This window comes from Dendrobates tinctorius, unplaced genomic scaffold (genome assembly GCF_039654945.1).
Source record: "Dendrobates tinctorius isolate UK_male_01 unplaced genomic scaffold, ASM3965494v1 ptg000314l, whole genome shotgun sequence".
NCBI lineage: Eukaryota > Metazoa > Chordata > Amphibia > Anura > Dendrobatidae > Dendrobates > Dendrobates tinctorius.
The window spans coordinates 2,975,655-3,047,743 of record NW_027361981.1 but is presented as its reverse complement, the minus strand read 5'-3'; the positions used below and the strand labels follow the sequence as shown (position 1 = coordinate 3,047,743).

The 72,089-nt window shown below is 45.3% G+C and overlaps 1 protein-coding gene across 2 annotated transcripts; it reads right to left on the bottom strand.

The window, feature by feature from the left end:
- Positions 1 to 19,285: 19,285 nt before the first annotated feature.
- LOC141073737 (ubiquitin carboxyl-terminal hydrolase isozyme L1-like) lies at positions 19,286 to 57,321 on the bottom strand. 2 transcript variants are annotated; one of them, XM_073561143.1, is made up of 9 exons: positions 57,217 to 57,320; positions 57,127 to 57,138; positions 54,963 to 55,091; positions 51,559 to 51,709; positions 50,708 to 50,793; positions 34,571 to 34,618; positions 32,138 to 32,207; positions 31,374 to 31,432; positions 19,286 to 19,622 (listed from the first exon to the last, which is right to left on the bottom strand). In XM_073561143.1, the coding sequence occupies exons 1-9, from the start codon at positions 57,250 to 57,252 to the stop codon at positions 19,536 to 19,538; spliced, it is 678 nt and encodes a 225-aa protein (XP_073417244.1). In that variant the 5' UTR covers positions 57,253 to 57,320; the 3' UTR covers positions 19,286 to 19,535. The 2 variants fall into 2 exon arrangements, with proteins under 2 accessions (XP_073417244.1, XP_073417243.1); XM_073561142.1 differs by having other exon boundaries at positions 57,127 to 57,321.
- Between the last annotated feature and the right edge of the window lie 14,768 nt (positions 57,322 to 72,089).

Sequence of the window (72,089 nt, the reverse complement as noted above, 5' to 3'; positions counted from 1 at the left end):
AGTGTTCGGCTTGTATCGTCCCCTACATCGGATCAGTGTAAATCAACTGGGACATAATATAGGAGTTTTTACATCCTGATATGTTTTCCTGCTGCTTCTATTTCTTAGTATTATTTCTTATTCTTTTTTAGGACTTGATCAGATCATTGATCCCGGCAGCAGAGCCACGTATGAGCGACTATGAAACTACCAATCTGATCAGCAGCGGAACTTTTGGGTGAGATTTCTGTTCCTATAATCCCCATTTCTTGGGGTTCCCTATGACAATGATTTACCATTGTGCTCTGCCATTCAGTGTTATCATAGGGAAACGATCAGAGTCCACATCACTGTCCACATATAGATGTCACTATTCTGGTCAGTTATATACAGCTGAGCGACCAGATCTGTAGCAAATCAGTCTGTAAGGAAAGGGATGATATAATATAATATGATATAATACATTACACTCACCGCCCCTAGACCTCATCTGTTCTTATGCTGCCGCCTCCACCACAGCTGCCCCGTCCTCCGTACCAATCTTCGGATTTTATGGGGCCCCATTATGGAGCTGATAATAGTGATTGGCTGCACACGGTCACATGAGGGGTGACACGATACTGACGCCAATGACATCTGCACCCCCACCCTCCACTATGACCATGTGAGTCCGATCACTGGCCTCAGCAGCAGAAGGGAGAACAACCAAAGACTGGCACAGAGGACGGAGGTCTGCAGTGATGGATGGGGAGAGACGAGGACAAGTGGGTGTAATGTGTTAAATTATATTTTAACTTCTTCCCTCCCCTCCATTTATTGTGCCTTGGTCTGTGGAGAAAGCAAAAAAAAAAAACATCTTGCTACGACAATTGGAGAACTTTCAATTTAGCCCAATTTTTATTTATAGTGAATCGTATCTACTGGTCGGTTATAGGGAATCTGCCCAAGATGAATTTCAGTAGATTCTCTCATCTATAATGTGACCTGGGTGAGGGTCAGGCAGACGTGGCATTGTGCAGACTTCCTATAGGTGATCCATGTAAAGTTCTTTTATGTATTTCTAGATGTGGATTTCTAGTGATGGCCGGACTGCTGGTATCAACCATTACTGCAAAAGATCATATAATGACTTGTATATACAGACTGTTAATAAGGGTTCATTATAAACCATGGATTCTCCTTCTCTCCAGGGCCGTCTACTTAGTGCTCCATAAGGAATCACAACAGATCTTTGCAATGAAGAAAATCGCCAAGAGGAACCTGAATACTCGTAATAAAGTGGAAAGGGCCTATATCGAGAGAGACATCCTCACATTTGCAGACTGTCCCTTTGTGGTCTCCATGCTCTGCTCCTTCCCAACTAAATATCACCTGTGTATGGTCATGGAGTATGTAGGAGGTAGGACACGTACATTGTATTATATTCCGCCCATGTCTGCTGACATCTTATCACATCTCATATCATTAGGACTTGTCCCCGTGGACGGTTACATCCCCACAGAGTATTTACTATAAGTTTTCTAATGCCAAGAAGCCTATAAAGGCATTGATGTGTGTGATCTCCCTGTATATCCGCCCTGAGCACGTCAGTATCTCCAGCTGTAGACGAGATGTGATGTCACTTTATGTCATTAGTTTTATAGATGACATTTCACCATGACTTATCTTTATATATTGTCTCCTGCCCCAATGTTTCCGCTCACTTCTCATTATACATCATGTTGATCTGTTGTATAAACCCCTCACCAGTCATATTTCCTTTCTTCTATAGGTGGAGACTGTAGGACCCTTCTAAGGACCAGGCGTCGTTTATCTGTCCTCTTGGCCCGCCGGTACTTTGCAGAAGCTGTCCTTGCTGTGGAATACCTGCATAGTCACGGTGTGGTGCACAGAGACCTGAAGCCAGAGAAGTAAGTGAATACCTGTAGTATAGCAATTTATCATTTATTATCTCACGGTCTATGAAGCTAAAATCATCTTCTCTTTCACAGCCTCCTGATAACATCTGCTGGACATATTAAAGTTACCGGCTTTGGACTTTCAAAACTTGGTGTCATGATACCACACACCACCGTCTACAAGGAATCAGCAGAGAACATCTCCAGAGAGTTCAAGGACCATGAGGTCAGCAATACCTACAGGAACTGTGCTTATTCTGTACAAATCTCATAACTCTATTTTCTCTTCCCTACATTCTTCATTTTTAGAGCTTTTTTACTGATATTTTATCTTCTGTCATTCTGTTTTTATGTGAAGAACTTGTCATAAAAATTGTTTCATCAATTCTCATCTCTATCTTCTGTTGGTTTCTAGTTCGTTGGCACCCCGAATTACATAGCCCCTGAGGTCATCCAGAACAAAGGCTATGGAAGACCTGTTGACTGGTGGGCAATGGGCATCATATTATATGAAATGCTCATGGGATATACACCATTTCATGCAGATTCCAAATCTAACCTTTATAAAAATGTGACCACTCGTAAGTAGAATAATCTGATCATTGCTTTGACCTGTTATCTTGGTTTAGTTACTTCCTTTGCTTTATCTTACAGTCCAGTAAAGAGATTTTATGTTCTGTAATTTTCTATATAACAGGAAATATAAAATGGGATCGTCATTACACTCCTCCTCCCGAAGCTCAGGACCTCATCACTCAGCTGCTCAGAAAAAATCCCATGGATAGACTTGGGACAGGTAACACATAATAATAATAATATTTCCTTATTACACCAAGGACATATCACTCATGTCCATGAGATTCATCTCTTTTTTATCAGCTTCTCCATTTATAATTCTCCGTACTAAGATTTTCAGTCTATTTCCTACATGTCTGCTCGGTTACGTAATTAGTTCAGATTAAGATAAACTGTTCAGATATAGTTACATAGTTACAAAGGTTGAAAAAAGACCTCAGTCCATCAAGTTCTTCCTTTCTCCACCAATTGTTCATTTTGTCACTAGATTAACTATATCCCACAATGTTATGTGCATTGAGGAAATCATCCAGCTCTTTTTTAAAAGCTGTCATAGTGTCTGTCATTATTACCTCTTGTGGTCGGGCACTCCATAGTCTAACTGCTCTAACTGTAAAGAACCCTTTCCTATTAACCTACTGGAATCGCCTTTCCTACACCCGTAATGAGAGCCCCCTGGTCCTTAGTTTAAGACAGGTCCAAGTCCTCTGTACTGACCACACATATTTATACATATAAATGAGATCTCCTCTGAGGCGTCTTTTTTCTAAGCAAAACAAGCCCAACTTTTCCAACCTCTCATCATATGGTTGTCTTCCATCCCTTGTAATAATCTAGTTGCCTGATTATAAACTGACTCTAATTTCTGAATATCCCTTCTAAATGTAGAGCCAAAAACTAGATCCCATATTCTAGATGTGGCCTCACAAGTGATTTATAGGTTTAGAAGAATTGGTTCTAGAACAGATCCTGTGGTCCCCACTGCTCCCAGTACAGATTCCTGTGGTCCCACTGCTCCCAGTACAGATGCCTGCGATACCCCACTGCTCCCAGTACAGATCACTGCGGTCCCTACTGCTCTCAGTACAGATCCCTGCCCACTGCTCCCAGTACAGATCCTGCGGTCCCCACTGCTCCCAGTACAGATCCCTGCGGTCCCCACTGTTCCTGGTATAGACCCCTGCGGTTCCCACTGCTCCCAGTACAGATCCTGCGGTCCCCACTGCTCCCAGTACAGATCCCTGCGGTCCCCACTGTTCCCGGTATAGACCCCTGCGGTTCCCACTGCTCCCAGTACAGATCCCTGCAGTCCCCACTGCTACCAGTACAGATCCCTGCGGTCCCCACTGCTGACTATATCCCATTTACAGAATGTACCATTTATGACGACTTTGTTTCCTGTCATTTTGCCAATTCCTTGCCCATCTGCATATAGTTTCCCCCAGTCCCTGCTTATGGAGCTTCAGTATAAGGTTGCTATGTGGAACAGTATCTGTGGAACAGTTAGTTCATTGGTGAACACAGATGAAAAGAGTCTGTTTAATGTCTCACCCTTTTTTGTCCTGTATTATCATCTTACTATTAATGTCTTTTAAGGGACCTATACTATGCTTTTTTTCCTTTTTGGCATTGATAAATTTATAGCATTTTAGGGGATTTATCCTAATGTCACTGGTAATTTGTTTCTCTGTGGATAATGTTGCCAGCATGATTTCTTTTTAACATTTCTTACTTAGATCTTTATACTCCTGAAATGCTATTTCAGTAATCTCGGCTTTCAAGATTTTGAATGCCCTTTGTTTTAGTCTGATTAACCTTTTTAGTGTTTTATTTATGCATAATGGCTTCTTTTTATTCCTGGACTTTTTATTACCAGAGAGTATAAGTTTAATACTGGATTTTCGTCGTATATCCTTAAACATGCCCCATTTATGGTCAGAATCCCCAGTTACCATGAGATGGTCCCAGCCTACTCAATTAAGCGCTTCCCTTAATTTGTTGGTATGGAGCTCTCTCTGACAATGTCCGCATCACTTTTGTTTTTCTTTATCCAGGAGGAGCATTTGAGATCAAGGATCATGCATTCCTTAGAGATTTAGACTTTGATAACCTTCTAAGTCAAACGCCATTGTACATTCCTCAGCTTGCATCAGATGTGGACACCAGTTTATTTATCAGTAAGTAGAAAAGACATCATCTAGACTAAGTGTCTGTTTGTCTCGTCTTCCATATTATGCGATAATCGGTTCCCATTAATATTTATGATAAATGGTGACTGTGTTATACTGACAACCTCTAATAACACTTCATTATCAATGTTTTATAGATCATTCTGATATGAAAAAACATCTGGTCTCAGAGGATGAGAAAGGCACAAGTAAGGACTTCCAAAATTTTACATCATCATCTGAAAGGCTTTCTAAAGTAAGTGTATGATCAGTAACTTCAAAAGATGTATAAAAAAGACCCATAAAAGTAAACATGAAATAATTTCATATCTTGTTGCTTCTGCATGTAGCTTTATACCACCATTAGCGGGGTGAAGAACGATGAAGATCCCAAGTCACCTCCAGAGTGTGCACCAAAATCCATCACAAACATCTCAGAAATGTGAGTAGATTATGGGTTCATTACTGGGAGCTCCAGGCTGATATATATGCACACCATCAAATATAGGACAGAAATGCCATAATATCAAATGCAACATCCACATGCCCTTGATTAGCGGTCATTTTGCTTTTGTCCTTAGTAAGTGCTGGTGATAACAGCCCATGATTGCAGCCAGTCATGCATCTTTAGTGCTGCCCACACTGTAGGAGAGATGTAGTATTAATAGTATTACATATCAGATATTCTTAGTAGCTTAATTCTGCTTTGCTCTATAAAACATAGTTTTGAGCATTAGACCTTCCCAACTATGACAATCATATGTCCTATTAGGCCCTATAGTCGGTGTTCTTATAGTGAAACAACTTTTATACTGCGTTTACTTGTGATTTGCATGTTTTTTTTCTTCCTAACAGGCAGAAAGAATCTGTCCCCGTATCTGATAGAGACAACGCTATTACCACCTTGCCAACCTTGCCCCCACTATCAGGTATGTCCATGTCTGCTGCACCAACACTGTGAATGTTAACTTCAAGGCTCAAATATTTCCACTTGGTTTTCTGTAATAGGTTTCCTATGTTGTCCATGGTTTATGGATCCCAATTATGTTGCCCATGGGCCCATACTGTACCTCTATTTCACTAATTTTGTACAGCTTTTTTCATGGGTTCTGTGAGATACGTTGTAGCATCCAATAACCTACATCATCATAAGGAGACATCATCTCCTATCGTAGAATATTGCTCATCAGTGATGCACCACATGGCGGCACACAGGGCGCTTACTGCTCTATATCAGTGACACATCTAATGCCCCTCAGATGGGATTATGTACATTATATAGGACCTATTCTGCCCTATTATGATATAATACCAGATTATCAGGACTATTGGAGACAGGACTAGAACAATCCTACTATATACAGGAGACAAAGCAGATCCCATTAGGATATGTCATTAATGAGGGGGTTTTTTTTTCTACTTTCTGATCAGAATTTCCAGCTCAGGTGGAAAGAAAAAATACTCCAGTAAATCTGAGTAAAGAAGAAGAAAAATCAGAAAATGGAGAAAAGGGGATAAAGAATCTCGGTAAGTGTGAGAATCAGCTCCATGTTGTGGGATGTCAGTGAGAATCATTCGTGGGGAGCAGATGTCATCTGTCAGTGATGGGATTATCACGTATATGATGGCTGACAATGATCCTGCCCTCTGTGTGATAATATTCCTCTGCCGTCTGGCCACAGTGACCGCACAGTAGCATCATGTCATATGTAGTCCCATCACTTACATTATATTTACTTCTCTTCTCATAGGTTCCATCTTCCGCTGGATCTTATCATCCTGTCAGAGCGGATTATCCAGGGCTGCTCAAGCATTTCCTTGTTGTCACTGTTGCCATAGTACATCTACAGAACAGGAAACGTAAGCATCCAGCACCCTGTGGTCCAGCAGATCCACCATCACTGCTGGACCTGTTTACAAGCGGGACTAACTCCTAGCCGCGGTCTACGGACCAAACATTGGGCATGGGCAGGGCCTTGGGGGCAGATCCCAAGTGCGCTCAACCATGTGAAATAGCTTACGCTCCGGAACATTGAGGGATAGCGCTATTGGATAGCTCTTCCCGTTCATTTCCTTTAGGAATAGAGCTATCGTATAGCTCTACCCGTGCACTTTCTTCATGGATAGCGCTATCGAATAGCTCTACCCGAACATTATTAACGACCTGTATAGAATGACCTTCACCATCTACCTGTGGCTTTCTGACTCTTACATCTAGACCCGGACATGTTTCAGTATCACCTCTGTAACCAGGCTCCGCTGTAATCCTACTGCTCACCTGACTGGGCTTTTACTGATCACCTGGTATCTGACCACGGCTGTCCTCCTGACTATGATTTAGCCTATTGATTCTGTTTACTATCTTCTCCCTCCCTGAAGTCCAGCAGATCCACCATCACTGCTGGACCTGCATAGAAGGACCTTCACCATCTACCTGTGACCTTCTGACACTTACATCTAGACCCAGTCATGTTTTGGTATCACCTCTATCACCAGGCTCCGCGGTAATCCTACTGCTCGCCTGACTGGGCTTTTACTGATCACCTGGTTGGCTGACCCCGGCTGACTCCCTGACTATGATTGTGTCTATTGATTCTGTTCCTAGTTTTACCCCTCCTTTATCCTTCTATCCCATTATTAATCAAAATAAAAAAATATATATATATAAAAAAAAAACTATTACGTTTATTGAAATTTTTTTCACATTTATCATACTTAATAATGCATTTTGTTGTCTGATAAAAATCTGTACATATACAGATACTGGCCGATTCATGCAGCCTTATATGTATATCCTTATTTATTGTAAAGGTGGCTGGACCTTATACTACAAACACTTATTACCTTTGTTGTCCAACATATGAGCTGTAAATGTTCGAGCAGAGTCCTAACCTCCTCTTGTACAGTTAGGTCCATATATATTTGGACAGAGACAACATTTTTCTAATTTTGGTTCTAGACATTACCACAATGAATTTTAAACAAAACAATTCAGATGCAGTTGAAGTTCAGACTTTCAGCTTTCATTTGAGGGTATCCACATTAAATTTGGCTGAAGGGTTTAGGAGTTTCAGCTCCTTAACATGTGCCACCCTGTTTTTAAAGGGACCAAAAGTAATTGGACAGATTAAATAATTGTAAATAAAATGTTCATTTCTAGTACTTGGTTGAAAACCCTTTGTTGGCATTGACTGCCTGAAGTCTTGAACTCATGGACATCACCAGTCGCTGTGTTTCCTCCTTTTTGATGCTCTGCCAGGTCTTCACTGCGGTGGTTTTCAGTTGCTGTTTGTTTGTGGGCCTCTCTGTCTGAAGTTTAGTCTTTAACAAGTGCAATGCATGCTCAATTGGGTTGAGATCAGGTGTGCAGTGCCTGTGACAGATCGCTGATCTGTGATGTGACAGATTAGCGATCTGTCACATGACAGTTATGTCCCCCCTGGGACAATGTGATAAAGTAAAAAAAAAAAAAAAGTGTAAAAATAATTTTGAAAAAATCGCTAAATAAATAAAAAAAAAAAAAATTCCCAAATAAATTCATTTTTTGGAAATAAAAAAAAACAATAAAAGTACACATATTTGGTATCACCGCGTCCGTAACGACCCGCCCTATAAAACTCTCCCATTAGTTAACCCCTTTAGTGAGCCCCTTAAAAAATAAAAATAAAAAACGAAGCAAAAAATAATGATTTATCTTCATACCGCCGAACAAAAAGTGCAATAACGCGCGATCAAAAAGACGCATATAAATATCCATGGTACCGCTGAAAATGTCATCTTGTCCCACAAAAAACGAGCCGCCATACAGCATCATCAGCAAAAAATTATAAAAGATATATCTCACAGAATAAAGCGATGCAAAAATAATTATTTTTTATATAAAATTGCATAAAAGCGCCAAAACATAAAAAAAGACCTAAATGAGGTATCGCTGTAACTGTACTGATCCGAAGAATTAAAGCGCTTTATCATTTTTACCGCAGACGGAACATTGTAAACGAACCCCCCAAAAGAAATTCATGAAATGCTGGTTTTTGCTCATTCTGCATCCCAAAAATTGAAATAAAAAGCGATCAAAAGATGTCACGTGCCCGAAAATGATATCAATAGAAATGTCAGCTCGTCCCGCAAAAAGTAAGACCTCACATGACTCGGTGGGTAAAAATATGAAAAAAATTATAGCTCTCAATATGTGGTGATGCAAAAACTATTTTTACAATAAAATCGTCTTTTAGCGTGTGACAGCCGCCAAACATAAAAACCGCCATAAATAGTAAATCAAACCCCCCGTTATCACCCCCTTAGTTAGGGAAAAATAATAAAATTAAAAGAAAATGTATTTATTTCCATTTTCCCATTAGGATTAGGGCTAGGGTTAGGGCAAGGGTTAGGGCTAGGGTTAGGGCTGAGAATAGGGTTAGAGGTGTGTTGGGGTTAGGGTTGGAGTTATAATTGGGGGGTTTCCACTGTTTGGGCACATCAGGTGCTCTCCAAATGCAACATGGCGTCTGATCTCAATTCCAGCCAATTCTGCGTTGAAAAAGTAAAATGGTGCTCCTTCCCTTCCAAGCTCTGCCATGCGCCCAAACAGTGGTTTATCCCCACATATGGGGTATCAGCCTACTCAGGACAAATTGCAAAACAACTTTTGGGGTCCAATTTCTCCTGTTACCCTTAGGAAAATAAAAAATTGGGGGCAAAAATATCATTTTTGTGGAAAATGATTTTATTTTCACGCCCGGGCGTTATAAACTTCTGTGAAGCACTTGGGGGTTCAAAGTGCTCACCACACATCTAGATAAGTTCCGTGGGGGGGTCTAGTTTCCAAAATGGTTTCATTTGTGGGGGGTTTCCACTGTTTTGGTACGTCAGGGGTTTTCCAATCGTGACACGGTGTCCGATATCAATTCCAGCCAAAAAAGTCAAATGGCGCTGCTTCCCTTCTGAGCTCTGCCATGCGCCCAAATAGTCGTTTACACCCACATATGGGGTGTCAGCCTACTCAGGACAAATTGTACAATAACTTTTAGGGTCCTGTTACCCTTGGGAAAATAAAAATTGGGGGTGAAAAGATCATTTTTGTGGAAAAAATATGATTTTTTTAATTGTACCGCTGTACGTTATAAATTTCTGTGAAGCCCTTGTGGGTTCAAAGTTCTCACCACACATCTAGATAAGTTCCTTGGGGGGTCTAGTTTCCAAAATGGGGTCACTTGTGGGGGGTTTCCACTGTTTAGGTACATCAGGGGCTCTCCAAATGTTACATGGCGTCCGATCTGAATTCCAGCCAATTTTGCATTGAAAAAGTGAAACGGCGCTCCTTCCCTTCTGAGCTCTGCCATGCGCTAAAACAGTGGTCCCCCCCACATATCAGGTAACAGCGTACTCAGGACAAACTGCACAATAACTTTTGCAGTCCAATTTCTCCTGTTACCCTTGGTAAAATAAAAAAAAACTTGAAAAAAGTCTTTAGTGAAAAAAAGTTAAATGCTCATTTTTTTTAAATATTCAAAAAAAATTCCTGTGACGCACCTGAAGGGTTAATAAACTTCTTGAATGTGGTTTTGAGCACCTTAAGGGATGCAGTTTTTAGAATGGTGTCCCTTTTGGGTATTTTCTATCATATAGACCCCTCAAAGTGGCTTCAAATGTGATGTGGTGCGTAAGAATAAAATGGTGTTGCAAAAATTAGAAATCGCTGGTCAACTTTTAACCTTTATAACTTCCTAACAAAAAAAAAAATTTGGTTCCAAAATTGTGCTGATGTAAATTTTGCTTCCAAAATTGTGGTGATGTAATAGTAAATATGTGGGAAATGTTATTTATTAAGTTTTTTGTGTGCCGTATCTCTGATTTAAGGGCATAAAAATTCAAAGTTGGAAAATTGCGAAATTGTAAAAATGTTCGCCAAATTTCCATTTTTTTCCACAAATAAACGCAAGTTATTTGAATGAAATTTTACCTATCATGAACACAATTGTGAATTTGAACGAAATTTATTGGTTATTTAACATTTTTGTGGAAAGTCAAAAACTGAAAAGTGGGGCGTGCAATATTATTCGGCCCCTTTACTTTCAAAGCAGCAAGGGCAAACTCACTCCAGAAGTTCATTGTGGATCTCTGAATTATCCAATGTTGTCTAAATGACTAATGATGATAAATATAATCCACCTGTGTGTAATCAAGTCTCCATATAAATGCACCTGCTCTGTGAAAGTTTCAGGGTTTTGTTTGAAGCACAGAGCATCATGAAGACCAACAAACACAACAGGCAGGTCCGTGATACTGTTGTGGAGAAGTTTAAAGCCAGATTTGGATGCAAAATGATTTCCAAAACTTTAAACATCCCAAGGAGCACTGTGCAAGCGATTATATTGAAATGGAAGGAGTATTGTTGTGAGTTCATTTTCCCCTTCACCATTGAGGTCTGATGAACTCCCTCTTCTGGTGAAGGAAGGTAGTGAGGCTGATTACCAAGCACCTGAGCAGAATGATGATGACTGGGTGACTGGAATTGCTGACTGGATATAAGGCAGCCGACGCCCTTCTGCCTTGCGGGTGATTTCTCTGAGGGATTCTAAGAGACCAGTCTGATTCCTGCTCCTCAAATGCTAAGTTTTCTGCTTTTTGCATTTGTGTTTTGGTTTTGCTTTGCCTTGTTTTTCTGGATTTCTGCCATTCCCTGCTGGGGTGAGCTGAATTCCTTTTTGCTCTGTCTTCATAAAATACCTGAGTACTGATATAGTCTTTTTGAAGCCTAGCGTCTTCAGGGCTTTTTTCCCTATCAGTCTGTTTGCTCTTGTTTTGATAGGGTTTTTGGTGGATTGCAGACAGCAGCTTTTCTATCCTGTCCTATTTAGTTAGCTTGGGCCCCATCATTTGCTCATCCTATCTTTCTATCTGTGTGAGAGTTTTTTCTTCTTGCTTCACCGTCATTATATGTTGGGGGCTGCCTATTGCTTTGGGGTCTGCTCTGGGGCAGTTTAGATTTCCCTTTCTGTCTTTAGGCTATTTAGTTCTCCGGCTGTGATCGAGGGGTCTAGGGCACCGTAGGAACCCCCCACGGCTACTGCTAGTTGTTGTTGATAGGTTCAGGGGTCTGCAATCCGATAGCTGCCAACTTCTCTGGTTTTCTGGACTTAGCTAGTATTTCTGTTTTTGCCTCCTACGGTGACTCATTCATATCAGAGTATCATACCACTGCAAATCTACCAAGACACGGCTGTCCCTCTAAACTTTCATCTCAAACAAGGAGAAGACTGATCAGAGATGCAGCCAAGGGGCCCATGATCACTCTAGATGAACTGCAGAGATCTACAGCTGAGGTGGGACAGTCTGGTTTTAGACTGCCAACGATACACCTTCTTGGTTTCATAGTCACAAACATCTCTTTGATATTTCTTAGTTTTAATTGTACTAATATCTTGTTCCCATTTACTCAAATCACGCTCAATTTTATTTCCCCGTCCCCTTTAGTTACTGCCAAAAGATCCAAAAATCTGCTTGTGAGAAGTCACTATGAACGTTCTAGAACTAATTCGGCTAGTCAGTCCATAAAGGGCTTTTTTCCGTGTGAGCTTTGTAAAGCTTGCAGAAATCTAGTGAAATGTAAAGACTTTTCCAATTTTGATGGGTCCCGCATCTTTAAAATTTTGCATAGCCTCACTTGTTCATCTACAGGGGTCATATATCACGCTCAATGTCCTTGTGGATTGATTTATGTAGGAATGACTACTCGAGAATTAAAAATTTGTGTACGGGAACATGTACGTGATATTGAAAAGGCAAAGAACTCGGATCCCACGGATACGTTGAAGACTCTTGCGAAACATTTTAAAGATCATCATAATTCGGATTCAAGTAAGCTTGTGGTTAAAGGGATTGATCAGGTGACCCTTGGTCCTAGGGGGGGTGACTTATTCAAAAGTTTATCCCAGGTCGAAAGTAGGTGGATATACAGATTGCATTCCATTACCCCCTTTGGGTTGAATGAGAGTTTTGGGTTTAGTTCATTTCTTTAATTTAACATTTTTGTTTGGGTTTTATTGGGTTTTAGAGGGCTGGTTATTTTATTTTATTTTAATTTTTCATGTCTTTCCATCTTGCTGTCTAGGTTCTATTATAAATGGACGGATATTTTTCACTGGGTTATCCCTTATGAACGTGAGACATAGACAACATGGATTGTATTACAAGGGACTTCATGAAGTGCACAGGAATTTTTGCAAAAAAAATTTTTTATTTTTTGTATTTAGTAAGATCTCTGCGTTTTCTCACGTGTACAATTTTTATATATGTATGCACTTTCTTAGGCTGGTTTCACATTTGCGTTTTTTTGCGCTGGGAAAAAATGCATATGTGCGCATGCGTTTTTTCCCCTATATTTAACATGGGTGCGCATACCTGCGCGCTGGCATGCGCACATATGCGATTTTCATGCGCTGCGTTTTTTTGGGGTGTGCGTTGGTATTTTCCAGACGCAGCATGTTGCATTTTTTGGCCCTGCAAAAAAGCGCATGCGAACATATGCGCACGTTTTGCGCTAAAAATGGCCATTATAGCCTATGGGTGCGCATATGTGCGCATTGGCATGCTTATGTATGCGTTTTTTTGCACAAGCGTTTTTTTTTTTTTAACCATGGAATTTAGGGGTTTGGGTTAGTTAGGGTTAGTTAAAGGGGTTTAGGGTTAGGGTCAGGGTTAGGGTTAAGTATGGTTTGGTTAAGGGTTAGGGTCAGGGTTAGGGTTAAGTATGGTTTGGTTAAGGGTTAGGGTCAGGGTTAGTTAGGGTTTAGGGTTTGGGTTAGGGTTAAGTATGGTTTGGTTAAGGGTTAGGGTCAGGGTTACGGTTAGGGTCAGGGTTAGGGTTAGTTAGGGTTTGGGTTAGGGTTAGGGCTAGGGTTAGGGTTAAGTATGGTTTGGTTAAGGGTTAGGGTCAGGGTTAGGGTTAGTAAAGTCATGGTTTGGGTTAGTGTGAGGGGCCACCTAATGTTGGAAAAAAACGCAAACGCTGTAAAAACGCACTAAAAACGCATACAAACGCATAAAAACGCTGCGTTTTTTTCATGCATGCTCATAAAAATGCTTGAAAAAAACGCAGCAGTTGTATGCTTTTGTATGCGTTTTTTTAATGCGTTTTTTGCGGGAAAAACGCGCTGCAAAAAAAAGCAAGTGTGAAACTAGCCTTAGGGTGTTTTTACACTCCATTATGTACCTTAATTGAATATCATTATAATTGATATTAATAATATTAACAATATATTATTTTGTTATTTTCACAAATATTGGCTATATATTCTGGTCGCAATTATTATAAGCTATACACTAGGTCACTTTATTTATTTTTTTTTACACATAGCTTAATTGACCTATTACATAGCTCCTTGTATATGACAATCTAACCACTGTTGCCCAGTGCGCATGTCCGGCTTCGTCAGCTCCGACTGTCCGATAAGCAGACACTAGGAGAGGAGTGCGCTTGCGCGGTCGCTATAGCGACGCGTCGCCGCTCCTACTCCACGTCTGCGAACCGGTAGTCTCTTTGTTCAAGGAAGGTGACGTCAGCGGCACATGCGCCATGGGGCAGGAAGTGGAGACACGTAGTTGGGATGCGCTCCAGCGCGACTTAGAGACGTGGACGGTTGTTCCTATGCGATTGGCTGTCCACAGTACATAACGCCCGTTCAACAAGCCCTTAGATACGCCTCCTGACAAAGAAGCGAAACACGTGTTGGGGCGACAGGGAAGCCAGTGCCACACACTTTAACTATGTAAGTGCCTTGGTGTAAACATCTTTTTATCTACTAAACTTTGATTGGGTTCATACCGTAATGCTATATGGTCGAGGTACTTAGTAATAGCTGAGTAGTACAATATGTATACCTGGAATCCATATGAACCTGTTGATTGGTTATGCCTGTTTCCACTGTGGAAAGTCCCTTTCAGTTCAGATGCATTTTTCATGGATGTAACCTCTGTTTAGCATATGTATGATGTCTTCATGCACTTATTCTATTAGTATATACTTTCTTGGGCAATTGTGCAATATAGGCTCCCTATTTGGATAGCAGTGTCCTTATTTTAGCTATGTTCTTTATTGAGTAATGTATATCATGCTATTGCATTTAATAAAATTTGTACATTTGGCAATTTAGACTCATGTCTTTTGGTGTATGAATTACATTGAGTTTTTGCCTTAATCATACTCATTGGGTTTGTTAGTTATTACACTTAAAATACAGGTAAACATTCAAAAGGCCCTAAAATTATACAATTTAAACATTAAACCATTGCATCTTACCATTCCACAAGTCCAACCTCAGAACCAAAATACTCCACGAATGTATCCCTCATTTTGGCAACTTCCCTTGTTGTCCTCAGAGGGTGATGCTGGTAATCTGGCAATGGGTTAGCAACTGTTTCATCTAGTTCGAAGGATGGTCGCTCTTTAGCCATTATGTAGTTGTGGAGAAACACACACACCTTGACCACCTCATTGATTGTTTGAATTTTCAGATTAATTGCAGTCCCTAGAATGCGCCATTTTGAGACAAGAACACCAAAAGGCACACTCAACAGTTCTGCGGGCCCTGGTCAGTTGGTAATTAAAAATCCTTTTTGTGTGGTTCAAGTCCCAACTGGAGTGTGGCTTGAGTAGGTTTCCACACATCTGAAAAGCCTCATCCCCTACCACAACAAATGGTATTGGTGGGCCTTGACTGTTGTGACGAGGTCGTGGGAGGGGGAAATTAAAAGTATTGGTATACAACAGTTGGCCCATGTCCAAGTTTTTAAAGGTTTGCGAGTTATTTCCACGGCCAAAAGAACCAATGTTGACGGCAATGAAACTACAGTCTGCAGCTGCTATGGCTGTGAACACTATAGAGAAGAATTTTTTGTAGTTAAATTACTCTGATTCACTTCGAGCCTTTTTTTTTTTTTATCCTAATAGGTTTCCCTTCCACACAGTTGGGGAAATTACAAACTTCCCATAAGTTTTCAGCATTTCCTGCCAGATTTCCATGTTGGGTAGAGGGATAAATTCATGATAAAGCATGTCCCACAAAGCCCGGCAAGTGTCCGTAACAATCCCAGAAAAGGTGGGAAGGCCTATCCGGAACTGGAAATGGAGTGTTGATAGGCAGAGAGCCCAACAGAAAGTTCTTTTAGAAATGTTAAGGGGTTTTGCTGCCCCCCCTCACAAAAAAAAAAAAAAGGGACATTAATAATAATAATAATTTTTATTTATATAGCGCCAACATATTCCGCAGCACTTTACAGTTAAGGTTATGATAACAGTCATGCATTTATTTTTCAATATTACCACACTGGCCTTGCCTTCCTCCAGGGGAGGGTAATGCCAGGCTTGGAAGCAGTGATGGGTCTCATCCTAATGCATGCAACACAGTTCCACTCCAGGCCAGCAGGGGGAACTCTGAACCAGGATGAAGGGGAGGGGGTGCTCCCTGAGGGCTGAGAGGAGTGGTCAGTTAGTTGAAGGAGGTCCACGTGTGCAAACGTGTGGAAGGAAGTGGAGGTTGAGCTCCGGGTGGAGAGCTCCCTGACTGCAAGAGCGCGAGAACTGGAGCCTGGACTCCACGGTGGTACGGATACTAAAGGTCCTGCCACAGATACCAGAGGAGTAGGAGGCTGTAAATGCCCTGCTCCCATCAGAGACTTGGGACACAACAGCAATTGAGTAGAGAGCCAGGACTCAGGAGAGGAGTCCCCGAGAGAGGCTACAGCTGTCTGTCATACAAGTATAGTTCTAGGAACATCGGAAGAGAGGCATTCTAGAGTAACTAAGGACTGTGGTGCTTCACACCACAAGGCGCTAGGAAGGAGACTGCACAGCCCTTCTGCTGAGAGAGAATCCTGATCTGCTTCCAGGCTAACCTGCTCCAACACCATCTGTCATCAGGACCCTGGACTGCGTATATTAAGTAAAGGTACCAAAACTGCAACCGCTGTGTCTTGTCTGTTCCTACGCTTCCAGCACTGCTACATCCCCATGCTGGTTGCATCTACACTGCCCTGGGACTACAGCTCCACCTGTGGGGAGCTTTTACATCTTTGCTGCACCCTACCATCAGTCCCAGAGGATCTGTATGCAGCGTTGGCCTAACACCATACTAGCCGAACACCACGGGTGGCGTCACAAACTATTCTACCATTAACTACATCCCCCCATTGCTTGGGCACCCAGGGCCACAGACCGGGTCACCGCTGCTGTGACACATCCCCCTGACACCAGTCCGGTGCCGAGTACCCCACAGCCCTGGGAGGGCGACCCAATAGCTCAATGGAGCTGGGTGTCCTGTCTGCTGATGGCTCCCTCTACACGACCCAGCAATTCCTAGAAGTTCTGTTGAGACATCCTCGTGTAATCAAAATATTTGTCTGGGTTTTCACAGAGCTCACTGAATATGGAGTGGTAGGCTCCACGGCTCTCCCAGACTTCAAGAATGGGGTTTTGCCAAGAGCACCAATGCAGTCTTCTCTTTTCTTTCTTGCTCACAAGCAAAGGCAAGAGCCAATTTGATATCCAAATCCAGTTTAAACAAGAAACTCTCCTTGGTAATATCCATCTTGATGCAGGATACAGCCTCAAAATCTGCTGTTTCCAGCTCTACAAGGGTCTATATAGCGAAATACCATGAGACACGCCCATTGGGCGTGACTTGTGTCCCAGAATATCTCCTGGAAAAATTTCCAAATGGGAAGCATGCGCATAAAAACACAAAGGCATTTTTGACGTCTTGCGCAAGATGATGCGGCTAAAAACTGCTGCGTTTTTTAGGCGTTTGCATGCGTTCATGGTTGCGGACGATACGCTGCGGACTCAACCGCAAATGTGAACCTAGCCTTTGAGGCACATGTCAGTTAATTAGATCAGCTGTTGTGCCTGAACAGATGCGGGGTCAATGCCAGAACCCTTAGCAAGTGCTAGGACACCACCTATGACATTAATACAGTAGGTTATGAATGGTTAAAGTGCAACATTGCTTTATAGACCAAAATAGGCTTTATATTACCATATAGATTCATATAGTTCGTGTGTTGTCACGTATGAAACCATTTTCCCAGATAAACATTACATACTGCCCATTAAATTAACTGCCTTATAGGTGTAGTTATGTTTGGAGAATGAATTAAAACCAAAACAAGGCTTTTTTTATTTAAAGGTTCCGATTTTTTGCATCCAGATTGTTTGACCATTTAAAAATGATGGAAGAGTTAATGGCATTATAGGTGTTGCTAATATAAACTTTATTACAAGAATTATTTTTTTAGAACCACCAACCTTTTAGGGTAAGTGCACACGGAGTTTTTTGGTGGTGCGGATTTTGTAGTGAAATCCGCAGGACCACCTCATAATGGATGAGGTGTGAAACTGCAGCGGTTCTGCACAAAAGAATTGACATGCTGCGGATTGTAAACTGCAGCACATTCGTGCGGAAAGAACTGCAGCATGTGCACAGCATTTTCCAGTTTACCATTGAAAACAATGGTACTGTACAACGCACCTAAATCTACTGCGGACGCGCAGGGCTAAAACTGCTGCGGATCCGCAGCAGAATCCGCACCGTGTGCACATACACTAAGCATTAGTGTTTAGGAGATGGTGCTGTGACATTAAAGTCTGGTTATGTGCCATTGAGCTACATAACCTTACGATCTGAACAGATGCTAGACGATATGCACACATTGAGTAATAGGATGCATTTTTCCTGCCGAGGTATGCAGAAATGTCTGCAGCTACGAAAACACATTTGATGAGGTTGACTGATCTGAATGAAGTCAGTGGTGAAAAAAAACGCAGGGCAGAGAATTAACATGCAACTCATTCTCTGCAGCAAATCTGCAAGTTACAAATAGGCACCATGTGCATGACACTTCTGATTCCTCATAACTTTCCTGGCATCAGGTTTTGCCAAAAATATGCGTGGCAAAAACAAGGATCTGCAGTGCATGCACAAGCCCTTAGTATAGGGCCAAGTCTGTACACCAGCCTCACCTTTTGCCAGTGTCAGTCCACACATTGGGGATTATACTGCTAACACATAGCAAGTGTGCCTAGTGGGAGAACCAGACAGGCAGTGAAAAGACACCTACAGGGCATGCTGTTTAATGGCTGTCACTGATATGGCTGCACACAATGCAACTGTATCTGCCAGTAGTGATATGGCTGAGCTGGCACTGTCTTTAATTTTGCTTGTGTTGGCGCAGCTGTCTCACCATTAGGAGGCAGATGCAGCGCATGGCCATGTCTGATCAAGGGACAGCAATCAAGCAGCACCAAAGGTGGCCATTCACAGCTGCTGGGGAAGTGGCCTGGGCCACCCCAGCAAGTGCCACCCCATCCACAGCCCCCTTGTTTGTCCAGGGTTCCAGGACTTGGCCAAGTGGCAACACTAGCCCTGCATGGAAGGATGTGGGATGCTGAACCTTTTTTGAATTACAACGGACTATAGAGCTTGAGAAGTGCAAATAAATGGAGAACAAGCTGTGGTGGTGATCACTTCATGTTTGGCCATGCCAAGAGAGTCCCAAGCGCATGTAATTGATTTTAGCAAATCACTGCTGACAGAATTTTCTTTAACCAAACCACAAGACACTTCCAGCTGATCACTGCATTTGCTCAATAAAGACTAGGAGAGTAGATTGCTTGTTCTCCAAAAACATTTTAATTCAGCTCAACAGCTGCACCAAGCGCTTTATGTTTGCAGAGAGGTGAAAGGCTTTGTAGAGCACAAAATCACAGCAAAACATATCTACCAAGCCAGGAGCAGGTTGTGAAAAGCACTTCCATACCAAATCCTGCTGGAGCAGTAAATTGGTGAAACACTTAACGGTAAGACAAGGCAGTAACGGTCAATAACCAAACTACAAGGAACTTTGGCATGGCAACAAGTTATGCAGCCTTGACCAGAGCCACTGATGAAAAACGAACATCGCCCTTCTCCCGCTCAGTAAACTGCTTGCAGATCATGCCAGCATCCTGCAAAAGAAAGATCATGAGCTATTAAGTTATAGTCTAGACCAAAGTGTTGTATTTAAAAATGTTATTGAAAACCTAAGTTTTCCATAATTCCATATTACATGACAATCCAACTTCCAATAACGAGTCTCCCTTAACCCAAATCTCAATGTTACAGGAGTTCTACAATAGAGAATACAATTTGTTTGAACTGGGCCAATAATAAATATCTACAAATTAGAAGATTTGGGAGTGCCCTGAATATTAACCAGGTCATAAATTTGATAAGTGGGATCCTTGGTTGTGTTTCACATACTCATGTATAAGCTGAGTTTCAGTACTTTGTTGTGCTGGAAAACGCCCTATCGGCTTATACACAAGTCAATTGTCCCATAAAGCCGGCAGGGGGAGGGAGAGCGGCGGGTCACAGAGGCAGGAGTCAGTGGCTGTGGCTAAATTTCTCTTCTAGAATGCAAAGTTACAGCCACTGGCTTCCAGCATACTTACTACCAGGGGCATAACATCTGCGGTCGCAGCTGCGACGGGGCCCCTGACCACTTAGGGGCCCAGGCCCCATTGCTGCCAGTCAGGGCATTAATGCCGTGACTGGCGTATGGAGCCTGATGAGCAGAGTGGGCCTGCATCGGCAGGGCAGTCAGACGCACCATGTCAGCGCTGACTCCTGCCGCATTGAACTATATCGGCGTCACTTCAAAGTAAACGATTGAGGAGAGAGCGTCAGCTGACGCTCCCTCTCCCATCATTCCCCGCTCTGCCTCTGACAGCGGGTAGCGATGACATCATCGCTCACTCACTGTATCAAGCAGAGCAGGAGACAGGAGCAGCCAGCAGCGTGGGCACAAGGAGAAGGTGAGGAGAGTATTTTTTATGCAACAGTAAGTACAGCCAGGACTGTGGTGCCATTCCCAGGGGGGGGGGGGGTGTATACCATGGTGCTGTATACCATGGGGGTGCTGTATGCCATGCAGTGTTGCGTACCATGTGGGGCGACATTCTATGGAGTAGCAAGTCAGACACCTGCCCTCTTCTCATTCTCTATGTGGGGGTGGAGTTATGGGAGTGGTGGGGCTGTGGACAGTTTGAGGGATGAGCCTGGGCTGGTCTCAAGGGGGCCCTGAAAATTTTGCTAGTACGGGGACCAGAAATTCCTAGTGGCAGCCCATAGCTTTGTAGTTACGCCACTGCATACTACTTCCCTTCCTGCATCTCCTGCGTTCTGGTGCCAGCAGCCCTTCCTGCTGAGATAACGTGGCCCTGCTCATTAAGGTAATGAATATGCACGTCTCTACTCCCAGAGGTGTGGAATGAATATTCATTACCTTGAGCAGGGCCACATGATTGCTCTGCAGAAGTGCTGCTGGCGCTGGAACGAATGAGATCCTGCGAGGGTGTGTAGGAAGGCAAGTAGGATGTGTTTATGGGAACCATGCATACAAGGACAGGGATGAGGTGACAATGCATACTCAAGTCAATAAGTTTACCTAGTTTTTCATGGCAAAATTAGGTGCTTTGGCTTATACGGTGATCTAATTGAAAAGAAAAGTCTATTTATTGCTCCCTTTCCAATAGTTGGCGGTTGTGTGTAACCAGTGACTTGTAGAGAGATGTGCTTTACATGGATACAAGAGATACCCATGAATAGGGTTGAGGCAGGACCCATGCCAACTTCAAATAATCCCAACATACATATACATGGATCTGTGAATGTCACTCCATACACTTTCTAGCAAGGAGATTACCTAGTTCCAAAATTGGCCCCTGCATCTAAATTCCAACATCTAGGGTACTGCCCATCTCACAGGGCAATAGTTGGAACTGTTTATAAAAACTCTCCACTGATAAGCTAAATGTGAGGTGGCTGTTGACCTTGAGCCATTAGGGGGGGGGGAGATTAACCAGTTGTGACATTAAACCCTTAATTTTTACAATTCTGACCACTGTCCCTTTATGAGGTAATAACTCTGGAACGCTTCCATGGATCCCGGTGATTCTGACACTGTTTTCTCGTGACATTGTACTTCATGATAGTGGTAAAATTTTTATGTAACTTGTGTTTGTGAAAAAAACGGAAATGGAGAAAATTTCGCAACTCTGAATTTTTATGCGCTTAAAATGACAGATATGGCACACAAGAAACTTAAACGTTTCCCACATGTTTACTTTACATCAGCACAATTTTGGAACCAAAAATATTTTGGTTAGGAAGTTATAAGGGTTAAAAGTTGACCAGCAATTTCTCATTTCTGCAACACCATTTTATTTTTACGGACCACATTTGAAGTCACTTTGAGGGGTCTATATGATAGAATACCCAAAAGTGGCACCATTCTAAGAACTGCACCCCTCAAGGTGCTCAAAACCATATTCAATAAGTTTATTAACCCTTCAGGTGCTACACAGGAATTTTTTTAATGTTTAAAAAAAACAAAAAAAAACCCAGACATTTAACTTTCCACAAAAGTTCCTTCAGGTCCAGTTTTTTTTATTTTACCAAGGGTAACAGGAGAAATTGGACTGCAAAAGTTATTGTGCGATTTGTCCTGAGTGCGCTGATATCTGATATGTGTGTGTGTGTGTGTGTGTGTGTGTGTGGGGGGGGGGGGGGGGGGAGAACCACTTTCTCTAGTCACCTTCCACGACAGCCATATCAGAGGATGTCTCCCCACCCTAATGGGGGAAAGGAAATGCACAAGAGGTTAAATAACCCTCCCCTTCCTGCTACCACCAGTGTTTTTCCTGTCCCCTACGGGGCATGAAGAGGTCCTGATAGTGCTGCCGTGGCCGGCAACCGGAGGCACTACAACATCAGAATACCTGTGACTGCCAGGCAGCCAACGGTCAGGGGCTCTTCTCTCCTCCCTGGGAAGGCTGCTTCCATCTCCACTTCGGTTGTACTCGGGACCATTGCCCGCCCCTCCTGTGCTCCCTCAGTGGGGTAAAGCGGGGCGGTGCGGCTGGGGTCCTCCTGGAGCTCCCCGGCGTCCTCCTCCCCATGCAGCATGTGTTGGGACTGCGTGCACACCGGAAGTGGCGTCGGGAATGGTGCTGAGCTTCCGGTTTGCCTCCCACTGGAGTGTAACGCATGCGCGGCCTGCAGTTTCCAGACTGGACGTGGTCCAGGGCCCCAGCCACTGGCCTGTCGAGACTGCTCTAGTCAGGCAGCCGCTAAGCAGCTTGAGGCAGGCTGGGAACAATGGAGCACCGCCGACCCCCACAGGTGACAGGGTGTGTGCAGGGGCAGCCGCTGAGCAGCTGGATAATCAGCCATGGTGAAGGGGGTGATTGGAATGACCCCCCTGTGGACTGAGGGGAGGAGGAACACAACACGCTGGTGGACCTTGGTTATTCCAAATCCTGGTCTGTGTGCATCCAGGTAAGGCATTATCTGTACACTGACATACTGACCATGGATGGCGACAAACCCTTACTGCCTGCTTCTGCGGCGCCCAGCGTTCACCCTCCTATTCTAAGTAGCAGGGTGGGTCCCCACTTTTCTGTCCAGGGGTAGTCTCGGAGGTGACTTAGTATGCCTTCTCTAAAAGGGAGACAAGGCCTCTGACCCTAAAAATGTGCATGTGTGGTTTCAGACTTCCCTCTTCATATAGGAAGCCTTCTCAGCCCTGCACAGATGTATTATGTACAGAGCAGCCTCCCTACTGGACAGTATAAAAACCTATCACAGAAGTCCAATCTATGGCGACGTTTTCCCAGACCCAATACCACAGCCCCCTCCTGCTAGAAGGAAATGGGCATCTGTGGAATCTGACTGACTCAGGTGAGATTGATACTTCTAGGAGGTTTGGGAAAATGAAGGTTCCACTTCCACCCCCAGTTCTGAAATTACTATTTCTCTTCCGAGGTTAGTATGGTGAGGAAGTGGAATTCTCTATACAATATGAGACGTTTGGGAGGGGCTGAAGTCTAAAACCCAAAGGGGTTTTCCCATTCACGGATATATCCGGAATCTGGAGGAATGGGTCCATACCGAGAGAGACTTAGTGTCACCTCAGAAATTGAGGAATTAGTCCCTTGGAGGGAAATTGCACCTTATGGGAAATCTCTAAAGTGGACGTGTGGAGTCCAGGGTATCTTAAAGAGCGGCTCTTCCATTTGAGGGCAACTCTCAATGGTGAGCTTGCTTAGGAAATCCTGGGACGCCTCCACAACCCTGCTTCCCAGTTCCACTGGATCACCTCACTCGAGGGACCTCTAGCCAGCGGGCAATCGACAGATCCGGGGAAGAAACCCCTTGCCTCACTTCCCCTATTACAAAGCGACAGGGTTCCAAGTGGATGCTTCCGCTAAGTCCGTCCGGGTAGCAGCAAAATCTGCGGTCATCTCCAACTCAGCCAGCTGTGGCTGAAATCTTGGGGAGGAGACTTTACGATTCCCTTTCAGGGAAATTACCACTTGGCTCATCTCTGGATTATATCCCAGAGGAAGCCGCTGATAGAAAGAAGTCGCCTCCAGAACAGCTGTTAAGCAGCTTAAGGCTGGGCTCGGACCAAATTCCTCCCAGAGAGATGGGCAAAAACGGGCCGGTGCAGTTGTCCTAAAGGAGGCAAGGGCAGAATATTCTTGCCCACAACAGCAAGGAACGTACTGGTGACTGCAACGTACTGATCAATACAATGACAGTATGCAATTTTCACAATGACGATTCTCCAGTCAGGGGCTGACTATCGACTTGCAATCCATATCCTCAAACCAATGGGTTATTTGCACCATTCGCGATAGGCATTGAGGACGAGGACTCTCGAACCACAATCTCAGTCTAAGAGTGACGTCCCTGCAGGTGCACCTCCAAAAAAAAAAAAAATCCTTGCTGTCAGACATAAAAACACCACCAGTTCAATGAGTGGAACAGGCTGCCACGAGAAGTGGTGAGTTCTCCTTCAATGGAAGTCTTCAAACAGAGGCTGGACAGACATCTGACTGGGATGATTTAGCGAATCCTGCTTTGATCAGGGGGTTGGACCAGATGGCCCAGGAGGTCCCTTCCAACTCTACGATTCTATGATTCTTTAATGTCCTGCCATTTGGGGTGTCATCAGCCCCTCGAATGTTTACCAAGATAATGATCTTCATTTGCCAGCAGGGAATTTGCATTTTCCTCATACTTAGACGACCTTCTAATAATGGCTCCATCCACATCTCGCCTGAACCAAGACGTAGAAAAATCCCTGGAGATTTTACAGTCCTTGGGTTGGATCCCCAACCTGCAGAAATCAGACCTTCTTCCCTCTGCAAGGAAGAAGTTCTTAGGGATACTCCTGGAATCAGGAAGGCAAGCATTTTTTACCCAGGAACAACTCGACTTGGTTCAGAGGACCTCCATGTTCAGAGACCAGAGAGCACCAACCCTGAGAGACTCAAATGTCCATCCTAGGTTCACTTACAGTGTGCATCCAAGCTGTTTCCAGGGCTCAAGCCCATACTCGGACCCTTCAGTCCTATGTACTCTGGTGTTCAAAGTATTGGAATACTCTGACCAAGAGAACCCCTCTTCCTGGTAAGGTGAAGGTGTCTCGCCTATGGTGGCTGGACTACCAGAACCTTCAGCTGGGATCAGCTCTCCCTGAAAATAGTCACCACAGACACCAGTCAGTCTGGGGTGCTATAGTGGAGTATTCACACTTCCAGGGGGTATGGCCCCCAGGCATCAGAACCAGCTCCTCAAATGAGAATTAAAAGCTGTAGAGGAAGTGTTGAAAGCACGTACGTGGACAATGCGACTACAGTGTCCTACATCTGACACCAAGGAGACATGAAATTCAACCCCAAAAAAAAAAAAATAAAAAAAAAAAAATTGGTGGCTGCAAGAGTTTCTTTGGCAGAGAAACATCTATCCATATCAGCAGGCGGACTTCCTCAGTAGGAAGGACATTCATTCTGGGGGTGGAGCCTAGACCAAGCAGTATTTGTCTCTGGTGTCAAGGTGGGGAAAACCCGATGTGGACCTTTTTGCCATCGGTCAAAACATGGCTTTCCCTCAGTCCCACTGACGGAGCGTAGGGAGTAGATGCCTCCTCCCATCCGGGGCAGTTTGATCTGGCTTATGCCTTCTCTCCGATTCCCATGATAGCGGAAACACTGCAGAAGATATGGGCAGAACAAGTCGCTACAATCCTAGTGGCTCCCATGTGGCCAGGGAGAAGCTGGTACGGAGTCCTACGGAACATGGCTCAGGAAGCCCCAATACTTCTGCCTCAAAGGGCCAGTCTCCTACTCCACCCAGACCCGCACAGAATGAACCCTGCAGCCTGGCTACTGAAGAAATTCTAAAAGCCCTTTCTGAGAGAGTGATCCAATCTCTACAGGGCCACTGGCCATTCTAAGCTGAGCGTAACTAACACCATTTCGGGAAGGCTTGGAAGAAGTTCTCATCTTGGTGTTCCCCAAGCGCCCAGACCCCTTTCATCCTAATATCGCACAGATCTTAAGAGTTTCAAGACGGTTTAGTTCTGGGGCTCACTCCTAGTACACTAAGGATTCAGGTGTCAGCTCTTAATTTTAGATCCAGCAAGCCAACGATGGGTCAGGCGATTCATGACCTCAGCAACTAGAATTTGTCCCAGACTCCATGGTCAGATTCCCCCCTGGGACCTGAACCTAGTTCTCAAAGGCTTGACCAGGGAACCATTTGAGCCACTGTCTTCCACGACCCTGGGAAAATTAACACTAAAAACTGTGTTTTGGTAACAATCACCACTGCAGGGCACAGAGTTACAGGCCCTTTCAATACAGGAGCCATACCTGACCATCACAGAGGATAGCATCATCCTAAGGTTTGATCCCTCCTTATGTCTAAGGTAGTCTCAAACCTTCATAGGTTCCAGGACATTATATTGCCTTCCTTCTGTACAAACCCCTCCAACACGAAATAAGTCTCACACTCTTGACGTCTGTAGAATAGTTCTCTTCAATTCTGTCTGCTGGAGGTAGGAGGATTGACCAAAATTCATTCAAATTTTCTGGTCGGAATGAAGGCAAAGGTGGCAATAAATACAATTGCGAATTGAATCAGGCAAGCGATCAGCCTCACCTACTTGTCACAGAACATTCCTCCTCCTACATCTCTCAAAGCCCACTCTACTCGTTCAGCATCATCATGGGCAGAAAGAGGGAATGCATCTTTGGAGCAGATATGCAGAGCCGCCACCTGGTCGTCTGTCCATACAGACATCACAAACTAAATTTCAACAGGGATTTGACGTTTGGCAGATGTGTTCTGCAGGCTGTTGTCCCTCCCTAAGAAATTAGTTGTTGGTATTCCTCCGATATGGCTGCCGTGGAAGGTGACTAGAGAAAATAGAATTAGTCTTACTGGTAATTCAGTTTCTAGAAACCTTCCACAACAGCACTAATTTCCCTTCCCATCTGATACTCTTATTGGATGATTGATGCACTTTGGTGGTAACTATACATGCTAGTGTCCAGAAAACACACTGGTGGTAGCAGGAAGGGGAGGGTTATTTAACCTCTTGTGCATTTCCTGTCCCCCATTAGGGTGGGGAGACATCCTCCGACATGGCTGTCGTGGAGGGTTCCTAGAAACCGAATTACCGGTAAGACTAATTCTATTTTTGGCGCATGGCAGAGCTCAGAAGGGTAGGAGCACCGTTTGAATTCCAGTCAATTTTGCACTGAAAAAGTCAGATAGGACGCCATGTCACGTTTGGAGAGCCCCTGATGTACCTAAACAGTGGAAACCCCCCACAAGTGACCCCATTTGGAAACTAGACCCCCCCCAAGTAACTTCTCTAGTTATGTGGTGAGAACTTTGAACCCACAAGGTCTTCACAGAAGTTTATAATGTATAGCCGTACAATAAAACATTTTTCCACGAAAATGATCTTTTCACCCCAATTTCCCCCCCCCCCAAGGGTAACAGGACCCTAAAAGTTAGTGCAATTTGTCCTGAGTATGCCGATACCCCATATGTGGGGGTAAACCACCATTTGGGTGCATGGCAGAGCTCAGAAGGGAAGCAGTGCCATTTGACTTTTGGCTGGAATTGGGATTGGAAGCCATGCCGCGTTTGGAAAGCCCCTGATGTGCCTAAAGAGTGGAAACCCCCCACAAATGACACTATTTTGGAAACTAGACCCCCCCCCCCCCCCCAAGGAACTTATCTAGATGTGTGGTGAGCACTTTGAACCCACAAGGGCTTCACAGAAGTTTATAATGCCTGGGCGTGAAAAAAAAAAAACAAAAACACTTTACAAACATTATCTTTTAGTCGCCATTTTTTCTTATTTTCCTAAGGGTAACAGGAGAAATTGGACCCCAAAAGTTGATTTGCAATTTGTCCCGAGTAGGCCAATACCCCGTATGTGGGGGTAAAACTGTTTGGGCGCATGGCAGAGCTTGGAAGGGGAAGAGCACCATTTGACTTTTTCAACGAAGAATCGGCTGGAATTGAGATCAGATGCCATGTTGCATTTGGAGAGCAACTGAGGTGCCCAAACAATGTGCCCAATTATAACTCCAACCCTAACCCCAACACACCCCTAACCCGAAAATGGAAACACTTTAGTTCTTATTTTTCAACTAAGGGGGTGATAACGGGGGTTTGATGTTTGATTTACTATTTATGGCGGGTTTTTATGTTTGGCAGCTGTCACACGCTAAAAGACGCTTTTTATTGTAAAAATAGTTTTTGCATCACCACATATTGTGAGCTATAATTTTCCCATATTTTGACCCAAGTCATGTGAAGTCTTATTTTTTGCGGGACAAGTTCACGTTTTTATTGGTACCATTTTCGGGCACGGAACATTTTTTGATGGCTTCTTATGCCGATTTTTGGGACACAGAATGAACAAAAACCAGCATTTCATGAATTTCTTTTTGGGGGGGGGGGTGCGTTTACACTGTTCCACGTGCAGTAAACTTGATAAAGTGGTTTTATTCTTCGGGTCAGTACGGTTACAGCGATACCTCATTTAGGTCTTTATGTTTTGGTGCTTTTATGCAATGAAAACAATTATATAAAAAATTATTTTTGCATTGCTTTACTCTGCAGGCTATAACTTACTTTTTCGCTGATGACGCTGTGTGGCGGCTCGTTTTTTGCGGGACAAGATAACGTTTTCAGCGGTACCATGGTTATTTATATCAGCTGATTATCACAGCTGACACCCGGCCGCAATCGCTATGACGTACTATCCCATCCATGGGAATAGGGGCCTAGGACCCATGGACGGGATAGTACATCAGATGGCAGAAAGGGGTTAAACCCTTTGTGTAGCCTGTAGAAGCAATAGTATGTTAGGGAGGAGGATTTAGATGGCCACACCATTTTCAAATTACTTTTTGGAATGTCAGGATAACCTCAACCACATTGGTTATACAGCATATACAGTAAACATGCACATATGCTGCAGTAAAGGTGCCACCTGCAGAGACTTCAGTATGTACATATATTCATTATGTAAGCTAGGGGGCAGGTCAGTGATTTGTCAGAAGCCATACAGATGAATACCTAAGCAGAGCACCACAAGCTGCTGTGGAGCACAAGCATATCATTAAGGCCTGTTTCACACTTCAGTTATTCAGCATCAGTTGAAATCCGCCAAGTGTGATAAAACGGATCTGTTTATGCCATGTTACAAAACGGATGTACCGATAGATTTTTCGCTGCTTCCAGAATGCCGTGTAGGGTTAAAATGCATTAAAGGAAAAAACTTCTGGGCATGCGCAGTTTAAAATAGCAGTCGACTGCTGGAAAAAAAAAAAAAAGTTGTCAGTTTACTCCAGCTGGCGGATGCCAAAATTCAAATGGATCTGTAAAAAAAAAAAAAAAAAAAAAAAACACCCCACACACCCACCAAGAAAATGGCGGATCTGCTTTTTCATAAAAACGGTGGATTTTGACTGATGTCAAAAAACTGAAGTGAAGTGTGAGGCCGTGTACCCACGCAAGTGTTTTTCCTGGTAAAAACACATCACATACAAGCATCCCATTCTTTAAAATGAATTCCGCAATTTGTGCATATTGATTCATTTTTTACCGTGAAAACAAAGCATCGTGGTAAAAATGCAGCATGCTCATTAATTTTGTGGGAAAAAAAACGCATTTCTCACTATATTCTATGAGCAGGAGGATGCTCCCGTCAGGGGGGGGGGGGGGGGGGGGGGGGAGAAAAAAAAAAAAAAAAAAAAAAAAAAAAAAAAAAAAAAAAAAAAGTGCTTTTCCTGGGAAGTCCTTTTCTTATGCATACATGGGTACATAGCCTGAAAGAGGCCTAACTAAAACTGTAAATAAAGATTATACAACCACGAGAGGATCACCCAAGGTATTTTAATCAGTATAACAGCACTGACCTGACACTAGGTTACTGCATGCTCAGTAAAGGCCCTGTTACATATAACGATGTCCCAGCAATCCCACATGATGGGATCTCAGGGACATTGCTAGGCTGATCGCTGGTGAGCTGTCACAAGACAGCCCCTCCAGTGATCAGGACCAGCGACGCTGGTTTCTAATGTAAACATTGGGTATCTAAGAGCCACGGCTCCTGGATGCCAACTGTTTACATTAGAAACCAGCGTCCAGCATCACTGATCTCTCGCTGCCACATGCAGCGATGCGTGCTGGCCAGCAGGAGACCAGTGATCGAAAAACACCAAGGTTACTTACTGGTAGCCGTTTTTTTCCGGAGCCCATGACGGCACACATAAGAGGGGATCCGCCCAGTCAGGACAGGAACCCTACTGAAGATAAAAGGGGCGGTACCTCTCCCTCGCTTCAGTTGGTTGACAGAGCAAGAGGCCCCCCCAGGTTATTACACATGGTAAAACTATCACCACATTATATCCAACAAAAAAAAAAAAAAAAAAAAAAAAAAAAAAAGCACCCAAACTATAGTGCACACCAAAGGAGTGATAGGGGGTGAGGGGGGGGGGGGGGGAATATACAGGTGCCGTTATGGGCTCCAGAAAAAACGGCTACCGGTAAGTAACCATGGTGTTTTCCCATCTCCCATGACAGCACACGAGACTGTGCCGCCTCGTCCCTGCCTGTAAGTGATCTGTCACTCCAGCAAGTACAGTCATTAACCGGACAGTGCATGCACAGCAGGGTCCTGATGAAAACTCAGTGTATGGCACAATCTGCAGTTTGTGGATCACACTAGAAGCCAACTCATCAGGCTCTTACTGTGCACTGACTGCCCCAGGGAATGACTGCATTTGCACCACATTTCAGAGCCTGTCCCTTGCATCTTATGTGGCTGCAGTCTAATGAATATTTCAGGTTACAGGCTTCCTGTACCCAGTAGGTTAAGTTATGCTGCAAAGTCGCTTCTGCTCGCAGCATTACAAGTTCAAGTTGGACAGCTGGAACTAGTGGCATGGTTAAGTCACAGGTCTCAATCATACACCACCCCTGGCAAGAAGGAAGGTGGTAGTCAATGGAGCGTTGTGTTCCTGAAACCTTTTCCCTTGGTCAAACAGTTTACAATTGCTAGTGTTCACAGCTAGGACAAAGTCAAATAAAATCTGATACCAGATTTGCATTTATAACATTTCAAAACCAACTACTACATTTAGCATATTTGACATTGCCAACCTTGACTGTTATGGGTTCTTATAATGCCAGTGACTGGTGGAGTAGCCATGATGTGGTCCACATTGGTTCCTTCATATCAATGTGACCTTGTAACCCAGTGTCTTTATATATCACTACAGATTAACTTTAAGAGGCACACCAAGTTTGGATTTACACAGAAAATGTTTAACCATTACCTCCAGTAACTTTCCTTTAGAAGTTGCACCATGGTCAATGGGCTTTGAAGTCAACCCATCTATAAAACACAAAAATAAAGTTTATGGCCAAGGTGGTACTAGGGTAACTGTAAAATTAGCTAGGAATTCTGCTTATATGAACTTACAGTACCTGCAGATATAAGGTGGTGGGGACATTCCATGCATGTTGTGCACATGGGATGAAATAAGGGATGTGTGTTACAGAATTGGGGGGGGGGGGGGGGGGGGGGGGGAAGAGCACAAGACTTGTATCCCAATGTAAGGAGGAAGTGGGATCCATTATAACCTGATTTACATTGATCATTTGGAACTGGATTCCGATATGGTGTACAGAAAGGGTGGGAATGGAGCAAGCATACACTGTTCATGCTGAGAATGAACACACTAAAAGCTAGAGCAGGGGAAGTTGGATTGTAGTGTGCCACAAGATGGTGTGCAAAAAAAAAAAGAAAAAATTATATATATATAAATTAATTTAAATGGAGCGACAATTCCTCCCCAAGAGGGTGGTTGGAATGTGGCCTGTGATAAGCCGCCATTGGCAGGACTTTGAGCCAGTATGATTTATATGGGTCCAGAATCAAATGATATTAAGAACTATCAAGTCAGAGTGTCAAAGGGAAAATTTGTCTACAATATTGATTTGAAAGTTGGTGCCTTGTTCCTTTGAAAAAAGTGAGCCCATTTTCATTGTGCCAAGGCATACTGCCGAAAAGTATTTAGATTATACAAGCCATCCTTACCAAATTCATAGAGATGTCCACTTGCAGCTGTAAGCACCACCAAATGGAAGTGAACACCATCTTCATTGGGCTGGAATAAAATATATGTGCATTACGATCAAAACCCTGTACATAACGCTACGGCCATATGCACACATCCAGTATTTGTTGTTTTACCCCAGTATTTGTAAGCCAAAACCAGGAGTGGGTGAAAAATGCAGAAATGGTGCAAATATTTCTATTATACTTTTCCGCTGACCATTCCACTCCTGGTTTTGGCTTATAAATACTGGGGTAAAAAAAAACCTCAAATACTCAGTGTGCACATGGCCTTAGGCCGGGGGGGGGGGGGGGTCGCAAATGCAGTGCCAGAAACTTGTGCAAGTCTCGTGTCAATACCCAGCACTGTGGACTGGAGTGTTCAGCTGCATACAGCTACATGCAGACTTCAGTCCCGAGTGCTGGGTGTTGAGGGGAGAGACTCGCACGAGTTTATTGCATTGCACTTACAAGTGTGACCCCTGGCCTTAAAGGGATTTCAGTCTTATAACATTTCTTATACATAAGTTAGGTGAAAGCAGTTTTAATCATGAGTCATGGTGCTTACTGCTGGCCATTTCTTCCTCTGGCCCAATTGATAAAGGCTCAGATTAAGAGTTGCCACTAACAGACGCAATCAATGAATGTGTGCTGAATACAGTGTTTCATCTCAGCTGGTGTACACCTCAGTAGGGGGACTGGTGAAGTTTACACTTTAAATGGCATCAACATGAATTAAGTGTGCTTAGTCAGTGGGCAAGACTAGCAAGAAATCCCCATATATAGTGCAAGATTGAAAAAAAATTCAATTGTCACAATCAGAAAACATCTTCATGAATCAGGGTCAGTAGGCTGCCAATGTACTTCACACATAGCGAGCTAGTTAGCAAGATCGCTGAAACGTCACAGGTTGTGACGCAACACCAACCTTGCCAGCGATCTCGCTACGTGTGACACATAGTGGTGACCGGCCCCCCACTGCTACCGCTGATCGTGCTCGAATGTCCTAGGCCATTATTTTGATCGTTGGTGTCCCGCTGGCCAGCATGCATCGCTGTGTTTGACGCCATAACAACGACGAGCAATCTTGTTGGTGACTCAGAACTCAGGTGTGATTTTACCTTGTCTTTTCAACACCCCCTCAGCTCCGATTGGTGGCCACTACTGCGCTATTCTGATTGGGCGACCTCGTCATAAAAGATGACAACGTAGTAGCGCTTCCATCCTTTGTTCCTGAGCGCTGTGGATCGCATTATACGGTTTTCCTTCAGCGTCCCTGTCTGAGTCGCTAGTGCGTTATTATTCGTGGATCCACAGTCACTGACAGGGTGGCTAGTGTTATTCTTGGATTTCACTACACGGTTTGCTTCAGCGTCCCTGAGTCGCTAGTGTGCAATTAGTGGACGCTGAAGCAAACCGTGTAGTGATCGCGCAGTAGTGGCCACCAACTGGAGCAGAGGGGCGTGGAAAAAGGCAACGCTGAAGCACGCCTATTGAGGTCTGAGTCATCAGACTAGCTGCTGCGTGACAAGGTCCCAACGGACCGCTGAGGTAGTTCTACGGGTCGCTGTATTGTTGCTGCATCGTTGATTAGATCTGCCTGTTTGGCAGCTTACTAGCGACCACGTAGCGAGATACCAGCGATCCCTGCCAGTCGTATCGTTGTTGGGATCGCTGGAGTGTCGCCATGTGTAACGGGACCCTAACACCCAGAAGAAGTTTGATATTAATTGTCTCATCAGATGCCTTGTTGTGATAAATCACCTTTTATACAAGGCACCTCTTCCAGGCTCTGGGAAGGATGGTGCCTGGAAGATATCTGTGGAGGCAGAGTTTTTACATAGAGTTACCAGAGATAACAGGAGAAATTAAATTACTCTTGCCAACACATTCTTTGTTTCTCAGCTCTGCTGTACTATAATATTGCAGCCCTGTCTGAAGCCAAGAGGAACCTGCAGATGTATTAGGTATAATCACACACTGCTCTGCAGTGAGATCAGGGGAGCAGATATTCTACATCACCTGCAATTCCCTCTTCAAAATAATAATCTGAGCAAGGCTGTGGCGTTAGCAAGCCAAGGATCTTGACTCCACAGCACTGACCTACTGAGCATGTACATAAAGTACAGCACATCCTGTATTGTACTACTGTACCCAGTTTTAGGCATCTGAGGTGGACCGTTTTATACAGACTCCATAGCCCTGATCTGGAGACTGTTACCTTCCAGACAACATCCTCCCCATAACCTGGAGGTCACTATATAAAGTGATAATTATGATCAAGGCATCCAATATGAGAGATCACTTTTCAGTAGTCTGACCTCTAAGCCCATATTAATAGTTTTAGATAAAGGGATTCTGCCACCATATTTCACCCCAAGTCTATTACACCCATTTAAAATGTTTAACACTTACCCGGCAGTGTCCTTCAGCTGCAATGGCATTATGTGCAGAGCACAGGGCCTGGAAAACATTCAGTGCATTTGTAATATGTACATTACAAGAAGGGAGATAATCAAAACTGCATTTAATAAGATAGCAGCAACTCTTAAGGGGGTGGTCTGAAAGCAGAAGTATTTTATGCCATAATCCAAGCCATTTAATATACTTGCTTTAAAAATTCCCCCAATTACACTTTTACCTCCTGTCTGGTTTCTCCATGGATACTCAAGCAGCACCAGAGCAGGGGCTGTGGTCACTGTTACAGCCTCTGCCCCCCCTCCCTGAAATGAGGAGTCAGCGACTTGTTTTAGAGGTAGGATTATTAGTCCATGCTAGGTCTTTCCAGAGGGGAAAAAAAAAAAAAAAAAAGTTAGTGTAGTTAAGGAATTTATATAGCAGTATATTTGAAAACAGCTATGGCATCAAATGGATAGGGATTTGGATAAAACTAAATACATGGGTTTGCACAAAACAGCATTGGTCTGAGGGAATGCGGATTCTCATATCGGCATGTAGCCTTCTTCCCCATAAAAGTCACTTTTAAGACCTTCAGTTATGCAACCCTTGTATCATCTACTGCCTCAGCCTCAAGTGTCATGAGATTTAAAGGGGTTCACTACTATAATGACAGCCCTTCAATTTTGATTGGCTATTAATAGGAGATTGTGGTGATCCCACAACCACAGACCAGTAGCATCTGGGTGTAGAGTATAGAGAGCAGACACCAATAGTCTGTACGCCACTTGGTCGAGGCTGTAAATCAGCTCCTATTTAGGTGATGCAGTAGGGTCAGCCTCAACTCCACATGCATGGCAATTTTTAAACAAAAATTTCATCTTGTAGGATTTGTAGGTCAGACTCCATTTCTAAAGGAAAAATGATAATTACTTACCGGTAATTTGATTTTCCAGAGCCATGACAGCACCACACATGAGAGAAGGTATCCACCCCCAGGAAACCTGTAGCAGAGACATAAGGGGGCAGCACCTCTCTCCCCAGTTTGAGTATGCAAAGGTAACCGCCTTATTAGTTTACATGCATGTTATAACAGTGTAACTAATATTCACCTTTTTCATATATTCCATATATTTACATTTCCCGATATAACTTTAAATTTTCTAGTGCATCACACAACCATCACCAAGATAGGGCGGGAACAATGCGGTGCCGTCATGGCTCTGGAAGATCAAATTACCGGTAAGTAATCATTTTTTCCCTTCCCCATGACAGCACCCACATGAGAGGAAAGATAGAATAGACTCCTAGGGTGGGACAACAGCAGACACTTTTCTCCCAAAGGCCAGATTTGAGGGCCCCAAGTCTAGTCTATAGTGTCGGAAGAAAGTGGATGGTGAGGACCATACTGCTGCTTTACAGATCTGCTCAACTGAAGCATTTGCCCTTTCAGCCCAGGATGTGGCTATGGCTCTTGTAGAGCGAGCCGTTACACCCAGTGGGGGAGTCAGAGCCAAAGAAGAGTAAGCTAGTGCAATACCCATACGAAGCCAACGTGCAATCATTGATTTTGAAGCTTTACCAGTTTGTCCCCTGAAAGGAGACAAAAAGGGCTGAAGACTGTCGCCATGATTTTGAGGCTTCTATATTGAAGCAGGCAACGTCTGACATCTAAGCAATGTAAGGTTTTTTCTCCCTGGGATTTGGGGGTTCAGACAAAATTTATCTCCTGCTCCCTGTGGAATTTACCTTCAGTAGGAAGGCTGAATCAGTTTTTATGATCACCATCATCCAAAAAGGTGGTATATGGTGGATTTACAGATATTGCCTGCAGCTCACAGATATGAGCTGAGATTAGGGCCACCAGAGTACTGTTTTTAGTGTTAGCGCCTTTATTGAGATGGAAGCAATAGTTTCAAATGGAGATGCTGTCAGTGCCCTTAATACTAAATTTAGATCCCAGGGAGCTACCTTAGATGTTAATTTTGTGGGCCTGGATGTGAAGGAGGCCCAAATGAATCTATAGATCCATGGGTGGTCAGCCAGTTTTTGATCAAACAATGCACCCAGGGCCAATACCTGCATTTTTAAGGTGCTTGTGGACAGACCCTTTTCCAGTCCTTTCTGGAGGAACTCTAGAATTTCTTTTGGTATTTCCTGGGCTGTTTTAGTTAATTGTCAGCCTGTGAACTGCAAGAATTTTTTCCAAAATTTTTTGGTATTTGAGAAGTTACCTCCTTCCTGCTAGCGAGCAGGGTGGTTACTAACGGGACTGAGAACCCCTTTGCTAGAAGGAGTCCCCTCTCAAGTTGCACGCAGTGAGGTGCAGCCTGTGAACCCTGGGGTGTTCCACTGGGCCCTGGTATAGCAGATTCGGGGGTATCTGGGAGGATCCATGGGTCTGAGATAAACATGCATCTGAGCCATGCCCTTTTCGGCCAGAAGGGCGCAATCAGGATTATCCTAGTGTCAAGGTGAAAATATATTTTCTTATACAACTTTTATATTTTTATACTGTGAAACAATAAGTTTTTCCTAATTGCTTGCTAATGCAAATGTAACTGTATTAAAGATGGCTGCCAGTGTTTACTTTCACTTAAATTCAGTGTCTAAAGAGTTAAGTTAAGTTTCATTTCTCCTAAAAAGATAACTCAGGAATGTGAAGAAGTAACCATCGGGAGACGTTTTGACGAATCAGGGAGAGACTGGACACTAGATGTATACTGCATAAACCCCGCCTAATGCACGCCTTCCCCTAACACTCAATATAGTATTGTGTATTTGTAAATAAAGCCAGTTGTTGTACTGCTCCTGACAGGTGTGGATGCAGGACATTAGCTAAGACTGAATCAGCTGCGTGTCTGAGTCATTCTTAATCGGTACCAGATGTTTTGCGCTCGCACAATGATTTGGAATGACTGGTGAATGAGGATTCATTGTCGTTTACGACCCCGACAATTTGGAGCCCAACGGGGGGCGTGGACAGTGATCCGAGGCTCCTCTGGACCCATGCCTGGATGTCTGTGGATGATACCTGTAGTGGCTGACCTCGAGGACTGATCACCCTCCAAAACACGGTAAGTGAGATCATATACACTGTAGGTGTCACACTTGCTAGTGTCTCAGCCGTTATTGGTTTGTCTGTGGTCTCCTTGGGTCTGAGGGGTGACCGGTCGAGTGGTGAGACTGAGTGCGATCCTGTGCCACGCTCTGAACCAGCAACTGAGAGACGTCGCATTCTGCGCGTCCTCATGTACACCACACCTCCTCCACCGGTCATTGTACTCCATTCAACCACCCTACCCGTGACTATTGTCTAGTAGTGAAGTGGAGTGATAAATTGAGCTAGTTGCAGATTGTGGGGCAACCTAGAGGAAGGGATAGGAGACGCAGCCTCTGTGATATTGTACCAGCTAGGTAATTAAGACGTCCCGAGAAGGGACCACCTGTATTTCTGTGGAGGGCTCTCACTTGGAGACCGCCTCCCGACTGTTGGAATATCGTGGCAGGATAATCTGTTAATCACTGCTGTTCAAGGTTAGGGAAAGGAAATATTGAGCGCGAGGCTCTTTTCCTAGTACGTCGAACGTGAGGCTCCGTACTGTGGAACATCAGTGTTGATATCGCTACCAGTGGTTTTTCTGCAGAGAACCATAGTATTCTGTAAGAGTCATGCTGCGTATCTTAAAGCAGAAGGAGTCTGTGCCCCACAAGTTAGATGAGGATGCTGTGGAGGTCAAGGCAATAGTAGCGTCACGGGAAGGCAAGAAGGCAGTCAAGAATGTTGAGAGATTGTATAAGCATGTAGGATTGCCCTCGTCAGGGAGATTACAGCCGGCTATGTGGCATAATCTCATAGAGAACAAACGAGGCATGTTGAAAGATAAAGGATTGTTAGAACAAGCACAAGCTCATCTGCGAGTTGCGCGAGGCTTGAAGAATGAAGGATGGAAAGAGATTGATGGGGAAGGAGGATCAGACAATGCGGAACCTGTGTTTGGTTATAAAATGCCTTTGAACTGTGATCTTATAGATTGTAAAATGGCCGCCGTGCCACTGATGATGAAAATGCAGTCCCAACCACCGCCCTATAATGGCGACAAGACGAGCTCTCCAGAAGCGTGGGTGTGTCCTGTTTGTGGCGTGCAGAATCCAACCTGGGTGGAAACCTGCCGTGTGTGGGGCGGGCCGTCCTTGGGGTTCCGCCCAGACCATGGACGGAAGTGGGGCATGCCACGCCTCCGGCAGCCATCTTGGTGCACCCGGAATTCCTCCCCAGCCACTATGTCCGCTGGTAACACTTTCCGGCGAGTACTATCAGGGACCACCACTTCCTGAGAAACCTCCGGCACCGACCGATGCTGTTCCCACCTCTAATGTTCCTGTTTCTGTTCCGGCCTCTGGGCCTAGTCTCCCGGTGCAACCCACTGTGATATTTGTAAATACACCTGGTCAAGGTCCCTTCACTCTTGATGCCCTGACCGGCAGTACGGCTTTCCGGTCCGTAATGCGTATGAGGCGCCAAGCTATCGGAGATGATGAGGGATCAGAAGATTCTGACAATCAGGTTGCTACAATTCCCCCTGCCCCGCCACTGCTATTAGGTCCGTTCGAATCCCCCCGGCCCGGAAGGAGCCCACTACCTACCCCTCTCAACAAATCCTCTAGGTTGCCCCATGACCCTGAAATCTGGTTCCCCTGTCATTCACGCTATTACATCACACCTCAGGGCTCCCAGGTTCTTTTCTCAGTGGGGTATGGGGACATAGTTACCCACCAGGTAGGAGCCATAGTGAACCCAGCTAACTCTACCCTGTCGCATAGAGGTGGTTTGGCCCAACAGATAGCTAAAAAGGGAGGCCCAGCCATAACCCAAGAGGGTCAGGCCTACCTTACCAATTATGGCCCCTTGCATCCAGGAGACGCTATGTCCACCCAGGGAGGGAATTTGCCCTGTGATATAGTGTTACACACTGCAGGCCCTATATATGATTACAGGACACCCGAGCATTGCCGTACAATATTGCAGACCGCCTTACAGACAGTGCTTATCTTTGCAGGACGGCTAGGGAGAGATACACTTCCTCGTAGAACTTTGGCTATACCATTGATATCTTCAGGACTCTTTGGATACCCACTGGGCCCCTGTATGAAGGAACACGTTGAAGTCATCAAGAATTGTCTCCAATCAACCCCAGATCTCGATTTACAAGAAGTTAGGATCGTCTGTTACCATGAATCCGGATTAGAGGGCATCATGCCCTTGGTAGCTGAATACATGATACCACTGATGCACACAGGTATAAAGCCCCTGGATGAGGTAATACCCACAGCACCCCCAACTGCCCCGAAGGATGAGGCAGTGACACATGACGAAGAAGAAGAAGGGCTGAAGCTGAAATACAAACCCTTCACTCCGGTACAAATTGATGCTATTGTTAACAAGTTACCTGACCCGGACAAATTTCCCATGCAGTATGTAAGGAAACTGGAACAGACTAGGAGCATCTACGGGGCTACATGGTCTGATCTATCAGGCATCACCTCAATCAAAGCCTCCGAATATTTTCTCCCCACCATCATGAAGGAATTGGACCCCACTAAAACAGGACCTCTCAACAAGTTCAAGTCTGGAAAGGAGTTTATCGCTCAACTCACAAAGTGGGCCCAGGATCGTCTCTGTGACGAAGCAGGATCAATACAGGATATACAACAAGAATCTGGTGAAGCTGTGGAGAAATACGCTGCCAGACTAACTATGCAGTTTGAAGACTTGGGTTATTCAACTCATGTGAAGACGCAGGCAGCCTTGTTGGTCCGTGCTTTTATTGATGGTCTGGAAGATCCACTGAAGGATAAGGTCATGAAGCTTCGTCCCGAATTACCTGATGGTCCCCTAAAACAGGCCCTCACTGTTGTGAAGAGTTATCAGAAAATGCTTCAAAGGGACGAAAAAGCAGAGAAGGAAGCACAGAAGGACAAAGGCAAGAAGAAACCAGCCATGTATATGGCAGAAGCCTCAGAAGTACCTGTTATGGTGTATCAGGCTCAGGATCGGTATGGATCACCACGCTTGAGGCCGAGAGGGTCCCAGGGCCTAGACTACAGGGACAGACCAGTTCGTAATGACCAAGGGAGACCTCTGTGTTGGGAGTGTGCCAGCCCTGGTCATATGAGAAGTTGTCCTCGCAGGGGGCACCCTCAGAGACCTCTTCCTCCTCCACACTCATGAAGTTCAGGCCAACCGGTGCCCACTTTTCCCGCCACCTGTACTTCCTCGTCTTGTGGTACAGTGACCCTGGAAGCGGACAATCAACCTCTCAAGTTCTTAGTGGACACTGGGGCGGCCACCTCTGTTATCTCTTCATCTCAGCTGCCTCCTACAATCTCCCTGTCTTCAGATTTCCTCACATGTATTGGAGTTGAAGGTCAACAAACCTCATCACCACTCACTGTTCCCGTCCCAGCTGGCCCATTCTCTGGTGTCTTTGCCAAATTTCTGGTGTCTGAAACCTGCCCCGTCAACCTTCTAGGAGCTGACCTCCTTCAAAGGCTTCACGCTACCATCATCTTCGGTGATCAAGGGATGGAATTGCAATTACAAGATCCTGCCTCACAACAAGGCACTGAAGATCGTTGTGTCCTTAAGGCTTTCCCTCTGATGATGATGACTCTGCAAACGACACCTTCCCCGGATTTGCCCAATCTACCTACCACTCTGTGGTCAACTGGACCTGAGGATGTGGGTCTTCTCAAAGTGCCTCCAGTAAAAGTCCACCTCAAACCTGGGCACCCATACCCCAGACTACCTCAGTATCCGCTTAAGGTTGCCCAAGAGCGGAGCCTTGGAGTTCAGATTACCTCCCTCTTACATTCTGGAGTGCTAATCAGATGTGTTTCACCCTGTAACACACCCCTGTTTCCAGTGAAGAAGAAGACAGCTCCTGGAGACCCTCCGAAGTACAGACTTGTACAGGACCTCAGAGCAGTCAATTCAGCCACCATCTTGGAAACTCCTGTGGTACCCAACCCAAACACCTTGCTTTCTCAAGTGCCTACTTCAGCAACACTCTTCACCGTTATTGACCTGGCTAATGCTTTCTTCAGTGTCCCGCTTCATGAAGACTCACAGTTTTTATTTGCCTTCACGTTTCAAGGATCTCAGCTGACCTGGACCAGGACACCACAGGATGCCCAGAACTCCCCTAACCAGTTCACTCATGCTATGAAGATGACCCTGGATCCGTGGGTGTTACAGAATCTTCATGTCACGCTTCTCCAGTATGTTGATGACCTACTCCTCTGTGGAACTGAAGAGAATCTGTTTGCTGCTTCTGAGTCCTTGCTCCTTTTTCTTCATTCTGCCAACTACAAAGTCTCAAAGGCCAAGGTCCAGTGGTGCAAAGAGAAAGTCGTCTTCCTCGGACACTGCATCTCTCAAGGCTCGAGACACCTCACCGAGGATAGAAAACATGCAATCGAGGATATCCCTTATCCAAAGACATACTCTGCTATGCAGTCTTTCTTAGGACTCATTACCTACTGCAGACAGTGGATTCCGGATGCTTCAAGACTCATGCAACCTTTGTATGATTGCCTCAAGACTGGAGGACCGGACTGGGATCATGCTGAAAATCCGTATATCTATGCTCAGCAAAAGGACTGTTTCCTGGCTCTCAAGGAAGCTGTTGTCAGCGCCCCTGCTCTGGGTCTCCCTGACTACACTCAGCCGTTTCATCTCTTTGTTTCAGAATCTGAAGGACATGCCTCTGGTGTGCTGGCACAGAAACATGCTGATAGTTTCCGTCCTCTGGCCTACTACTCAGCCAGGCTAGACCCTGTTGCCAGAACTGCTCCTTCCTGTCTCAAGGCTGTGCATGCAGCCCATGTTCTTCTGGATAAGTCTGCTGACATAGCACTTGGTCATGACTTGGTCATTCAAGCTGGACATGATCTCTCTGCTGTCCTCCAACAAACATCTCCTAAGCATCTAACGAGCCAAAGACATCTCAGACTTGAATGCTCTCTACTTCTGCCCTCCAACATCACCTTCCAGAAATGTACTACCATCAACCCAGCCACTTTGCTTCCACATTCTAGGGGGGAGTTCCCTGACGGGTATAAGGACTTACCAGACGGGAGGTCACCTGATGACCCGCATGACTGTATAAAAGCACTGGAACAAGAAGCCTCTGCACCACAAAATGTGGTAACTCAAGAACTTCTCAACCCTGATTTGCAACTATGGACTGATGGATCTCGATTTGCAGACTCTTATGGCAAGTTCCACACTGGATATGCGGTCACCACTGAAACAGAAGTCCTTCTGGCTGAAGCCTTGCCACCTCACCTTTCGGCTCAAGAAGCCAAACTTGTGGCCCTACAACAAGCATGCTATCTAGCAGAAGGGAAGACGGCCAATGTCTACACTGACTCAAGATACGGCTATGGAATCTGTCACGATTTTGGATTCCTGTGGAAGTCCCGAGGGTTCATTACGGCTACAGGAACCCCTGTTAAACATGCACTAAGGATTAAAGCCCTGATGAAGGCATTGGAGCTACCTGTACAAATTGCGGTGATCAAGGTCAAAGCTCACGGGAAAGTCAATTCGAAGGAGACTAGAGGAAACCATTTAGCAGATCAAGCTGCCAAAGCTGCTGCCATAAAGAATGTCTCAGCAAAGTGGGAAGAAGAAGAAACAGCACCAGAAAAACCCTGTTGGGAAGGCACTGATACACCTGTGATGCCTGTGCTTACCAGAGCACAAACAAGAGAACAGGCAACCAAAGAAGCTACCCAAGCCGAAGAAGAACGAGACTTTGAGAAGTCCGAAGCCCGAAGAAAGAAGAGGGAGTTGATAGAAGACATGGAAATGGAATACCCTGCCACCGGATCTGTCTGGAAGCCAGCCCGACCACCTGAAGAGAGATTGTGGGAAGAACAAAAGTTGACCTCTAAAGAAGAAAAGAAGCAGTGGGAAGCTGCAGGAGCCATTCATGGGAATCGTAGTTCTGCCGGACAATACCAATTTCCTAGACTCTATAAGGTGGATGGGAAACCCTGTCTACCTAAAAGAATGTATCCAGCCGTTGCAGCATGGGCTCATGGATCAACTCATCGAGGAAAGAACCAAGCTCTGGCCTGTATCAAGAAGCTCTACTGGGCCCCAGGAATCTCTACCACTGTCACAGCCTACTCAAGAGCCTGCCCAGTCTGTGCCATCTGTAACCCAACAGCCACCGCCAAGGTTCCACTTCAGCATCTTGCCAAACCAGACTACCCTTGGCAGAGAATCCAGGTTGATCATATTCAGATGCCCAAGTCAGGAAAGTATGAGTACGTCCTAGTGGCTGTGGATATGTTCTCAGGATGGCCCGAAGCCTACTCAGTGACCAACATGACTGCCAAAACTACAGCTAAGAAGCTCATCACTGAAATTTCGTGCAGATTTGGAATTCCCGAAGTTGTTGAATCAGATCAAGGCCCAGCCTTCACTGCCAATGTCTACGAGGAATTGTGGCACATGTTAGGGACAGATTTGGGTCTGCACACCCCCTATCACCCCTCCAGTTCAGCCAAAGTTGAGAGAATGAACTCCACAATTAAGACCCAGTTGCTTAAAATGAGCCAGGACTACCCACTCCCATGGCCAGATTTGCTCCCCGTGGTCCTATACCATATCAGACACACCCCACAGGGAAAACACGGCCTGACTCCCTTTGAGATTCTTTTTGGTGCTCCACCTAAAATAGGAGACATTAGGCCACAAGAGTTGTCTGAGACAAATGATAAAGTTGTACAATTTGTGATTGCATTGTCTAAGGAACTGTCTAACACCCACTCTACAGTTTCTGCTTCTCTTCCAGAATCCACAGGTGACGTGGTCCATGACTTTGTGCCAGGAGACCTGGTGTATGTGAAAAAGTTTGTGCGCAGAGATTGTCTCCAGCCGAGATTTGAAGGACCCCACACGGAGATCCTGGTCACCCCCACTGCAGTAAAACTTGAAGGAAAGATCACCTGGATTCACGCTTCACACTGTAAAAGAGACCGAACCAGTGTTTAGTCACAGTAGTGACTGAAGGGAAATGTTGCTGTTGTTTTTTGACCTTGGGACTGGGGGCCATCCTCGCCCCTACCTCTTCGGCCCCTATTGTAAATAAGAATTCTGGTCCCTTTATTCTCTGGGTGAACCTGACAGCCCCGGTGAATATCTGGCGATTTGATTCCTGTGATGTAGTCAAGTGCCTTGAGACTGAACGGGTGGTAGAGGGGATCATCCAGTTCTATATGTGTGTTACCAGACAAGACAACAATAATTGTCATTATTGGACAGATGCTGCCTGGAGTACGGGGAATGATTGGGGATATAAACCTAGCGAAGCCATGTTCCCCAAGGATGGGACGGGTAGGAGTCTTCGTGAGAGAATGCATCTAACAGCCCTTCTGCAACCATTTAGGGGCTGTAAATGGGGTAGAAGCTGTCACCCCCTTCTCCTAAATCTTGAAAGCCCTCAATCTGCTGATCTGCAGACGTTCGTACTAGGAAGGCATTATAATTATGTATTTAGTGCTGGACCTTATGCGTATTTAGGCCATATACGGCTTCAGGATATTAGCTTCAGACCAACCAAGGCCCCCGTTACCAGTACACCTAAAATAGGCCCAGGTGAGCGTTTGCAAAATGTAGTTAATGAAGTGATCCCCATTCCAGGTCTCAGTTGGCAAGAGGTTTTCTCCATAGAAACACAAACAGCCCCAAGGAAAAATTTGTGGTTAGAATGGGTGAGGTACAATGTAAAAGTCCAGAATATCTCTGTAGGATGTATTGCTTGTGCTGCTGCGAATACACACATGCATTGCTTTTCCCTGATGACAACACCACTGCCTGTGTCATGAATTTGTTGAAAGGTTTGAAGCCCACTGATTGCCCAGATTACGTCCCACTAATTCATAAGGAACCCAAACTAAAGGTCCCAGGAGAAGTAACTGTATTAGCTGACAGTTACACCTGCTATAATTCCCACGACACCACAGGTACACCAGTAGGGATCTTCGAGACAGGTTTCTGCAAAGAGAATAGTTCTCTAGATACTGACTTGTTAATCAAACATACACAATATATGTATGACATTTATTGGTTATGTGGAGATGGTAAGCTCCGTCCTAGGTTGCCAAATGCCTGGACAGGCCAATGCACCCTTGTTAAACTAGCTATGCAGTTCAATATTCTACCCTGGGATCCAAAGATACCTGATGAACCTACCAGGAAAAGGAGAAGCCTCGATCAGCTCCATATGAGTTATGAAGAAGATCCACTAGTATATATTGATGCTATTGGAGTGCCAAGGGGGGTGCCTGACCAATTTAAAGCCCAGAACCAGATCTATGCTGGCTTTGCTTCTATAATCCCACAGGTGCAGATTAATAAAAATGTTAAATGGATCAATTACATATATTACAGTGAACAAAGGTTTGTCAATTTCAGCCAAGATGCCTTCCAAGGTATAGTTGAAGAATTGGGCCCTAACACTAGAATGACGCTCCAAAATCGACTGGGCCTTGATATGATATTAGCTGAGAAAGGAGGAGTTTGTGGGATGGTGGGAGAGGAGTGTTGTACCTATATCCCTCAGAACTCTGGAGTGAATGGAAAAACCATGATAGCCCTTAAAAAGATAACTGGGTTAGCAGCAGAATTGAAAACTAATGCTGGAGTAGACACATCTTTCTTTTCCGGCTGGTTGGGTGGACTCAAGGGATTCCTTCAACAAGCTTGTATAGTACTGATTGCCCTCCTTGTAATTGGATCGATAACTCTTTGTTGTGTTATTCCCTTGTATAAAAAGGTTATTGCCAAAGCAACTCCGACTGGCACCTTCCTCAATCAAGAAGTAGACCCACCAGAGTACGATGGTACTGATCTAGGGGAGATCCCCAAGTATATTCCCCTCAAGAGAGTAGACAAAACCCCCCATTCTCAGATGATGTTAAGAGACTTAGTTTAGGGACATCGGGAGAACTCCATGTGAGGTTAGTGAAGGGTTCAGCTGCCTGGAGGCCTCTCGCTAGGGGAGAGCTTCTGAGGTGTCTGGATGAAGAAATCCACCTCCCCTTTTCCCCATCACATGGACAGTCTCGAAGGATCTTTCATTAATGGAAAAACTTAGTGTTTAGGGGGGATTGTCAAGGTGAAAATATATTTTCTTATATAACTTTTATATTTTTATACTGTGAAACAATAAGTTTTTCCTAATTGCTTGCTAATGCAAATGTAACTGTATTAAAGATGGCTGCCAGTGTTTACTTTCACTTAAATTCAGTGTCTAAAGAGTTAAGTTTCATTTCTCCTAAAAAAAGATAACTCAGGAATGTGAAGAAGTAACCATCGGGAGACGTTTTGACGAATCAGAGAGAGACTGGACACTAGATGTATACTGCATAAACCCCGCCCAATGCACGCCTTCCCCTAACACTCAATATAGTATTGTGTATTTGTAAATAAAGCCAGTTGTTGTACTGCTCCTGATAGGTGTGGATGCGGGACATTAGCTAAGACTGAATCAGCTGCGTGTCTGAGTCATTCTTAATCGGTACCAGATGTTTTGCGCTCGCACAATGATTTGGAATGACTGGTGAATGAGGATTCATTGTCGTTTACGACCCCGACACTAGCTTTCTCCTGCCGGATCTTTTTATTAAGACTACTGGAATCAATGTAAACAAGGGGGGGGATGCATAGGCCAGGCGAAATTTCCACTGGTGTAGTAGCGAATCCACCCTCTGGCTGCTCTTGGATTTAGGAAGTAGAACCTGTCCATTTTCTGATTTTCCCTGGTGGCAAACAAGTCTACTTCTGGTGTGCCCCAGGCAGCGCAGATTTCCCCAAATATTTTGACTTACGGACCATTCTCCCTGGTGTAATACATGACGGCTTAAGTAATCGGCCAGATAATTGTCTGCCCCCCTTTAAATGTGTACCCGATAAGGATAGAAGATTGTTTTCTGCCCAAGAGAATAATTCCCTGGCCTCTGCCATAAGGGTTGCCGACCTTGTACCCCCTTGTTTGTTTATGCATGCTATGACCGTGTTGCTGGATAATATGGTGACATGTCTCCCTTGTACTTCTCGCTTTACCAGGGGAAGGGCTCGCCTTACAGCCGCCAGTTCTTTTAGATTTGAGGATGCATCCCTCATACCTGGTTCCCACTGGCCCTGTAGGGTTTGTTTCTCTATGTGTGCCCCCCCAACCACTTGGACTTGTGTCCGGTCAATACCACCGAGTTCTGAGTAGTCCAGGGCACTTCTCTGTTTAAGTTTTTGGTGCTCAGCCACCATTTTAGGGACTCCTGCACTTGAGGGGAGGATAATCTTCCGATTTAAATTGGAAGGACCCTTCTCCTGCTCAGATATGATTTGCCACTGTAGTTCTCTCGTATGGGCTTGTTGCTGTTAACGTGCCCAGGAGCGACATTGCCTCTTACTGGTATGGCTCGACCGACTGTATCCGTTGTATTTTTTGCTGGATAGCCCCAATTTTTCTTCCTGGAAGAATGCACTGCTGTTTTAATGAGTCCAACTGAATTCCAAGGAATTCTTGTGACTGCACTGGAGTTAATTTGGATTTTTTCAGATTGATCATCCAGCCTAACCTGGTTAATATTTCCAGGACCCTTTTAACTGCATCTTCGCAATTTTGCTTGTCGTTTGCTATAACCAGGAAATGGTCTAGATAGGGTACTAACAGGATATTCTCCCTTCTTATAAAGGATGCTACTTCCCTGATTTTTGTAAATATATGCGGGGCTACACTGGTACTGTAGATGAGTGGGAATTTGAGCACTCTACTACCAGTCTCAGATATTGTTGGTGTTCCCCCATATTGGGACATGGTAATAGGCATCGGTAAGATCTATTACTGCCATGTAGCAACCTGGGTCGAGTAGTTTCACTGCTGACCCCAAGGTCTCCATTTTGAATTTCTCTGTTCTGATATATTGGTTCAGGGATTTGAGATTGAATATTGTTCTTAGTGACCCATCTGGTTTTGGCGTGAGGAACAGAGTACTGTAAAACCCTTTCCCTTTTTGATGACACGGTACTTTTATAATTACCTCTTTGAATGAGGAGCTGGATCTCCTTTTCTAATGTAGCCTGATTCTTTTTGGCTACCCGGGTCACTCTTAGTCTTTGAGGAGGAAGGGTTAGAAAACTTAATCGTAGGCCCTCGGCTAACAGGTCGGTTACCCACTTTGAGGTGGGCAATGCTACCCACTGATGGACAAAGAACCGAAGCCTTCCCCCAACCGCCCTGGCGTCATTGCTTGGTATCGGGGTGGTTCTGCTAAAGAGGAAACCTCTCTCCTTTCTTCCTATCCAGGGCCTACCCCACGTGGTTCTATCGTTTGGCCGCCCTCAGCTCCCTCTACTCCCTGTTCCACGAAAGGACAAGTGAGCCTCAGTCCACCAACGGCGGCACCTCGGACAGAATCTACTGCAGCGTCAGCCTGGAATACCGCTGCCCTCTGTAGAAAAGGTATTGCCTCCAGCAGTGTCTCCCTTGGGCATTCTTAATTTGGTCACTTAATTCGTCTAACCACTTGACCATAGCACGTGCTGTACAAGTGGCAGCCACCCCTGTTTTAAACGACCAAGCTGATGCTTCCCAAGCAGCTTTTAGAAAAGCATCTGCTTTCTTATCAAGGGGATCTCTTAGGGCGTCCATGTCTTCAAATAGCAATGCTATTCCTCTGGATGTACTAGCATATCTCCCCCCCCCCCCCCCCATTTATCGCATACCTCAAACGGGCATTTACGTTCGAGCGCCTGCGGTATGGACTTTTGTTGGGTTTTTTCCCCCACTCTCGATTAAATTTGACAGGTTGTCATGGAAGGGAAAAACCCTTCGTTTTTTCCCCCCCTCAAGATCGCTAAGCATAACATCTTTAATTGATTTCAGCTCTTAGTGTCTCAAGTCCCATTGTGGACCTTACAAGCTTTAGCAGTTTTCCAATGTCCTCAGATAGGAAATATGGACGACCCGTTTCCTCGTCCAAGGAGTCCAGGTCCGAATCCTTGGCCTCTATCTCCCCTTGCTCTTCCTCAGACTCTATATCAGTAGATCTCTGTGGGAGGCAGTGGGGGCAGGTGTTGCATCAGTGCTACGTGTGGTCTGCTCTTTTATATCATCTTTCACCGATTTTACTGGATCATAGTCTTGATGCTTTGGAGCAGGGATGGTGACTCTTCGGCCACTGTCTTTAAGCACGAGCGACAGTCGCTTCTCATACATTTTAGCTAGGGCCTTTTTACATAATGCATTCTTTGTTCGGATGTGGCCTTTCCCTACATTATACATACATAGGGCCGTTAATATATTGCGCTGCCTTACAAAGGCACTCACCCAGCCCTCTGGGTACCCCGGTAGCCGGTGGGTCTTCCTCCTGTACTCTCCCCGACTTAAGGATCCATTCTGTTCTGCTGCTGGCCTGGCTCTATACAGTGGAGCCTATGTGCAGCCTCTCTGGGACCAGTGGTGTCTGCCTTGTCTCCCTTCTTATGGAGGAGCGGTGCGCGCTTCTGGGACTGCTCCTGCCCAGTACACCACTCCCCCGGCATGCAACGTCACTTCCGGTGCAACAATGGAGGCCGTCGCCACTCAATTGGTGCCAGTGTCATGGTGTCCATGCCTCCCCCGGCCCTGCCTCCCACTGGAGCAGCCATCGGGGAGGACTCCGCTCACAGCGCCCACCAAGCTGGTCTGTCAGGCGTGCGTGACTGCGCCCCGCTGCCGTTCCCTCCCCACAGACGTTGGCCTCCTGACCAGACAGAGGGGGATCCCTCCGGAGGTACAGCTCTGCCCCAGGCATCCGCCTGCAGGAAACCAAACTGAGGAGAGAGGTGCCACCCCCTTCTTATGTCTCTGCTACAGGTTTCCTGGGGGTGTATACCTTCTCTCATGTGCGGTGCTGTCATGGGGGGGGTGGGAAGGGAAAACTAGATTTCACAACTGGCATTCAGCAGATGAAGTTATGAATGGTACTACAAATGCTGCACCAACACCACTTTTCTTGCACTTAGCTACAGGCTATGTAATAACGTAAGACTCATCTTCAGGTCAAGTGTCAACCATGACTCAGGCCCCCTCATACCTCAGTTTTTTCAAGTAGTTTGGCCCGGTCATCAGGAGAAGCATCAGCAGATTTGTCTAGGAAGTTCTTCAAAGCAGAATCTGGATCTGCAGTAAAGACGAGCCCTGGTTATTGATCACATGAATACAAGCCATACACATGTATTTGCAAAGAAACACCACAGAGAAGTACATCCAGGTGCCCATATCATTTACACAAGATTTAATCCACAAGCTCAAGTGCCCCACCACATAACCAAAATCTACATGATCCAGTTGCCAGCACATGTGAGTGGTATAAAGACGCAGGTTAGTCAACCATTAATCCCTTACAGAATAGTGTACAAGTACATCAGGCCTGGGGTTATTGTATGAGGAGACTGCTCTGGAGCCGAGCCCTTCCACATTCAAGGAACCAGGACCTTAATATATTAAGTCTTCTGCAGTGACGCTTGAAAGATCATAGCCATAGGGGTTCCCAAGACAGTCAGGAGACCCAACTCTGCTGTCACTTCCAGACTTCTGGTAGGACATTCAACTGCACAAGAGGCAACTTTGAGAGGATTCCAGTCAAACAGGTGGCACAGCTCCCCACATCACTTCTGAAAGGAGGACATTGTTAACTGAGCAAGCTTAGACTTCCATTAAGGTGCTTACTTTCAGTCCTTTGATGTTCATTATGTGGCTCACCTGCCCACATTCTCATGTGACACCACTATTTTTAATGGGAGAAAAGGGCATCATTGGCACAAGTGCAGTGAGCAAGCATTGGAATCAGGGAGTCATTGGTTTATACTACAGACAGGACAGCAATTACCGTATGTGGTGAAATGTAGTTCTGCTTTTGTTTAAACAGTAGTCATGGTCACTCACCAAAACTCAGTTTGTCTTTATTACTTGCTGCAGCATGAATGAGACCAACGATTCCACAAGAGTTTTCAATCATCTGCTTCATGAAATATACACTGCCATCAGGTTCCTTGCCCTTATGTTCGTCGAGTTGGTTCTTCCTGAATTCATCATGCTATTAACCAAAATAATGGGACAGATTTACCCATCCTCTGACAGGGTACTTAAGTTTATCTGGTTCTTGCTGAGTAAAGCTGATGCACATTAAAAAAACCAAAAAAAAACAAAAAAAACTTCTATCTGGTTTACACTATGGCAAGCTTTAGAGAGAGTTTGCAAAATATCCCAAATTCAGGGTATACATGCACATGATCCATAAACGCTGCAGGATGGACAATGTGTACTTGTGTAGCGTTTAACTGTTACACAATAGTGGATGGGATTTCAAGAAATCCCATGGCTGCCAATGCCTTCACACGTGGTAATAGCTGTGCAGAACATCTTTCCAGATCGCAGCATGTCAGGTTTCTGCAAAAGAAGTTTCACCCATACCATGTATTGGACACCAAGTTTGCACAGTTCAGTGAGCACATGTGGATTCAACTGCATTCAGTAGACAGCGCTTTGGATGCAGCAAACATATGCACCGACTCCAAAGCGATGCTAGTTCTATATAGTCTGCATGAACCCCAGGAACACACCTTTTTCTTCAGTTTGCAGTTAGTGCAAAAGTTTCAAACCATTAAGGGGTTCATCCTGTCAAAATAAAAACCCACACTCTCTTTAATAAGTGTGCCGCTTGGTACTGCACTAGAGCATTTATTAACTCCACTTCACCTCTGATCATTTGAGAACACATGGTATAGGGTTGTAACCATGCCATCTTGCTGAGCCTGAAGTTGGTTTCTCATTTCATTGTTCTCTTTTCTGTTTATAGGTTTAACAAAAAAATAAGCATCCCAATAACATCCATGCAGTGAGATGCCCTGATGTGAATACACTTAAACAGCTACAAAAATTATAAAAACTGGCACAAAAATGGGCGTTAATGAAAGGGTTAAAAGACTTTGGGCCACTGATATCACACTAAGGATAGTGCGATAGTGGCCCAAGGTCATTTCACTCCTTAACAGTTACTTATTCAAATCTGTTAAGATGGGCTGTATGCCTATTTTGATGCCAAGAACTCATTTGGGCCAGGCTGGAGACCTGGTTTTTGGTGTGGGGCTCCCTGTTCTATGTCTGCAGTGTGGTATCAGTGGCCGAGAGTCATTTAACTCTTTCATTAACACCCTTCAGGGCCCATTTTTGTGCCAGTTTTATAATTTTTTGTAGCTGTTTTAAGTGTATTCACATCAGGTCACCTCACTGCATTGTAGGTTACTATTTGATGCTTATTTTTTGCTAAATCTATAAAAAAAAAAAAAAAAAAAAAAAAAAAAAAAACCACACACAACACACACAAGAGAAAAGATTGAAGAAACTGGCAAATAAGAAGCCAACTTCAGCTTTGTGCCATCTTGTTATTCAAATGAGCATATTTTAGGTTTGTTTGCAATACAATTGTATGGAGTAGTTCAGAAAAACATTAAGTGGAATTACTTGTCCCAGAACTCAAATGTTAGAAAAAGCTCACTCCCACCACCTTCATTAATTAAGTTACTCTATCCCATGAACAAAGGCTAGAGTTTACCGATTCTGAGAACTGGGCACTGCAGCACTTCATCTGAATGGAGATGTGGACCATGCTCACTGCTGCACTATGGGACTGCTCTGATTAACTCGTTCTCCATTCAGATGCAGTTCTGCACAAGGACCCCCCATTGGACTGGAAGAATAATCTTTCTTGGGAAACCCCCTTTACAAGAGCATCTTATAGCTGTGCTTCAGCTGGTCCCATCACAGGAACTTCAAGCTCCCATGTGGTCCAGAGACATGCAGTGTGACAAGACCCATCCCAAAATCAGGTTCAAAGAACCACAAGTTCAGGGGTGCAGCACGGAGGGCATTGTGCAATGGTCTGTTACACTGACCCAATAGCCATACTGGAACACAACTGCAGCTTTATAAAATTCTCTTTTGGAGTACTCCCACCTTAGTTTGACAACTAAGAATATCCACATGATAAAAATAACTGTTTAAGGCCTCTTTCACACGTCAGTGTCTCTGGTATGTGTGGTGACTGTTGTCACGTACTGGTGACACTGACTCGTAAACCCATTCAAATAAATGGGTCTGCACGTTTCTACAGACCATGTGTCCGTGGGCAAAACACCAACACATCCATTTTTTTCCTGGCAGCATGGACCACAGGACATCCCACACATGGAGAATGCACTTTAATGTAATCAGTGTGCACGGATGGCTGCCGGCGGCAAGTGCTGAGCACTGCTCTCATCATTCTCCCCTGCCAGCGATCAGAGAATGATGAGAATTATAATAAAGTGAATGACAGCAGGTGTGGGCTTTTGGGACTCTTACACCTGTATCGCTAACAGTGACATTAGGAGCTGATGATGGGGGTATTCATGAGCAGCTGAATGTAGTCTAGACGAGTCAATTCCCCCCCCCCCCCCCCCCCATTTTCTTGAACTTGTCCATTACCAAGCCTTGGGCTTGATGTCACCTAACAAGTCAAAGGTGACATCAACCCCACAAATATGAACCCCCACTTGCCACCACTACAGGGCAAGTGGGAAGAGCTGAGCAAACCACCAGAATTGGCACAATAGTTGAACCTTTTCTGGGCAGCTGCGGGCTGTTTTTAGGCTGGGGGCCCATATCTGTGGCCCCTTACCAGCCTGAGAATAGCAGCCCCCAGCTGCGAGCTTTAGCAAGACTGGTTGGCAAAAATGAGGTACCCCATGTTTTTAATTATTTAATAAAAAAAAAAAAAAAAAAAAAAAAAAACCACAATGCATGAGGACCCCTCTATTCTTGATGACCAACCTTGCTGAAGCTGACTGCTACAGCCCCACAACTGAGTTTTGCCTGGTTTGTTCAAGAAAATTGAGGGAAGCCACATCTGGTTTTTCCCGTTACTCATCATTCTCTTCTGCTCGCGCTGACAAAGCAGGGGAGAATGACGAGCCGTGTTCAGCCCCTGCCGCTGGGGAACACTGCTTACTGTAGCACTTCTTCCCCAGCAGTCATCAGTGTTGTACTGATACGGCACATGGTTGCCACACGTAGTACACACACGGACATCTCCAGTACTGGAAATATCAGAATGTGTGAAACCGGCCTAAAAGATGAACATTTCCACCTCTTGAACCTGCAAGCATCAGATTAATAACAAGACTGTTTCAGTAGTGTATTCCAGAATATGCAAAGCTAGACAATAAAAGCTACCTTGTATAAAAAAAAAAAAAAACCTCTACACCTACTTAGTGAAGATGGAAAGAATGCTGTAAGGTTATAAACGCTACCTGTTGGGTGTGTGGGAAGAGCAGCAGTAGTGCATAGACTTCATGGGGAAAAGACTTGAGATATTCCTTCTCAAACCCCAAAACATCCACAAACTTGCAGGTTGGAGAGACCCCCACTTTCATCATTAGCTGGAAATAAAGACATTAGGAGACCCTGAATACAGAAATCAATGACATTTAGTAAACTTTGAAAGCTTATAGTTTAATAGTGAGATAAATGCTGAAACTGGGCATGTGTACAGCAAAGTGTTAGTTCTCTTATTGCCCAGTAAACTTAAGGACATACAATTATGATCTGCAAACTCATCAGCATCCGGAAGACATTACAGGCGTAACGGGAAGGGTGGCTGCAGTGTAACCCTAGCAGCATCCATCCATTAGGGTGGAGTGCAGATCAATATTGCATTTCTACAAGAGACAGTGGGCATAGGCTTCCTATAAATCCCAGCCACTGTTTCTAATGCAGAATGCAGCATTTTGGACATAGCACTGTGGACACAGTGCACTTGCGCTATTCCTGATTGTGGGCATGCAACCAAGTGAGCAGCCATGACAGTGCCTGCAAGTGACCCACTCCCAAGTTATAGCCTGCAATAATTGGCACTTGAATTTGTGCAGAGCCCAAGCAGCAGAACTACCAGGGAAATTAAATGTTAAACCATTGAGACAATCTACCACACAATAACCTCTGTTCCCAGTGAATGAGATGCTTTACTTCTGAGTTGACCATAGATAAATGCTGGGGTTGTTCACGCTTTTTGCTATATTGCTGTTTTAGAGCATCACTGCAGATTAAACAGCTTAGGCTGGTTTTACATTAGCTTTTTTTGCGCAGTGCGTACCCATGTTTAACATTGCGTGTGCATGGTCTTGCATTTGCATGCGTTCGTCTGTTTTCATGCACTGTTTTTCAAGGTGTGCACCTAGGCGTGCCAGATGCAACCTGTTGCATTATTGGGTCCGCCGAAAGGCATTAAAAAAAAAAAATAAACTCATGCGCACGCTTGTGCATGGAATGTGACAAGATAAAACACGATACGTTTTTGCATTAGTTTCTATTGCGTTGTGCAAAAAAACACTAATGTGAAGCCTTACATGAAACGGATGGATATACATACACACTGAACCAGCACTGTCTGCAGATTAGGAAACACTACCTGTGCCTACTCTGCAAGTGCGGTGTAGGAGAGGAGCTGCTGGGTCTCTGCAGACTAGCACCCAATCAGAGATACTTTCCCCTGTAAACTACCAGTGAAAAGAATATGTAGACCTGTTAAATTGTTCTCCCCATACAGTCTTAAGAGACCGATTGAGAGTACACATTGTAAAGGTCCAATATACAAAATATTTGTGTAACAAACACCAAAATGTATCTTTACCAGTCCTTTGCCCTAATAGAACAGCCCATGTTTTAGCAAAAAAAAAAAAAAAAAAAAAAAAAAAAAAAGAAAAAAAAGTTAAGTCATAACGAGAATTATTTGCTTTTTAAAAGCTGTTACAAGCGCATGCATTATAAGACTGGACAGAGAAGGGAACAGGGGGGACCCAGATCTGAACACTAAATAGGTCTCGTCACAGCTAATGAGCTCACAGGACCAGATTCAGCCAGAAGGGTAATATGACAAAGCCTTGTCCATTTGTTGACACCTCATCACTGGATGCTGTAAGAGCCAGACCAGCAGTGCGGAAAGGAGGCAGCCAGACATGACAGCCCCAATCACAAGGGATACGGGTACATGCGTGTGCCCCTTCTACAGTCTCAAGTTAAGCTGTGACAAGAGTCAGCACCACCCTGCCCAAGACCCTGGGGTAGGGGGCACTGGTGACACCAGTACAGGCAGAGGAGAGTGGGACTGAACAGGTTAAAGGGCACTGGAGTAACTGATGTGTGACCGGCTTCCATGACCCCACCCTGTGCCATAGATTGGGGGTGCATGGCTGATATGGACCCAGGTTACTGCCTCGTGAGCTGAGGACATGTTATGGCCATCTACCACCAAATCTTTACACCTAGGACTAATCCCCCCCAATGATGGCAGAAGTGAGGAGCAGCACATGTAATGCGGGAGTGAGGCGGCTCACGGACCGCGCCCTAATCTGGGTCATCCATTACTAGTGGGCGCCGGCCAGGAAGGAGGACCACAGCCCCGCCATCATCACTCACTTTATTCAGCATCTGTGAAGACACAAAGAAACGAACAGTCAGAGAGAAACCGCCAGAGAAACAGCCGTGGCCAGAAGAGAAGAGCGGTACCTCAGGGTTAATCTCCATAGGTGCCAATGTTGCCATGATGAAGCCTTCGCTGCCGTCCTACACACGATGCTTCAGAGCCTCGCACTGATAGGAGAGGCACGCCCCGGCTGCTTTTATGTGGGAGGATAGGTACCAACTGAACCGCGAGAAGAGGGGGAGAGTGAGTCAGCTGGTACCCAGGGTTGGATCTGTATTCCCTCCCCTATGAACAGAACCGAGTTGTCTGTTCCTGGCGCGCGAAAACAGGTGTGAGCTCAGGGCGGGCAAAAATGTGCTGATGGTTATCAAGTGCGCAACACGTCGTCGTGTGTGAGAGGAAGAACCGCACCAGTGCAGGCGGCTGTGCACACAGCGAGAGGGGTGCGGCACAGACAGACTACAGGCAATGGCCGCAGTTCAGTTCCTCCTAACTGCTGTGTCATTTGCATTGTGTATTTTCTATAAAATTTGCACCACTTTTACATTTTTTCATTATAAAGGGGTTGTCTCCTTTCGTTTATGAAATGTGACTTCTTAAAACGTCTCATTTTTTGCTTGAAAGTTTCTGGTGGATTATATTTAGCTCGGAGTCAAACATGAGGCGTAAAGGATTTATTTCCCTAGTTTGGTAATAAAACCGCTAGAGACATAACGGGTCTGATTCATTTGGGATTTTCGCCTTTTTTACCTAGATTCTGGAGTTTTTCACCTGTTTTTAATCAGAGCATTTTCTATGTTTGCCTTTCTGAGTGAGATTTGGGGTTTCCAGATACTTTTAGGACATTTATCAGTTGCGACTGTAAAAATAAAATGGCAAACATTGGGCACACATGTACTCCTGTCATCCCCCCATGCTGTGGTGACTTTATGCCAGTTTGCCGCAAATTTTGTGAAAAGTTTGACTTTCTGCGCCCAACAATCACCAACAAAGGCAAACATACTGATTATTTTGCACATAATTTATGCTCCGTTTTGAAGAATTTTGAACAAATAACCACAAGACAAAACAAGAAAAGGCAAATGGCGAATCAGGTCAAAGCAATTTTTTATATTCCACCATACTAATGAACCACGTGCACCATTCAGTTGAATACAGCACAAAAAACTTCAGCAAATACGAAACAGAAAAGTCACTTAAAAAATTGCAAATAATTATCAGGGGCTTTATATTTAATCCATCAATCTCTCTTCACTGATCAGCACAAGAGCAAATTTATTTTTTCCAAGATATCATAGAATCAGAGTTGGAAGGGACCTCCTGGGCCATCTGGTCCAACCTCCTGCTCAAAGCAGGATTCGCTAAATCATCCCAGTCAGATGTCTGTCCAGCCTCTGTTTGAAGACTTCCATTGAAAGAGAACTCACCACTTCTCGTGGCAGCCTGTTCCACTCATTGATCACTCTGTCAAAAAGTTTTTTCTAATATCTAATCTGTGTCTCCTCCCATTCAGTTTCATCCCATTGCTTCTAGTCTTTCCTCGTGCAAATGAGAATAAAGATGATCCTTCTACAATGTTACAGCCCTTTAGATATTTGTAGACAGCTATTAAGTTTCCTCTCAGTCTTCTCTTTTGCAAACTAAACATTACCAAATCCTGCAACCTTTCCTCATAAGACAGGGTTTGCAGACCAGTCACCAATCTGGTCGCTCTTTTCTGAACTTGCTCCAGTTTGTTGATATCTTTTTTAAAATGTGGCGCCCAAAACTGGACACAATATTCCAGATGAGGTCTGACCAAAGAGGAGTAGAGGGAAATAATGACTTCACGTGATCTAGACTGTATGCTTCTGTTAATACATCCTAGAATTGCATTTGCCTATTTTGCTGCTGCATCACACTGTTGACTCATATTCAGTCTGTGATCTATTAGTATACCCAAGTTTTTTTCACATGTGCTGTTGCTTAGCCCTATCCCTCCCATTCTGTATATGCTTTTTTCATTTTTATTGCCCAGATGTAGTACTTTTACCTCCATTAATTACAATATGGAACAAAGGGTTGGACGCCCGACAACCGCAACATTCATTCCCATTGTGCTAGCGGAAAAATCTGAGCGCAGCCCTCAACAGCCCCACATTCAATGAATGGAGCAGGGGTCGAGCATGGTCAATGCAGCTCCATTCTAAATATGCCCTGTTCTGCCGATCAGTGTGGGTACCAGCAGTTGGACCCCCACCGATCAACAAGTTATCACTGGACAACCCCTTTTACACCTTACACAGCCATAGATCAGCTGTTTTAACTCTGGTAGCGTCCAAAGGTCTGTTTCACATTTCCGTTTGTTGCCATCAGTCAAAATCCGCCGTTTTGCAAAAAAAACGGATCCGTCATTTTTTTTGCAGATCTGTTTTTTTCCCATTGACTTGCATTAGCAGCAGATTTTGACGGATGGTCATCCGTTGGATCCCTTTTTTGACGGATCCGCCATAATTTTGGCGTCCGCTGACTTCAGTGGGCAGACAATGAAACGTTTTTCGTCTGCGTCAAAATAGCGGATAGCAACGGATCCGCCGCTATCCACCATTCGTTATAATGGTCGCCTATGGGCGGCAGTCTGTTGCCAACCGTTTATTGACGGAATCCGGCAATGGATCCGCTTTTTGACACTGAGCATGCCCGGAATAATTTCCTTTCCAGAAATTTAACCCCAAATTCTGTTCTGGTGGCGGAAAATCTCTCTCTTTTCCACAGTCATGTCACTTTAAATTTCATCACCTTGACACCAAAAACGAATCCGTCAAAAAACGGATCCTGTGACATCCGTTTGTGGCAAAACGGAAACGGATCCGTTTTTCTACACTCTGGCGGATTTTGACTGACGTCAAAAAACTGAAGTGTGAAATAGGCCTAAGAAGTGTACGGCACCGAACAGCATCGCACTATACAATGTATAGAGGCTACCACGGGTCACCGGTACTGAACGACAATCACAGACTTCTAAAAGGAAGTCTGTGTTACTTTTCAGGTTCACCAGCCTAATAAAGCTTGTTGAAACGCTGCAGCACAGGCAATCAACAAGCTCTAAGGCTGTGGGCACTTTCAGCCCAATCAGAGCCATGCCAAATATTGGTATGGCTGTGATTGGATTTTATTTAATCCATTGAAGCAAAAGACAAATATCACACAATAGCCGGCAGCTAATGAATCAAAATCCAGGATTGGTAATTGATGTACAAACTCCTAAATGGCCCTAATGGACCCTAACTGTCCCGTTCCTCACAGTGGAGGTTGGCACCCTCTTGTAAGCAAAGTGGCGCCCCCGCTCAACATCGGCTCACCTTGACTAAGACCTATCAATCCCTAGTCATATAATATACACAATGGAGCAATTAACCATGACCGTAATACAGGCTGGTGTAGGGTAATATGTTTGTAATGCAGCCTGGTGGAGTGTGTCCATAATACAGGCTGGTGTAGCATGCCCATAATATAGCCTGATGCAGTGTAACAGTAATACAGGCTGGTGTAGCATGCCCGTAATACAGCTTGCTGCAGCATGTCTGTAATAGAGCCTGGTATATCATGACCGTAATACAGTCTGGTGTAGGGTGCCTGTAATAAAACCTGTTGCAGTATGACATCATACAGGCTGGTGTAGAGTGCCCATAATATAGTCTGGTGCAGTGTGACAGTAATATAGGCTGGTGTAGCACACCCGTAATACAGCCTGGTGCAGTCTGACCATAATACCAGTTGGTGTAGCGTTCCCGTAATATAGCCTGGTGCAGTCTGACCGTAATACAGGCTGGTGTAGCATTCCCTTCATTCTGTACATCCTGGTGCAGTCTGACTCAGGGGCGGACACAGACTGTAGTAGTCCCCTGTGCAAGAAATTTTTCGGGCCCCCCCAACCCTTCATAGGGCAGCAAAGTTATTTGTTGTTATCTAATATTGAGGCTATGCAGGGCTGGATATAATATCTGTATAGAACATAATGTAACCCCCCCATAGAATAAAATGCAGTCCCCCATATAGTATAATGCAGCCCCTCCATAGAATATATGGCAACCCCCTCATAGGATATAATGCAGCCCCTTATATAGTATAATGTAGCCCCTCCATAGAATACAATGTAGACCTCCTCATATAGTATAATGCAGCCCCCATAGAATATAATAAATATAATACAGCCCCCCTATAGAATATAATGTAGCCCCAAATAGAATATAATACAGCCCACCTCCCCATAGAATATAATGTAGCCCCCCATATTATATAACACAGCCTCCCCTTATAGAATATAATGTAAAATGTACCCCCCATGGTATATAACACAGCCGCATAGTATATAGCCCAACACCACATGGTATATAGCCCAGCCCACCATGGTATACAGCCCACCATGGTATAATACAGCCCAGCATGGTATATAGCCTCCCAGAATGGTATAATACAGCCCAGCATGGTATAATACAGCCCAGCATGGTATATAGCCCCCCCAGCATGGTATAATACAGCCCAGCATGGTATAATACAGCCCAGCATGGTAAATAGCCCCCCCAGCATGGTATAATACAGCCCAGCATGGTATATAGCCCCCCAGCATGGTATATAGCCCCCCCAGCATGGTATGATACAGCCCAGCATGGTAAATAGCCCCCCCAGCATGGTATAATACAGCCCAGCATGGTATATAGCCCCCCAGCATGGTATATAGCCCCCCCAGCATGGTATGATACAGTCCAGCATGGTATATAGCCCCCCAGCATGGTATAAAACAGCCCAGCATGGTATATAGCCCCCCCCCCAGCATGGTATATAGCCCCCCCAGCATGGTATGATACAGCCCAGCATGGTATATAACCCCCCAGCATGGTATAATACAGCCCAGCATGGTATATAGCCCCCCCAGCATGGTATATAGCCCCCCAGCATGGCCCCACAGTCCAGTACTCACACTGATTTAAAAAAAAACAAAAAACAACAACACACTCCTCACCTTCTCCTCGTGCCTGCATTGCTCCCGGCTCCTGTCTCCTCTCCTGCTCTGCCTGGCACACAGTAAGTGCGCGATGACGTCATCGCGCACCCGCTGTGTCAGAGGCAGAGCGGGGAATGATGGGAGAGGGAGCGTCAGCTGGCGCTCTCTCCTCCAGGCTCCATCATTGCCTCCTTCAATGCGGGGAGCGGGGGGTGGAGTCGGCGCTGCTCTCCTCATTGCACTACACATGGCTAATTTGAATTTTGACATAATTTTGACAATAAGAAATGTTCACTAGTTGCCTGCTCCTGGCCCAATGGATATTGATCAGTGCGCACTAAAGAAATCACACCAGAGACACAGTCGAAAGTAACCTCTCTTTGATAAATCTATGGCACAGCTCCAAGAAGAAGAGAGAGAGAGCTTTATTAATCCAAACATAGGTTTATGTTAGGCGCCGGATTTCTGCGTTTACTCCGCAGGGATCCAGACCCTCACATTATGCAGTCTCCTGCTGTTTATCTACTGCAGAGGAGATTGCAGAGGAGATTGCCTTGCAGCAGATCTCTCCTGAGTCTAAGTCCTTCTGTCCTCCTACTGAGTATGCTCATGGGACGATCTCCCATTGGAGATTGGGAGTCAGGTGCTCAGGTCCAGCACTAGATCTCATTGGTCCATCTCAGAGATCTGGAAGCTTGCAGAAGGTCCCGGCTGCTATAAAAGGCGCACATGGCTGTTCCGCCATGCGCTAGTATAGACTTACTTGCTGGTGTGTGTATGAGGACGGATATATGATTCTGGTGAATGACTCATTAAAAAACCCCTTCCCTCTGATATTATGTATGTGGTTAGGGACTGAGTTAGAATCAGCGCCAGCGCTCCTCTGCTGCAAGATCCACAGCTGCTAGCGTCCGACATTGCGCTTGCGCCTTAGCCTTGTCGTTTATTGGCAGTGTCCATGCCGCGCTGCAGTAGCAGTCCATTTGCATCCGCAGTTGCGACGCTCCGCACACGGTAGGTCTAGACGGACGTAGTGCTGTTGTCTTGGGCTACTCCTGTGACCTGATACCGTGTGTGCGTTTTTACTGAGTACTGTGACCTCAACAGGCTTAGTCTTTTGTGTTTGTACTTATTTGGCACCTCTGTGAATTAACTGAGATTGCTCTGTGCACCTGGGTGAAGTTTAACCCTGTGCGCATTTCCTCCATATTGCTCCTGCCACCACTTAGCAGCGGTTATATCACCTACGGCACGGTGGACCCCGAGCGGCGAGCGCACTTTATTAATATTGTTATTTAGTGCGTTCCGCCGTTCCTAACAGGTTTATTTATCCCCTATAAGGGGGCTCGGTTAACTCTAAAATGGGAGTGTTCGGATGTATTCCATTGGTTAGTGGGTTGGGCAGTGAGCTAATCTGTGGGTGGATCCATGAGGTCATCAGGCTGGGTTGGTCCATGAGGTCATCAGAGTGAGCTTCGTCGTGGGCGGATCCATGAGGTCATCAGGGTAGGCGTCATCGTGGGCGGTCCATGGAGCACATGGTGTGTGGTGAAACAGGAAATGGCAGCCATCTTTAGTGTCACACTTTGATCTGAAAAAGCTCATGTAAGGTGAAATAATACACTTTGTGGGTAGTTCCTCTCAATATCTTATGTCTTGAGGTTAATTATTTGATCTTAAGGCTCTCCTCAACAATACAGGCTGGTGTTGAGTGCCTGTAACGCAGCCTTGTGCAGTCTGACCATAATACAGGCTGGTGGAGCATGCCCGTAATACAGCCTAGTGCAGTCTGACCATAATACAGGCTGGTGGAGCATGCCCGTAATACTTCCTGGTGCAGAGTGTTCATAATTAATTTAATTATTTTACTCTCTTATATAGCATCATTAGTCCTTCAATGCTTTACAGACACTATTGGCATTGCCCCCATTGGGACTGACAATCTAGATTCCCTATCAGTTTGTCTTTGTGTGGCGCCCCTGAGGTTCAGTCGCCACAGAGGTACTGCACCTCCTCCTGAGGTGTGGTGCCCCACCATCCAGGTAAGGTGGAAACACCTGACCACACTCCAACACCTGCACCCCACAACACAAAGTAGTGTAGCAAAGCACCTTCGGCGGCTCCCTGCTTGGAGTATAGCAAAGCACCCTTTGGTGGCTCCCTGCTTGGAATACGAAACGTGCTGGGAGGTGGGTGGAGTTTAGTTCGCACCAAAAGAGCGGGTAGAGTTGAGTCAGTCGGTCAGTCTTTGCACTCAGTCAGTGAGTGAGGAAGTAGATGGACAGAATGTGAGACAGAGAAGATCCCCGGGAGAGGGATGGAAGAAGGAAGTGCTGCAGCAGGCCACAGTGATCTGGGGCTGCTGGCACAGGAAAGAGATAGAGAAAGGAAGCTTGATTCTCCATTGGGAAGAAGGATTAGCACGGAACGTGAGGAGAATAAGAGAACAAGGACCTGGATTAGAAGAGAACCCTTTTCAAGTTCTAAGCGCAAGGCCGGGGTACGGATACTAATGGTCCTGCAGCAGACGCCGGAGGAATAGAAGTAGTGACCGCTTTATTCCCTCACAAGACTTGGGGGCACAACAGCAACATATTAGTGAGCCGGGACTTAATAGCAAGGAGTCCCCGAAGCAGGCTACAGCTGTCTGCCGTACAAGTAGAGTTCATAGGAACATCTGACAGGAGGAACTCCAGTGTAACTCAGTACTAGGAGTACTTCACTCAAAGGCGCTATAAGAGGAGACATTCAGAAAAGGCACATATGTTGGCGGAGTGTTGGAAAGGAGTATTCCATCTGGCCTGGAGGTTGACTGAGTCCCTAACCCGGAGGACACAGCACGGAAGCAGGCACCTGTTTGTACATCAGACTGTGAATAAAGCTTTGGAACTACATGCCCTGGTGACCTCCACTTATTCCTGCGCCAACCTGCCCAGCACTGCTGCACCCCTCTCGCCTGACACTACACCATCCAAGTGTCACTTCACCTACACTGCCCTGGGACTACAGCCCTGCCTGTGGAGGGCTATAACATCACTGCTGCACCACACCATCTGTCCCAGAGGATCTGTCTGCAGCGTCGGCTTACATCTTTATTGCCGAATACCACAGGTGGCGTCACGAATCACTTATAAACTGTCACTACCCTAAGCACACTGAATATTCCCCTTTTACAACGGGCGCCCAGGGCCACGGGCCGGGTCCCAGCTGCCGTGACATCTCCCATTGAAGCTCATCAGGCCCGGTACCGAGTACCCCACAGCCCTGGGAGGGCGACCCATTTGCAGTGTGGGAGGAAACCGGAGAACCCGGAGGAAACCCACGCAAACACATGGAGAACATACAAACTCCTTGCAGATCTTGTCCTTGGGATTTAATACAGCCTGATGCAGCATGTCCAATCCAGCCTGGTGTACCGTGACCGTAATACAGGGTAGTGTATGGTGTCCGTAATGCAGTGTGTCTGTAATACACCCTGCTGCAGAGTGTCCATAATACAGGATGGTGCAGTGTGCTCGTAATACAGGCTAATGTAGCATGTCCATAATACAGCCTGGTGTAGCATATCCGTAATACAGCCTAGTGCTGTGTCCCTAATACAGGCTGGTTCAGGGTGTCCGTTATACTTCTACATTCCACAACATGAAAGCTTCTTTACATGCATTCATTGACAGATTCGGGCTGTTTATGGTGATCTGTAGACAGAAATTCACAAAAGAATGTAAAATTAATTGATTTAATGACCATTTGCAGATTCACTGTACCATCCGTGTGTGCGTGGTAGTTGTGGAAGAGGACCTCAACTTCCAAACTTTTTCAAATCCTATCCACTTCACAATCTGTTTAAATTCTTCCCAAAATTGTTTTATCGCCACGTTTTATATCCACATATCGCCACATTAACAACAGATACTGAGACTTGGATGAAATGGCTACAGCACCTTTATTAAATAACATTAACATTGCAGTAACATATTAATTAACCTGAATTTGAGTAAAGCTACTCCTCTTTTTCCGCCAATCGCAACGCGCCGATTCGGTGACCCTCTTGCTGAATGGTGCCCCATCCATTTCCCTCTAAGACCTTTGCCCTGCAGGATCCCTGAGTATTCCTTACCATCTGCCAAAAGGAGGAAGATGATCTTCCCAAAACAGGGTCTCCCCCCTACTTCTTACCATTCCACCAAAGACTTTCCAAAGACCCCATCCCGCCAGCTGCTATGACATGACGCTGCTCCTTCTTACACTGAATCATGATTAATTACGTACAGGGGCATAACTACCGGGGTAGCAGCCGAAGCAGTTGCTTTGGGGCCCGGCCCATATAGGGGCCCCGGGCCCCGGCTCCGATCGGCGCTACCCGGTAGTGCAATTTAATTACTCCAAACCACCGGTCCACGGCCCAGCACCGGGCCGTTGCAGTGCTCTTACCGGGACACAAGGGGAGCCGGCAGCTGTGTAGCAGCTGATACTCACCCTGCATAGCGGTCCCTGTCGGCGCGGCGGCTTCATCCAGATTCCAGCGCAGAGCTGTCAAGTATACCACTCATTTAAGGTCATGAATATGGACGCAACTCCTCTCCCATAGGCGTGGCGTCCATAGTCATGCACCTTAATAAGCGGTAGCACGTGACCGCTCCGCACAGGAAGAAGCTGAAGCGCCGCGAGATGCAGGGAGGGAAGTTCAGCGACGTGAGGTTAAGTATGATGGGGGAGGATGGGGGAGCCGAGCGGAGCCATATATACAAGGGAGGGAGAGTGGGAGCGGAGCCATATATACAAGGGAGGCCGGGAGAGTGGAAGCAGAGCCATTTTTACAAGGGAGGGAGAGTGGGAGCGGAGCCATATATACAAGGGAGGGAGAGTGGAAGCAGAGCCATATATACAAGGGAGGGAGAGTGGGAGCGGAGCCATATATACAAGGGAGGGAGAGTGGAAGCAGAGCCATATATACAAGGGAGGCCGGGAGAGTGGAAGCAGAGCCATATATACAAGGGTGGGAGAGTGGGAGCAGAGCCATATATACAAGGGAGGAAGAGTTGGAGCGGAGCCATATATACAAGGGAGGGAGAGTGGGAGCGGAGCCATATATACAAGGGAGGCCGGGAGAGTGGAAGCAGAGCCATATATACTGTACAAGGGAGGGAGAGTGGGAGCGGAACCGTATATATAAGGGAGGGAGAGTGGGAGCAGAGCCATATATACAAGGGAGGGACAGTGGGAGCAGAGCCATATATACAAGGGAGGGAGAGTGGAAGCAGAGCCATATATACAAGGGAGGGAGAGTGGAAGCAGAGCCATATACAGTGGGGAAAAAAAGTATTTAGTCAGTCAGCAATAGTGCAAGTTCCACCACTTAAAAAGATGAGAGGCGTCTGTAATTTACATCATAGGTAGACCTCAACTATGGGAGACAAACTGAGAAAAAAAAATCCAGAAAATCACATTGTCTGTTTTTTTTTTTCATTTTATTTGCATATTATGGTGGAAAATAAGTATTTGGTCAGAAACAAAATTTCATCTCAATACTTTGTGATATATCCTTTGTTGGCAATGACAGAGGTCAAACGTTTTCTGTAAGTCTTCACAAGGTTGCCACACACTGTTGTTGGTATGTTGGCCCATTCCTCCATGCAGATCTCCTCTAGAGCAGTGATGTTTTTGGCTTTTCGCTTGGCAACACGGACTTTCAACTCCCTCCAAAGGTTTTCTTTAGGGTTGAGATCTGGAGACTGGCTAGGCCACTCCAGGACCTTGAAATGCTTCTTACGAAGCCACTCCTTCGTTGCTCTGGCGGTGTGCTTTGGATCATTGTCATGTTGAAAGACCCAGCCACGTTTCATCTTCAATGCCCTTGCTGATGGAAGGAGGTTTGCACTCAAAATCTCACGATACATGGCCCCATTCATTCTTTCATGTACCCGGATCAGTCGTCCTGGCCCCTTTGCAGAGAAACAGCCCCAAAGCATGATGTTTCCACCACCATGCTTTACAGTAGGTATGGTGTTTGATGGATGCAACTCAGTATTCTTTTTCCTCCCAACACGACAAGTTGTGTTTCTACCAAACAGTTCCAGTTTGGTTTCATCAGACCATAGGACATTCTCCCAAAACTCCTCTGGATCATCCAAATGCTCTCTAGCAAACTTCAGACGGGCCCGGACATGTACAGGCTTAAGCAGTGGGACACGTCTGGCACTGCAGGATCTGAGTCCATGGTGGCGTAGTGTGTTACTTATGGTAGGCCATGTTACATTGGTCCCAGCTCTCTGCAGTTCATTCACTAGGTCCCCCCGTGTGGTTCTGGGATTTTTGCTCACCGTTCTTGTGATCATTCTGACCCCACGGGGTGGGATTTTGCGTGGAGCACCAGATCGAGGGAGATTATCAGTGGTCTTGTATGTCTTCCATTTTCTAATTATTGCTCCCACAGTTGATTTCTTCACTCCAAGCTGGTTGGCTATTGCAGATTCAGTCTTCCCAGCCTGGTGCAGGGCTACAATTTTGTTTCTGGTGTCCTTTGACAGCTCTTTGGTCTTCACCATAGTGGAGTTTGGAGTCAGACTGTTTGAGGGTGTGCACAGGTGTCTTTTTATACTGATAACAAGTTTAAACAGGTGCCATTACTACAGGTAATGAGTGGAGGAAAGAGGAGACTCTTAAAGAAGAAGTTACAGGTCTGTGAGAGCCAGAAATCTTGATTGCTTGTTTCTGACCAAATACTTATTTTCCACCATAATATGCAAATAAAATGAAAAAAAAACAGACAATGTGATTTTCTGGATTTTTTTTTCTCAGTTTGTCTCCCATAGTTGAGGTCTACCTATGATGTAAATTACAGACGCCTCTCATCTTTTTAAGTGGTGGAACTTGCACTATTGCTGACTGGCTAAATACTTTTTTTCCCCACTGTATACAAGGGAGGGAGGGTGGGAGCGGAGCCATGCATACAGGATGGGACAGGGGAGCCATGTATACGGGATGGGAGGATGGGAACAGAGCCATGCATACAGGATAAGAGAGTGGGAGCAGAGCCATGTATACAGGATGGGAGAGTGGGAGCAGAGCCATGTGTACAGGATGGGAGAGTGGGAGCAGAGCCATGTATACAGGATGGGAGAGTGGGAGCAGAGCCATGTGTACAGGATGGGAGAGTGGGAGCAGAGCCATGTATACAGGATGGGAGAGTGGGAGCCGAGCCATGTATACAAGGATGGGAGGATGGGAGCAGAGACATGTATACAGGATGGGACAGTGGGAGCAGAGCCATGTATACAAGGATGGGACAGGGGAGCCATGCATACAACAGGGGGAGCCACACAGAGCTGGACAGGATGGGGGGAACCACACATACATTTTCTGATGATTAGAAAATAATCAGCATGTACAGTACAGTACTCCAGTACAATTTTTCTTAAGTGCTCAATGCTCCATTTCCTTGTAGGTTCCAATCATCATTAGCAGTGACGTTCATCAGTAAAAGTAGCCCACTGCTCCCACTGAAACAGAGAAACAAACAAGCCAGGTGCTCCCTCTCATTCAAAACCTATGGTGAGTTGAGTCACATTATAAATGTTATAATTAAATGATAAGTATGCACTGCTAAACTACAACCGCGTCCATAGCCCCGCCCCCTTATGACCAAAGCCCCACCCCTGTCACACCTCCATCCCCGCCCTGCCGGGCTATGGAAGAATGGTCTGGCTTGAAGCCGGTCCCTGGTGCAAAAAAGGTTGGGGACCACTGGTGTAGGGGATCCGGGGCCCCGGCGGAAAAAAATGTACACTATGATTTCGCAGCCTACGCTACATTTCTGTGCCTGCAGGGTGGAGCGAAGCACATATTGGGCCCGCCTACCTGCCTGCAGCCAGTCAGAGAGTGTATTACTTCAGACTAGTTCAGTCCCGCCCCTTCCCTGAGCCCTCGCTGTCTATTAGGTCTCTGCAGAGCTGCCTGCCGCATGGACCTCTGGGAAATGTAGTTCCTGGCGGGGTGTGTCTTTGAGGGGGTGTGTCTTTGAGGGGGCCCCGTTTAAAAGTTTGCTATGGGGCCCAATCAGTTCTAGTTACGCCCCTGATTACTCACCTTACCTTAACAACAGTTGAAACACATATAACTAAGGGAGGAAGCGTGGGATGTTGATCTACAACTGACTGACACAGGACTACCCCTTGGACACTATATACTATTAATACAATGGCCAATCAGGTGTGAACCTGTCTCCCAAACTACACCATCTAATGGTTTACCTTTCCCCTAATTTAAACTATTCCCTGGTCCTGAACCACTGAGAAAACGCCATCTTGTTTTTTTCCCCTCTAACATAAAACTGACCACTATCTAAGGCTAGTTTCACACTAGCGTTTGGAGGCGCAGTTGACGCTCGCCGTGAAGCTCTGCCCCCTGCTGCGCCTCCTCTGGTCAGCTCCGCCTATGCTCCGCCTATCTTTAAGCATTGGTTATGCAGGCCGTGCGCAGGTATGCTTTTGCCGCCGCATGTGTCTTTTTGACGGTGCGCCGCCTGCACCAAAATGCAACACGTTGCATTTGGCGCAGGTCGGAGCACTTTCAAAAGGACGCATGCGCCAGAAAAAGCATACCTGCGCACGGCCTGCGTACCCAATACTAAAGGTAGGGAACGCAGGCCGCATGCAGCGGCATGCGCACATAGGCGGAGCTGACCGGAGGAGGCGCAGCTGGGGGCGGAGCTTCACGGCGAGCGTTCGCTACGCCTCCAAACGCTAGTGTGAAACTAGCCTAAGTGCCCTGACATGCATGCCAGTAATGGGTCCCTCCCTTGTAGACCCTGTGGGTCACAGTCCAGGCCTTACTTTCTGCCTGTTAGCAAGTAAAAAAATATGTAAATCACAAGTAAACGCAGTAGAACAGGGGTTCTCTCACTATAAGACCGCTGACTATAAGGCATAATTGGACATATGACTATCATAGTGGGGAAGGTCTTCTGCTCAAAACTACCTTTTATAAAGCGGAGCGGAAAACAACTACCAATAATGTCTGCATGCAATACTACATCTCTCCTACAGTGTGGGCAGCACTAAAATTGCATGAGTGCCATAATTTGGGGCTGTTATCACCAGCGGTTTCTCAAGCCAAAAGCACAATAACCGCTAACCATGGGGCGATGGATGCTGCATTTGATATTATGTTATTTATGTCTTATATTTTTTATGGTGTGCACATATATCATCCTGGAGCTCTCAGTAATGTTCCCATAATCTCTCACATTTCTGAGATGTTTGTGCTAAATGCTGGGGTACATTCTGGAGGGGACTAAGGCTAGTTTCACACTTGCTTTTTTTTGCAGCGCGTTTTTCCCGCAAAAAAACGCATTAAAAAAACGCATACAAAAGCATACAACTGCTGCGTTTTTTTCAAGCATTTTTATGAGCATGCATGAAAAAAACGCAGCGTTTTTATGCGTTTGTATGCGTTTTTACCGCGTTTGCGGTTTTTTCCAACATTAGGTGGCCCCTCACACTAAACCAAACCATGACTTTACTAACCCTAACCCTGACCCTAACCCTAACCCTAACCCTAACTAACCCTAACCCTGACCCTAACCCTTAACCAAACCATACTTAACCCTAACCCAAACCCTAAACCCTAACTAACCCTAACCCTAACCCTAACTAACCCTAACCCTGACCCTAACCCTTAACCAAACCATACTTAACCCTAACCCAAACCCTAAACCCTAACTAACCCTAACCCTAACCCTGACCCTAACTAACCCTAACCCTAACCCTGACCCTAACCCTTAACCAAACCATACTTAACCCTAACCCAAACCCTAAACCCTAACTAACCCTAACCCTAACCCTAACCCTAACCCTGACCCTAACCCTTAACCAAACCATACTTAACCCTAACCCAAACCCTAAACCCTAACTAACCCTAACCCTAACCCTGACCCTGACCCTAACCCTTAACCAAACCATACTTAACCCTAAC

Bases quoted from the DNA above. Each gene is read 5' to 3' on its own strand.
- LOC141073737 (XM_073561142.1), bottom strand. From the start codon at position 57,252: ATGGCAACATTGGCACCTATGGAGATTAACCCTGAGGTACCGCTCTTC. The intron at 50,794-51,558 runs GTGAGTGACCAT...TCTTTACTGCAG, and splicing joins TAAAGACAAACTGAGTTTTG to ATCCAGATTCTGCTTTGAAG. The intron at 19,623-31,373 runs GTAATGGTTAAA...TTTCTTTTGCAG, and splicing joins CTAAAGGAAAGTTACTGGAG to GATGCTGGCATGATCTGCAA.